This window comes from Theobroma cacao, chromosome 6, assembly GCF_000208745.1.
Source record: "Theobroma cacao cultivar B97-61/B2 chromosome 6, Criollo_cocoa_genome_V2, whole genome shotgun sequence".
Taxonomy (NCBI): Eukaryota; Viridiplantae; Streptophyta; class Magnoliopsida; order Malvales; family Malvaceae; genus Theobroma; species Theobroma cacao.
The window spans coordinates 19374352-19435898 of record NC_030855.1 but is presented as its reverse complement, the minus strand read 5'-3'; the positions used below and the strand labels follow the sequence as shown (position 1 = coordinate 19435898).

At 32.8% G+C, this 61547-nt stretch overlaps 5 protein-coding genes across 7 annotated transcripts; 4 read left to right on the top strand and 1 right to left on the bottom strand.

Moving 5' to 3' along the window:
- LOC18596154 (protein ROOT HAIR DEFECTIVE 3) lies at positions 11879-21461 on the top strand. The gene is made up of 23 exons (XM_007024453.2): positions 11879-12044; positions 12695-12844; positions 13255-13321; positions 13400-13502; positions 14398-14468; positions 14577-14640; positions 14722-14787; positions 14967-15014; positions 15100-15162; positions 15265-15321; positions 15695-15853; positions 15940-16008; positions 16129-16220; positions 16766-16844; positions 16931-17096; positions 17407-17531; positions 18340-18602; positions 18692-18788; positions 18872-19036; positions 19398-19502; positions 19909-20003; positions 20104-20200; positions 20799-21461. Exons 1-23 carry the CDS (start codon positions 12041-12043, stop codon positions 21033-21035), a joined length of 2442 nt encoding a protein of 813 aa, XP_007024515.2. The 5' UTR covers positions 11879-12040; the 3' UTR covers positions 21036-21461.
- On the top strand, positions 27321-32444 carry LOC18596153 (protein HOTHEAD). The gene is made up of 6 exons (XM_007024451.2): positions 27321-27643; positions 28428-28806; positions 30408-30718; positions 30872-31257; positions 31458-32026; positions 32138-32444. The coding sequence occupies exons 1-6, from the start codon at positions 27568-27570 to the stop codon at positions 32190-32192; spliced, it is 1776 nt and encodes a 591-aa protein (XP_007024513.2). The 5' UTR covers positions 27321-27567; the 3' UTR covers positions 32193-32444.
- LOC18596152 (receptor-like serine/threonine-protein kinase ALE2) lies at positions 34813-41908 on the bottom strand. Of its 3 annotated transcripts, none has more exons than XM_018123669.1 (11): positions 41344-41908; positions 39375-39464; positions 38931-39056; positions 38618-38827; positions 38378-38470; positions 38168-38275; positions 37685-38056; positions 37004-37297; positions 36368-36757; positions 35988-36231; positions 34813-35770 (listed from the first exon to the last, which is right to left on the bottom strand). In XM_018123669.1, exons 1-11 carry the CDS (start codon positions 41417-41419, stop codon positions 35080-35082), a joined length of 2694 nt encoding a protein of 897 aa, XP_017979158.1. In that variant the 5' UTR covers positions 41420-41908; the 3' UTR covers positions 34813-35079. The 3 variants fall into 3 exon arrangements, with proteins under 3 accessions (XP_017979158.1, XP_007024511.2, XP_007024510.2); XM_007024449.2 differs by having other exon boundaries at positions 37685-37924; positions 41344-41907; XM_007024448.2 differs by having other exon boundaries at positions 38931-39022; positions 41344-41432.
- On the top strand, positions 49028-50151 carry LOC18596151 (NDR1/HIN1-Like protein 3). Its single transcript, XM_007024446.2, has one exon. It carries the CDS (start codon positions 49109-49111, stop codon positions 49877-49879), a length of 771 nt encoding a protein of 256 aa, XP_007024508.2. The 5' UTR covers positions 49028-49108; the 3' UTR covers positions 49880-50151.
- On the top strand, positions 53021-59095 carry LOC18596150 (chaperonin CPN60-like 2, mitochondrial). The gene is made up of 18 exons (XM_018124016.1): positions 53021-53228; positions 53351-53372; positions 53758-53889; positions 54533-54692; positions 55262-55437; positions 55521-55616; positions 55737-55841; positions 56302-56388; positions 56476-56565; positions 56680-56760; positions 56837-56905; positions 56974-57051; positions 57680-57775; positions 57854-57953; positions 58028-58131; positions 58217-58322; positions 58581-58659; positions 58743-59095. The coding sequence occupies exons 1-18, from the start codon at positions 53191-53193 to the stop codon at positions 58840-58842; spliced, it is 1719 nt and encodes a 572-aa protein (XP_017979505.1). The 5' UTR covers positions 53021-53190; the 3' UTR covers positions 58843-59095.

Sequence of the window (61547 nt, the reverse complement as noted above, 5' to 3'; positions counted from 1 at the left end):
CCCCAAAAACTGAAAAATTGCCCATAGACATATTTTTCATCCCTTATACTCATATCATTCTCCAATTTGTCAAATGTGATCTAAATTCTCTCAAAATCTCAAATTTTGTCCGTGGGTGGAAAAATTACGATTTTGCCCCTACACTCCAAAAATCACCGGAATTAAAATTTTTCACTGTCAAACCCTCAAATTATACTCCAATACTCAAATCATACTCCAATAAGTTAAATGGGGCCAAAAAAAAATCTTTTCTCAAAATTCTCATTTTGTCTCCAAGTGGTAAATGATCATTTTGCCCTTGGATAATGAAAATTTCAGTTTGACTCCAAATTGATCCTCAAACTCCGAATTATCATTTTGAGTCATCCCTGAACTGTGAAACTCTTAATTTCACCTTAAAATTCCTATTTGAACTAGTTCGATGCTTAATCGACTTAATGGTACATTAGGGGCAATATCATCTTTTAACGATTTCTCGAACTTCCTAAACATGCAAACATTCTATTGAGCATGTAAATGACGTCGTAATTATTTTATAGAACAAGGTTTGACAAATATTGAATATCAAGTATTGAATCATTTTTTATAATTATAGTTAATCCAAGAATGGAATCATGAATATATGGTGGAGTGATTTCATGGTTAATAAACTTGAATTATCTTAATAAGATTAAGAGTAATTCTAAGTTTATTAAAGTTTGAAATATCTATGCCCAAATAGATTCCACACTTAGCTTTGCAGAATTCAATTTACTTAAGTTAGAATGCATGTTTTATTTAATTAATTAAATTGGTGTACAAAAATGATAGTTTTTACATGTTTGTCTTAATTTAGACAAGAAAATATATTTGCCTTAATTTAGACAAGAAAACATGTTTTGTTTTAATTTAGACAAAAAACATGTTTTATCTAAATTTAGACAAGATAACATATTTTGTCTTAATTAAAAACAAGAGTTATCTTAAATTAAGATAATATTAAGAGGATTCTTGCAAAATAAATCTAGACATCCATGTTGATAAAAAGAGACTCCATGTTTGACTAGAACTCTTTTATTTATTATTAATTCTTTTTTAATAAAGATGAATAACAATAAAATAAGAGTTATTATTCAATAATGAGTTTTATTTTATCAAGAACTCTAAATGATAATTAAAGAATTAAATGCTTTATTCTTTAATTTTAATTTTGATAATTATGGAGCATGTATGATGTATTCATAACTCTAAATTGATAGTCAAGATTAATTCAAAGGTATTTGGTTTTGATTAAACTTTTGAGGCAAGAGTTTTAATAAAAAAAAAAGAAAGAGATTGGAAAACCATTGAAAGATATCTCTTTTGAGAAATCCTATATCGTCTTTTCTTTCCTCCTACAGTCTTGGCTGCACCTTTCTTCCTCTCTCCTATTCTTGGTCTTTTTTGAGTACTCTCTAAGAAAGAAAAATAACTATTAATCTTTAGGAAGAAAAAGAGAGACAAAATAAGTTGTCATCTTTTAGTCTATCATTCCAACCCTTGTCTACTCAAGGTTTAAGTTGAAAAGCATTTTAAAAGAATAATTGGTAAGTTTGTTTAGTTGTGAAATCAATCGTAGGTGTTGTGATGAATTTACTTCAATTCACTAGGAAAGAAGAATCAATTATATTCCTAGCACGGAGTAGGTAGCATTTCTAACTATTTGATTCTTGATTATTGATGTGATTGTTTTTTATTTGCATATTGTAAGATTGTGAATTCTCAATTGTGTAAACTGGATAAATTGCTTCCATAGCTAGAAAATTTTTTAAATCCATGGGTTCCACAATCATAACCATACACCACGATCCAAACCCAACAACACCTTATAATGAAATAGTTGACTCAATTAATTCATATGCTCTTGATTTGATACCAAGAAACTTAAAAATGTATTATAGCAAAGACTCAATATTCCAAGCAACTGATCAAGTATTAGATCATCAATTATTATACCTAACAGAATGTCTTAGTTGATTGAAATTCACTGGTTTACCGAATTATGCCTTATATTTTTAAAGTCGGTGTTGTTGTCATGTTACTAAGAAATATCAACCAAAATTTTTGTCTATGTAATGGAACAAGGCTCATTGTTACACAATTAGCTCCCAATGTTATTAAAGGAAAAATTATTTCTATGACTGAAACAAACAACAGATATTTTATAACTAGAATACTTTTAATAGCAAAACATCATAGATGGCCATTTGTCTTCACAAAAAAACAATTTTTCATTAGGTTATCTTATGATATGACTATCAACAAAATCCAAGGCCAAACACTCAACAAATTGACATATACCTACCTAAATTTGTTTTCATGCATGGTCAACTATATGTAGCTCTTTTGAGAGTCAAATCTCGAAACGGATTACGTATTTTAACAACAGATGAGAATGGCTCAACTGCGATTAAAACAAAAAAAATTGTCCTTCGAGAAATATTTCATAGCTTGAATTCAGATTTGTCCCAGCACTTATGCAAGAGCAATTACTAACACTTTTTGCCTAGCATCTTTTATAGCAATTTTATCATTAATATTTGTTTTCAACATTACATATTGTTACATGCTTTTTTTTTCTTAAATGCTTATGACATGCTGAATTTCCAAAAAAAGGTACTGCTGCAACTCTTTTAATTCTCATATTAATCATAGCCCATTACTAATAAAATATGAATATAGCTTAACAATGCTAGAACAATTCTTGCGCAATCTACAACCTTTTCAACAGGCTATATCAACTAAGGTTAGGATTGTATGTGTATGGCAACCCATTGACCCTTTTTGACCAAACAAGTTACTGAGCCTTGACTTCTTAGTTATTGACACTCAAGTACAACAAATTGACATCTATTCCCTCAAGATTCTATTAAAAAAACCAATCTATTTTTTCCTTTCCATTGCGTGACTATACCGTTCATTTACCTTTTATTAAAATTAAATTTGTATAACCATTGAATTATATATATATAACGTAACAACCATGATTATTGTTGTTTGTCTTATGGTTTTTAACATTTATTCAGTGGATATTTTCATTTCATCTCTATCGTATTTGATTTTAAGATTCATTTCTGTTATTTTCTCATTGTTTATTTTATTAACAATTATATTATGATTAAGCAGCAAGATGTGATGCATTTTATGATCTGAAGTTCAAATGCACCTCACTTTGAACCTCAGCTAAAACAAAGATGCCTTTATTAAGTCAGGTGATTCTAAATTAATGACAAGAAAACCTCTTCCAATCCCATTCCCTTTAAGATCATGGGCATATTCATCAGAAACACTCTCATCTAACCAATTCAAGAAGGTGTGAATGCATACCCTCCATTTTACTTTACTTTTGCCTTCATTGATCAACTCAATAGCCAAATCTGCAACGATATAGTTCTCACAAGTAACTTGAAGTTTTATACTAATAGCACATGTTTTCATCTTTAATCGTCACTTTGCTGCCGATACTCACTCTTAATCTTGATTTGATGACGTCGATTATTATTCATGTTCTTTTCTTTTGTATGTTTCTGTTCCTCTTAAACTTTATCGGAGCTCTCAAATCCATGACTATCATCAAAAAAGTCTGTTTGCAGAATTGGACAAATGAAGTCACAAATGAGACATTTAGGTGACGTTTGGTATCTTACAATGCAATGTGATTACAAGTAATGTGATTGCAAGTAATGTGATTGTAAAGAGAATAACATTACAGTGTTTGGTATAAAAACAAAATAATGATTAAAATATAAGGAAGATAACATTACAGCGTTTAGTTTACAAGTATTTTGCTGAGAATGTAATGTTAATTTTTAAAATTACCCCTATTTATTAAAATATAATTTTAATATACTTATATTTTTTATTGTTAATTTTTATATAATATCATCTCTTAAAAATATTTTTAATGTCATATATTTTATTTTTATTTTTTATTATAATATTATATTTTTAAATTTTTAAAATAATTTTTTATATTATATATTTTATTTTAATTTCTTTTACCTATATTATATGAATTTTAATTTCTTATATTTTCTTTTATTTTAATTTCTAATTCTTATATTATATATTTTATTTTAATATTTTTTATTTTAATTATAATGTTATAACATATTTTTAATAAAGTAATAAAATTGAAGGGTAAAAATATTTTTAAAAATATTACAAAATGCAATGTAATGTGATTGTATTGGTTTTGGACTGCAATCACATTATATTCCTTGACTGTAATGTGATTGCATTGTAATCTTATATCACAGTGATCTGTTGCAAAACAAACATTACAATATAATTTAATTGGACACATTGCAAGGAATGTGTTCTTACTTCTCTCATACGAAACACTACCTTATATCGAAGACCTTAGATATAATAAAACACAAACATGTTTCTAACCCCTACAATAACTCAACATTATATCATATCTTATCAATAGTTGACCTTATTTGCAGCAGTAACAACTTGAAAGTTGTTCCTTATGGAGATAAAGCCTAAACAATCAATCAAGATGAACTTCTTGATTATTGATCAGTCCAATTATTATCATGGCTACAACGACGGTCAAGAAATACATGGGTAAAAATATTATATACACTATAACTTAATTTATTTCAATCAGATTTTTTAAAAATTATGATTCTTAATGTAGATAACTTTACTTGGCTTCTTGCTCAGCCACCAAAATATATGTTGATCTTGACATACTAGAAACTGTAGTCTATAAACAAATGTAATGTCTATATTCAAAATATTTCATGTTATCTTACAAGTACAGCTAATTCTAACGACACATCAACATGCATGTATGAAAAAGAACCCTTGAATGTTGAGATTATTAACACATGAAACCCCACCAATTAGCAACAAAGGGTAATGATATCAAACAATCAACCATAGCAGATATTAATATTGTTGACCTAACTAAAATACAAGTACAAACATTTTACTTGCAATGTTGAGAGCTTAATTGTATAATGAAAGTATGCTGACAATTTAAACATATTATAGGAAAGTAAATTCAAAATTAAAGCAACAATAATTGATGTTGATTGCTCTAATGAATGGTTCTATAACTCCTGTAATGAATGTGGAGCAACTTACATTTCTGTGTCGGTAAATATTGGTGCACGAAACATGTAGAGAAGATGCCATTGCCGATGTAACCATCTTTCCACTTTACTTCTATTGTCAATTATTGCACTGATAAACTCCATCAATGTTTGCTAAATCTATGTCTTTGATATGAATTTGTTGCTTCATGGTGTGCAAGAAAAGTCTATGTCTTTATAAATTTGAAACTCTCTCTCTCTCTCCCTGTGTTAAGAAACGGATATGCAATTGATCATAGAAGTTTCTTATAGATGTGCTGGTTGTCTTATGCTTGTTTCTTTTTGTTTGGTCATTATCAAACAATTTACTTAACAAGGATGTTTGTTTAATTTTTCAAATTCATGATTTCATGCATATGACAAATTTACTCCCTCATAATCTTTAAAAAAATATATGTTTTTATATATTTAAAACTGTTCTTTGTGGTATGTAATTGTTAACTGACATTTATCATTAAAATTTGGCTTTACAATCCCTAAGTTTCATTCCTTTTGAAGTTATTCCGTGGTTCTATTTTGAATTATGTGTCCATTATTGACTGCTAGCTATGAAGTACTATTATGTTATTTGTCTATAATTTCTATATTAAACTTGCTTATACAAATATTGATTGTATCATACCTATTTTTTGGGTTTAGTCATTATAGCACATCATCTAATTGTTGCCTTCAATTCTATTTTTGTCATTTACCCTTAAGAACTTTCTATTCAGGAAGAATAAGTAAACAGTTTTTTTTATTAATCTTTGGAATTCATGTGTTCATGCTTAGATCAGATTTACTGCATGCACCTTTGCGTGATCTCTGTATTTCATGTGTTTTATAATTGATTATTATCAATTTCATGTACAAATTTTAGGACTCAATTCCCTGCTTAATGGTGTTCATCAGTTTTACTTTCTCTTAGTATTAAATGGCATCTTTTTTCCAGCTTTTAATATCTAACAAAATATAATACATTATGTCCTTTTGATTTAGATTCTGCATACAATTTATTGTGGAAGATCATACTACACAAATGGAGTTGGTGGCCTTTGGTAGGCCAGCGAAAAAATTGGTTGGTGCAACAATTGCCAAGCTTATTGCGCTGCAAACTATCAACCGGATGAAACTACCTAGACCTCTGAAATCATTGATCAAACAAGCAAGGATTTTCACCAAAGGGTTAACAACCAGAACGATAAAAACAAGAATTACCAATTACAAGATGTTTGACTACGATGATCTGCAAAGTTAAGAATGGCACACTATTAGTTCTACTGGTGCCTCAGGATTAACAACTCCTCCACTAATACTAGAGCAACCATAGGAACAACTTCTAGCGTTGCCAATCAACACACAGGTAGCTAAAGAACTTTTCCCAGAACAAACACCGCAGAAACAATCCACCACCATTAGAGGAGAGGAATCACCAACGAAGGAATACAAAACCAGGTAGCCTTTAGAATATTTTAGTAAGTTTCCTTTATTTTGCCTTCTGCTTTCGGTTATTCTGTAAATTATTTTTCCATGGTAGCATAGATGAGAATGTGTTGTTTGTTCTTGTTGGTGGATGAGCAATTTGTATCAATGTTTGATCATGCATGGACAAAGAATTTTGTTGATGCTTTGGTCTACAAGCTGGCTTTGTCTTTTGTTTGACTTTTGGAAATACTAGGGTGATATATTTTGTTGTAAAAGTTGATGTATAGACCATCATTGTAGTGGTTGGGTTATGTTGATTCAATCTGGATGTGAACTCCCTTCAATAATATTACCATCTCAATTTATTAGTAAATGTCTTTCCTTCAGTGATACTTTACTCTACCAATTTTCCAGTAATACTATTATCAATCTTAACTTCATTCCTTTCCTCATGAACTGTTTACGATACCTAACTTTTCATTTAATTTTTTTATACATGCAAAGGATCCTTCAAGCCAACCCACACATCAAAGAATGCCCTTCCTGAAGCATTTTCGGGTACCCGTTGATGCTAAGAAATTTTGAAATTCTACCCACGACGGGAACTCATACTGCCTTATATTTTGTCTCCAAGCAGCTTAACAACTGAACAATCTTATGTTAACTTTTATACATGAACATTGATGGCCCACGTTACTTATGCTTTTTGTCTACAGGCAATTTGACAATTTCAACTATCTAATGTTAACTTTTGTATGCAACAACTGCCTCTACTAACACAAATATCTATAAATGCATAGTAGCAGATAGTAATCTTAATTTTGTTCAAGGACTACAGGGGATTATCAACATGTATGAAATCAGCTTGATGATTTCAACTATTTGATGTTAACTTTTATATAGGACAATTACCTTTACCATCACAGATATATGCAAATGCATATTAACAGATACTAATCTTAATTTTGTTCAAAGACTGTATGAGATTATCAACATGCATGAAATCCTCTTTATTTTAGTACTCAAACCATCCAGGACATTTATTAATATATTTTAGTATACACATTTTACTCAAAATATTTTATTTGGCCTCGAGTGTAATGCACGGGATCAACTCTAATTACTTAATATAATAATCTTAAATTGTATCTTCAGAACGCTTGCAAGCAAAATCCAAACATTAAAACCTTACTTATCCATAAAAGATAATAATAAAAACCTTCGGATGCCAAGTTAAGATCAATCAATATTGTACATAAATTTGAGGACAGTACTGAGAAAGAGCCAGGAGAGTTAGTGAGAGAGAAATATTGAAGTATTTACCAATGTAGTACAATAAATGCTTACAAGGTCTTGAGTATCAATATAAAAATTTTTGTACATAAGAAAAAATACTACTAAGCATAAACGTTTGGTTGATGAATTTTTTTTTTTTTTAATAAATAGATCCAGAACATTTTTAGCTATTTTGGAAAAAAAAAAAAGGAAAAAGGAAGAATAGTATACTTATTAAAAGGGGAAAAACGTCAAAATGAAAATAAGAATTTCTTTAATTATTCTTTTTTATTTTTGTGTATTTCGTTTTCATTTATTCATATTTCCTTCCTTTTAGATAATTTATTTTAAAAAATAATTTAAAAACCTTTTAAAAAAATATCAAAAGAGTAAATTAATGTGATGAACAAACTGGAACCTTTAACTTTCAAAAAAAAAAAAAACAAACTAGTACCTTTTAAAATTAAAAAAATAACATATGTTTTGAGATTTTCATAATTTTTTTAATAAAAAAATAGACCCTTTTCTTTGTTATTTTCCTTTGTTTCGTCCATTTTTTTTTACCATTTTTCTTAAATATTTTCAAACAAATACTTAAAAAATCATGATTTGAAATTATTTTTGAAAACAAATGTTTATAAGCATACAAATTTAATTTAGATGTTTAAATTTTTAATATGACTAGAATATTTTAGATTTTTGGTAAAAGAAACAAAGGGAGAAAAGAAGAAGGAAAAAGAATAAAATAATGAAAAAAGCATGAAACCTTTTTACCATTGTACTTTTTTCTTTTTTCTCTTTTCTCTTTTCTTTTTTATTTATTCTTATTTGTTGCTAAATATTTTCTCAAAAAAATATAAATTTAAAATAATTTATACAAAAATCATGAAATATAAAAAATTCTCAATTCATATTTTTTAAAATAATAAAAATAAACATATGCTACTGCATGAAAAAGATATAAGCGATTAAAAAAATTACAACAATATTATTTAAAATCTATTCAATAAAATTTAATTACTCGATAATGCAAGGTTAATCATCTAGTTCTTTTTAAAGAAGTGTTGATGTGGCTGAAAAAAGTAAGTGTTGATGTTTTGCTTTTAATTTATAGAACAGCTAACAGGTACTGTCATGTGTTAATTTAGTATAGGAATTGATGTGCACGTTATGTCAAGCAATTCAAAGAGTAAGTAGGATGTTTTATTTCCTTCTCCAGAAGATAAGATGTCTTGATATCATAGTTTCTTAATATGGGTATCAAGTTAATTTTTTTTTAAATATTTTCATAATAAATTATATCAAAACAAACTTAATTTAAATTTGATTCACGTTAAATATCTTTAAAGAAGAGACAAGTAATATAGCTATTGACAATAAAAGCGTCACCAAATGAGATGAGAGAAATATCAAATCAAGTTCCTCAATGAAAACAAATGAATGACTTAATCTCATATGGAATAAATACGAGATATTGAAAAATTTATAAACATGATTACTGCACACCTTATCAAATTAAATTTTTGAAGAAAGAATAATTGCTTCTATGATACGCAGACTTAGTTTTATATTTCGAGAAATCAATCAATGTAAAATATTTCCTTTTTTTTTTTCAAGCATTCTTCAATTCAAAATTAAAGATGATCCCCCGCCACCTCACTACCTTGCCCCAACCTGAATAGAGAAATTATTTTTTAATAATTGCATCCAACTCATCCATATCAATATAAAAATGTTTGTTTTAAATAAAACATTTTTAGAGCTCTTTCAACATTTTAAAATAAATCATAAGTTAAATGCATTTCCATAATTTAATGGATCCCTTAGGTCTCATATCTCCTATGTAAATATAAAAGGATAAGTATGATATTTAATGTTTGATCTTTGCTTTTTTTCTTTTTTTTTTTAATTTGGTAATGTTGTTTTTTGGCAAAAAATTATTAAAAGAAACAATTATAAAGTTTAGCTGAAAATGTGAAACTATTCCTTTTTAACCTTTGGTGAAAAATTTAATGTTTTCTAACCTTTGTTTAACTCATAAAAGAGAATGTTTTTCATTAAATTAAATACCGCCATAAATAAATTAATTAATATAAATTTATACCAAACTTATAAAAAAGTTGGGCTTGGGCGCTTAGCTGGCCGCCCCAACCGAACCCAACTATTTTTTTTCAGGTTGATTTGTAAGGGAATGCTGGCTTAAATCCTGGATACGCACGTGTGGGTTCCACACACTAGATCAACAAAGCAGCCATGCGGCCCACGCCACCATCCAGGCTGCGACCAACCGATCACACCGTCCCACTTTTTAGAAAAATGATAGATGGGCGGCCACTGGGCCCCGCTAGAGTCGGTGATCGTGGAGGAAACGGGGCCCCCGTTCCCCTACCCAAAGTTTCAGACAAAGGAAATACCGTTAATCTGAAACTGTACAAACTGCTTTGCCCTTGTCTTGTAACAGTCAATCAGATGCTTCCACGTCTGCAAATTATTTGGGGATGGAAATTGTTAAAACTTTTTTACTAGTGATGATTTGTGATTTTTGTGTTGGATTAGTCTATCATGGAGTTTGAATTTAGTATATTAAACACTTAAATTTGAATGATGTCACTCCAAAATTCCAATCAAGTTTAGTGTAGTATTTGACTACAATATTTAGTATATTATTCATTATTTAATGGTAAATTATATACAATTATATATTGAGATATTATTTAGAGGTGAGTAAATATAAACCGAATTGAATAATAAAATCGAATCAAAATGAGTTCGATTTTTTTAGTTCGGTTAGTTCTGTTTTTTGAATAATTTGATTATGATAGTTCGGTTATTAAAATTAATTTGATTCAGTTTTGATTAAAAAAATTTCTAATCGAACTAACCTAACTTAAATAAGGTTATTATGAAGATTTTGCATGAAAAATAAATTCTAAACCTAATCTCTTCTCCTTTTTAGTTCCTCTTTAATTATATGAGTATCAATTTTATTTATTATCATTTTTATTATCATTTTTAATATTTTTATAGTATTGATTTATTAAGAAAAATACAGCATAAATAAAATATATACAAACAAAAAAATAAAAAATTTATCAAGTTCAATTTTTAAAAATCGAACCGAACTAACCGAATTAATTCGATTTTGGTTAGTTCAGTTTTTTTTTTTAATTGAGAGAATGAGGATTCGAATCCTGCTCTTTAGGCAGGAGGTTCGTGCACCAATCAATGAGCTAAATGTTCGGGTGCAAGTTCGGTTATTTGTATAATTCGATTCGATTTCGGTTATTTTTAAACATGAATTTAATTAGTTCGATTATTATATATAAAAAATCGAACTAATCGAAATAACTATTTGCACACCTTTTTATTCTTATGCTATCTACATGAATAACTTCTTAAGTTATTCATAAAATTGCATTTCAAAAAAAAGTTATTCATAAAATTTGAAGAAAAGAAAAATTAAATTGGTGTGGCTCTGACTCAATCACTCACTTCATATATTAAAAGTATAAGCAATTAAATTCATCTCAATCGAGATATAATTATCCAAATTTAACTCAAATATAAACAATAAAAATTGATAAAAGTTTAATTAAATTCCATTTTAGAAAATAAATGATTGAATAAAGTTAAATGCTTTCTATTTACGATTATATTATAAGACATCAAACCTCACATTAATATTTTAATTAATAAACAAAATTAATTGCAGTTTAAATGTACTCATGCTAATGGTCTTTCACCCACCTAACGAAGTAGCAACCAAACTCCTTTGAGAAAAAGAAAAAAATAGGGCAGTTTTAAATAAAAAAATTGATAATACAAAGTCATGCCATAGAATTACTGCCGAGTTAAAATCGTTTTTATGCGTGGCGAAACATGATTGGCCAGTGTACAAAAACCGGAGGAAAAGTTACCGGGTGAAAAAAGTTCAGAAGTTCAGAACCCCTTCCCAATTCTTAATTATTTCTAAAAAAAAAAAAGGAAATTAGTTTGACGGTATAATTAGCCAAAAAAAAAGGTTAATAGGATTAATATGCTTTGCGCTCTTTCATTACAGGACCAGTCAAGCCCACTTTTAAAGAACAAAAATATAAAAGGGAAAAGGAGCTTCAAAATGCCCCTTTGAGGTCGATCAAATCTCTCTTTCTCTCTCTCTCTCTCTCTCTCTTTTTCTGTCTTTCATTGAAATCGATCTCCTCATATTTTGAGCCATCAATTTCAAAGAAGATTCAATGGGTACACTCTCTCATCTTAATCTCTTCGTTTTTTTTCTTTTATTTTTTGCATTATTATTGTCCCTCTATTTATAGCTCTTTTCATTGATCCGTTTCTTCCTTTTTATTAATTAATTAATTGTGCGGTTTCTTGTTTAATTTTGTAATAGAATGGGAAGGAGAACGTTAAAGCTTGCAACGTCGCCTTAAGGACTTTTTTCTTATTAATAAAATGAGTGATGCGATTTGTTTTATATGAAAATTTGGATTTTAATTTGGTTTTAGGTTTTTAAGTGGCCTGAGCTTTTTTAAGTAGTGTAAATCTGAAAGTTGTTCGTGATGTTTGGATCGGGACCGTTGATGAATTTATGTTTATTGCATGCTTGGTTGCCGAGAAAACAAAGGAAAATGAAAGAAATGGGATATTGAATTATGAGCTCTATAACTATTTAATACGCTAAATTTCTCCATCAAAACCAATAAATATATTTGTTTTATGAGGTATTCTTAAATATCTTTTTCCTTGATCAATTGATATGGGGAATTTAATTTTAAATTAACAGGGAAATTTTTAGTTTGTTTTAAAAAAAAAAAGTAATAGGGCTGTTTAGTATTGTTTATTGTGTAAACTTTGTCTGTTGACTGACACATGGTGGACTTTTTGTTTCTCAGCAAAGAGTGAGGAATGCTGTTCTACTCAACTTATTGATGGAGATGGTATATTCAATGATACTGGAATTGACCAATTTATCAAGGAAGTAAAACTTGGAGAATGCGGGCTATCATATGCCGTGGTTTCTATCATGGGACCACAAAGCAGCGGTATGCTATGATATCTTAGTGACATCTTGCTTTATAATTATGCTTTCCTTGTTCCTGAGGTGTCTATTCATACTAAACTACTTCATTTATATATTGTGCATTTTGTTTAATCATATTGAATTATAAATATGTGGGATACGAGTGAGAGTTGATCAGTTGGAAGTTCATTCACCTCAATTTTGGGCAAAATCATATTTTCATATCTATCTTTGATATGAACTTGTTCATGCGTGATATTGTTGGATTACATCTGTAATTAGTTTTATATCTATCTTTTTTGTATCAATGTTCTGATTCTAATAAAAGCCATGAATGATTTTATTTATTTGGTGTTTTATCATTTTATGGTAGCTATGTGAGTTCTGGTCATTCCATTTGAAGTTTCACTTTGTTTTCCATGATCTTGACAGGTAAAAGCACACTCTTAAATAATTTGTTTGGTACCAATTTCAGGGAAATGGATGCATTTAAAGGAAGGTAAGTTATGTTGCTTTAATAACACATTGCTTTTGTTTCAATTGGCTCAAACAACTGATGGGATGTGCCTCTTGTCAGGTCGCAAACCACTAAAGGTATTTGGCTGGCAAACTGTGCTGGTATAGAGCCTTGCACTCTAGTAATGGATTTGGAGGGTACCGATGGAAGAGAACGTGGGGAGGTGCTGTTGCTAGCTTGCATTCTATCATTAACATATATTGTGCAAACATTGATACTACATGGTTTTATATACCAATAAGTACTTTTGCTTGCTCTTTTATTTGCCTCTCTTTGCCTTTATTACTTAAAAATCTTTTTTGCCTGTTTTGCAAAACATAGGATTCATGATATCCCTCTTCCCCTGCCCCCAATGGAAAAGAAATAAAAAGAAGATTTATGGATACACATTTGGATTAATCAAGTAGGTATTTCCCTAGGACCTTGCTTTGGTGGCAATTTGTCTACTAGGTCCTCTAAATAATTCTTGGATATTCAATGACTTGGTGACCTAATTTGCTATTGGATATATATATTGCTAATGATTTGGTAGCTGTAGTAATGGTTGTAATATTCAATGAATTTTAGCTGAGAGTAAGATTCAAATTAAAGGCCAGTCATTAGGTTTTTTTTTTTTTCTTTTGCTCAAGATTTTAATTCTGAATTACCTTTTTTTTCTGTAATAAAATTCCACCATAGTTGATATTTATATAATAACATGATTTTCAAGGAAATGGATTAGTAGATTGTTCATGAAATTGAAGAAATGAAATTGATCATGTCGAAGAAGAAAATTTGGTATTTTACCTTAGATTTTTAAGTTAAAAGAAGCCTTAGTATATTTTGAATGCCTTAATAGTGGTCTTGCTGCACTAATAATGTGAGAGCTATAGTGATGGATCAAGCTGAATCAAATCAATAGTTGGTTCAGATTATAAAAGTTGAATATGAAGTGTATATCTATGTGTATTTTTGCTTGTTGAGTTCTATTGGATTTTCCTTTGTTTTATGAAAGATGGAGAGGAAGAGAGATTCTTGCTTATTTACATATTATTTATTTATTGTTTGCCTTATTCCAGGATGACACAGCATTTGAAAAACAAAGTGCACTTTTTGCATTGGCGGTTTCAGATATAGTACTCATAAACATGTAAGGTTTGGCACCCAAATGGTGCTTGATATAGTTTTGGACATTCCTTTTAAGTTAAGTGGTATCATTAGTATGTGTAAGTAATATTCTTGAGCAACTTTCAATTAGGTGGTGCCATGATATTGGTCGTGAGCAAGCTGCAAATAAGCCTCTTCTGAAGACTGTGTTCCAGGTATTCATGATCTCCCTGCCCTTCCTAAGCATTGCCTGAATTTCTATTGGTTTTGTTATTAAATTGGTTGTATTATTGCAGGTCATGATGCGATTGTTTAGTCCCCGCAAAACGACTTTGATGTTTGTCATACGTGATAAAACAAGGGTGGGTACCTTTCTTCTATTATGGAACATGTTGTGCTTGGAGAGCTTTTTTTTATTTCACTACATTCCTTAACTTATTATTATTGTTATTGTTGTTGTTGTTGTTATTATTGAGTCTAACTGAAGGATTTTCTAATTTCAATTGAGTTTAAGGTGACTTGAAATATTCCTTGTTTGCAGACACCACTGGAAAATTTAGAGCCTGTTCTAAGAGAAGATATTCAGAAGGTACAGATATGTGGTGCCTATGCTTCTTTACTTTTCCGATTAACTTCAGTAATGTTTCTTCTGACCCATTTTTCTTGAACTGCAGATATGGGACTCAGTACCTAAGCCACAAGCGCATAAGGAAACTCCATTAAGTGAATTTTTCAATGTATGACGTTGGGGTTTTATGCAACATAAGTTTAATGTCTCTCTATACTTTTGCCTTGAGTTTTGCTTTTGAAAATTTAATGCTATTGCTGATAATGGCCAGGTTGAGGTTGTTGCACTTTCTAGTTATGAAGAAAAGGAAGAGCAATTTAAAGAGCAGGTACCCTATCTGTGTTTATGTCATATCATAAGGACATTCAGTATACATAGCATGCAAATGAAAGTTTCACACTATTAGCTCTTTGGAAAATTGTTTACATGATAGGAAGTTGGATAATCTACTTGTAAATTTGTGATGTCCCCATATTGATTGTTTGATGACTTCCTCATTTTTCTCATTCAAGTAGTTGCTTTTCTTTTTTTTTCCAGTTGTCCTGGTTGTGCTGTGTAGTTTACTTTTTCTTGAGATGGCTTTAATAAAGGATCTTTTTCACCGTTTATACTTTTCCTGTATGTTGGATAATGATGTTGAAGTTTTTGACTTAATGACATGTAAATAGGCAGTTTGTCTGATTCTATTATTATTGCTGAAGGTTGCTAATTTGAGACAACGATTCTTCCACTCTATTGCACCGGGTGGGCTTGCTGGAGATCGGAGGGGAGCGGTACCTGCTTCAGGGTTTTCTTTTAGTGCACAACAGATCTGGAAAGTCATTAAGGAGAATAAGGACCTTGACCTTCCAGCCCATAAGGTAACCTTTTGGACATTATTTTGACTTTAACTTGGATGAAATCTGTAAATCTTGTTAAAGTTTCTATTATACATGTTTGCCTGTAGGTCATGGTGGCTACAGTACGCTGTGAAGAAATAGCCAACGAAAAGTATGTTAGTTTCATGGCAAATGAGGTACTTGCACGTGCAAATATGTGTTATTCGTAAACATATTTTCATCCATAGATGCACGTATTTTTTGGGAGCTGGCTATTTTTCTTGAAACTGAAACTAACCTATTATTTCATATGACAGAATTGGTGTCTGTTAGAAGAAGCTGTACAGTCTGGTCCAATTGCTGGCTTTGGGAAGAAGTTGAATTCAATTCTCTACACTTTTCTATCAGAGTAAGACTACTTTACTGAAATTAAGATAATTGTTTCAGATAATCGTTTCAGTGTCTTAAGTTACAAATATGACTTGTTTATGGCTAGTATCTTGTATAAGCAATGACCATTTGAGCATTAAAGAATATGGATTTGATTCATTTTATCAAAGTGACTGGACAGAGATAATTGTTTCAGTGTCAAAATTACAAATATGACTTGTTTATGGCTAGTATCTTATATAAGTAATGACCATTTGAGCATTAAAGAATATAGGTTTGATTCATTTTATCAAAGTGATTGGACACAACTCTGGTACTACAGGATGATTAGGAATCTGGTGACAACTCATTGGTAACCCGATAACTTGTGCGTCATGATGGTGATAATGGTATATTGCTTGATTAAATGGGTGGATGAAAATATATCTTGAGGCATACCTTGGCCAAATAAGAGCCATTCTAAGGATAAACTTTAAAATTGTTGCTTTTTTCTGTACTTATTTTCCATGGTTTATTACCATATCAGTGACATCAAGTTCTTTGTTTCTTTTATTCTGATTTTAGGTATGAGGCAGAAGCCACATATTTTGATGAAGGTGTCAGATCTGCAAAGCGGAAGCAGCTTGAAGAAAAACTGCTCCAAGTATTAGCACTCTACTGTATTCTTGACCAATTTTTGTTGGTTTTGTAGGATTTCTCAACTCATTTGCCTTTGGTCTTCTGATTTAGCTTGTCCAACCAGCATACCAATCCATGCTAGGACATTTGAGGTCTGGAACTCTTGAAAAATTCAAGGAAGCATTTGAGAAGGCTTTGAATGGAGGGGAGGGGTTTTCTATGGCTGCTCGCAACTGCACTGAATCCTATATGGCTTTGTTTGATGAAGGATGTGCAGGTATTGTTGAACTTCATGACTCCTTTTAGCTATAAACTGACAGAGAAACAAAAGCTACAAAACACAAGTTCAAGAGCCATATGGGAAATAGTTCATTAAAAAGGTTTGTTGGGCAATAAATAATTCCTTTAAGAAAAAGTGCTTTGCTAAACCATTACTCAGAATTAGAACTTCAAATGATGAGACTTGGTTATATTGGTTGCATTTAATAGGTTTGGTACCATAGTTGTGAGTCAGTGAGGGTTTTTTTTCTTTTTTTGCTTGATAAGGCAGACTTGAGTACATATAGAGTTTGACATCAATTTTGCAGATGCTGTTGTTGAATTAGCAAACTGGGATTCCTCTAAAGTGAGAGATAAGCTACATCGTGATATTGATGCACATGTTGCTTCTGTCCGAGCTGCCAAGCTTTCAGAGCTTACTTCATCATACGAGGTATGACAACTTGACTCTGTCCTTTGTAACCATTTACTTTATTTGAGTGACTATCCTCATGATTATTGACAATTTTACTATTTCCAAATCACTTGCATTTTAGAAATCCTCACCAATGAAGCAATATTATGACAAGTTGGGGATAGAGTAATCTGACAAAATTTTTAAGTGGGATTTGTGTATCATTTTAAGTTGTGGGTTGCAAGGAGCAAGGTGAACTGAAGTTGATACTATGGTGTTATGATGTTTGTTTTCACTGTCTTGCTAGTTGTTGAAAATTTCAAGTTGTTGCATACAGTGTGCAGTACTTTAAAAGTAATTTTAGCCCAATTAACTAAGATGCCATATTAACAGTTGGTTTGTTAATACTTCACTGTGTTGCTAGTTGTAGAAATTTTGACATTGATACAATGTGCTTTACTTTAGAAATACTTGAAGCCCAATTAAATAAGATGTCACATTAAACAATTGGGTTATTAAACCTTTACTATATGGGCATCCAATCTACTATCTAGGTCTGAATAAGAAAGGCCTGGAATTTTCTAGTTGAATTCTTTTGAGGAGCATGGATTTGAACCCTTAGGTGTTTTTTTTTTTTTTTTCTGAGGATATGCTATGTAGGATAAACAATGAATTACTTCATATCAATGTTGGCATGTGATGTTATTACTGTTATCTTGTGCGTTGGATTTCTGTGTTGTATGTAGTTGAGGACTTCCATAATGTTGACTTATCCACAGCACATGTTTATAACTGGAATTTGAAATCATCATTTGGAATCATACTGTTAATTATGATGCATTTGCAGGCAAAGCTGAATGAGGCATTATCAGGACCCGTTGAAGCACTTTTAGATGGAGCAAGTAATGAGACCTGGCCAGCAATAAGGAAACTTCTCCAGCGTGAAACTGAATCAGCTATCTCTGGACTGTCCGGTGCCCTCTCTGGTTTTGACATGGATGAACAAACCAAGGACAAGATGCTAACAAGTTTAGAAGATTATGCAAGAGGTGTGGTTGAAGCAAAAGCAAGAGAAGAAGCTGGAAGGGTACTGATCCGTATGAAGGACAGGTAATAACACATTTTGACATTTGAGTTAAAAGTTTTTGATTTGCTTGATGTCATACATTATCATAATTGACTGCAAATTTGCATTACAGGTTTTCAACATTGTTTAGTCATGATTCTGATTCAATGCCACGGGTTTGGACGGGGAAGGAAGATATTCGAGCCATCACTAAAACTGCTCGCTCTGCAGTATGTTTATGTATTATCATTTGTTGGATCTTAAGAATTATGCTACGTATTCTCTGCTAAATTTGTTTATTATCCTTTGCCAGTCCTTGAAATTGCTATCTGTTATGGCTGCAATTCGGTTGGATGATAATGCTGATAATATTGAGAATACATTATCTTCTGCGTTGGTGGACACCAAAAATAATGCTGCTGTTACTGATAGGAGCATTACAGCATTTGATCCACTAGCCTCAAGCACTTGGGAGCAGGTGAAGTCTTGTTCTTGCTGAGGATCTTTATGAGATTTAGTTGGTCTATACAAACTGCTTGATTATTGCATACTCTACTTGTATGTTTTATTGACTTGTCTATGCCTCACTTGGATTAAATATGGAAAATCACAATTACCTGGATTTGTCTGACAATAAATGTTGCAAAAATATTCCTGTACAAATTTGTGTGGCATTCGCCAACTACATGTGCAGAAGTGAAGCAACCCTAGGGTCTTGATACATTTTATGACAAATGCCTCTCTCTTTCTCTCTTACATTGTACCTACATTGTTGGACAGTGTCTTTTCCTCAATGGATCATGCATAATTATTTTTATGTCTGATTTTGTTTGGTACAGGTTCCACCTGCCAAGACTTTGATCACACCTGTCCAGTGCAAGTCTTTGTGGCGGCAATTCAGGGCAGAGACAGAGTACAGTGTCACTCAGGCCATTTCTGCTCAGGCATGATTTTAAAAATTCTAATAATCTTGAAGATTTCGTTTTCTTCCCTTCCCTATCCAATATTGATATGAATTCTCATGGCATTATGTTAACTAAAATATAAGAAATCTCATTAAATTCTAATGCTGCATTAATAATAGCCAGAGTGTCTTAAGAAGTGTGAGGAAAATAATTCTATTGCAATTACCTTAGCTGACTTTAGTTGATTGTATTATCTATTGCTCCTTAATTTAAAAGTGGCTCCAGAAACTCCGTTGAGTTACCCTAATTTTGCACATGTATTGCCCTTTGGTAGCAAATACATTATTCCTGTCAAGTATTTTGGTTTAGGTAGACATTTTATTGTCAATGCGTCTCTTTTTTTTCTGAGTTTTCTGGTGCCTGATTAGTTTTCTTCTACTTCCAGGAAGCCAACAAGCGTAACAACAACTGGTTGCCACCTCCATGGGCAATTGTTGCATTGATTGTCTTGGGATTTAATGAATTTATGACTCTTCTAAGGTGCATGTTGCACTTGTAGCTGTGAATTGATTTTGCTCAGTATTCAATGATATTATCCTTGTCTGCCGCTGGTGCTTACTTCTAGATATCTTCATTGCAGAAATCCTTTATATCTGGGTGTCATCTTTGTGGGTTTTCTAATTATGAAGGCCCTATGGGTGCAGCTTGACATTTCGGGTGAATTCCGCAATGGCGCTGTGAGTGTTCAACTAAACTTTTGTCTGTCCCCTGTTTAGTTGTGAGCATGCTTAGAATATTTGATTAGCCAATGGCTCAAGAATTCATGTTTAACTTCTTTATCTCCTTTTTTTTTTCTTCCATGCACTGCTCTGTGGTTGTGTTTTACACTACAATGCATCGAAACAATTTACTTTAACATTTAAACTTTTGGGTGTTGTAAATTGACATCGCAAAATAGATTGCTGGAGAAGATTTGCTTCACTTTAAAATTTAAACATGGTTGTTGGATACTTTTTATTTTACTATTTTTTATGTCATTGATCTCCACTTTGCAGCTCATAAAAATTATAATTGATGTATCCATCATGGGAAATTAATTCTTAGAGTGTGTTCAATTGCTGTCTGGATGGAACTTCAAAATGCAATTTTCAGTATCATGCATGGCATTCCATAGTTTACTGACCAAGCACGATTATTTAGTAAACTTCTTGAACTTAATGACGCCATTGAGAACTATTAAGTACCTTAGCCTTTAATCCTTCAGATTATTTTTATTTTCATTCTGATTAGTCTGTTTCGATTGAAAGACTTATTTATGACTTTTTATGCTTGCAGCTTCCCGGGCTTCTCTCCTTATCTACCAAGTTCCTTCCCACTGTTATGAACCTTCTCAGAAAGTTAGCAGAGGAGGGGCAAATACCTGCAAATAACAATCCTCAGAGAAACCCAGCTGTAGCATCTAAGGGCTTCCAAAACGGAAGCACCAGCAGTGATTTGTCATCGAGTGCTTCATCTGAAGTAACTTCATCAGGGAATGGGACCGAGTACTCCAGCCCCACAAAAGAAGACTGAGGAACTCATTAGAATAGAATACGTTCATTGTGTTTTGGAGATGCCTGTGTTGTGCTCGCTTTCACGATGGGGTGATTTTTATGTTTTATTATGGTCCATGAAAAATATATAACTCTTCCAAGAAAGTGAGAGTTACGTATCTGGAAAAGGCATTTATTTTTGTGCAAGTGCCGCATACAAAGGGGCCACGCTTGCTTGCGATAGAGGCCCATTAAATAGGTTTTTTTCTTTTTGCCCTTTATTCTTCACGCTAGGCTTTAATCTTATATTTATTGTTTGTTGGCTAAGCTGTAAGGCCTTTTTTTTTTATTATTTTAAATTATACTTCGATGGCTTTTGGTTATGCTTGTTTTCACCCAATTTTGTCTTATGAGTATTTGTAATGTCATTTTCGTTTGTATGCAACTGAAAAAATTGTTCACGGCCTCTTTCAGCTGTCGTACATTTATTCCTTACCTTCATTGATGGTTGTGGCCCGTGGGTGGGTAATGAGTTTTCTCACACACTTTCCTCCGCCAAGCAAAGTGCTCTGAGCTTTGAGGAGTAGAGGCAAGGCAATGCCTATTTGCTAAAATCATTAATGATCTTCGACTTTTTCCACCCCTTGTCCCTCAAGAAATCAAAAAAAGATAAAAACACTTGTTTGGTTACTTTCAGCAGCTGACCTGTTTTTTATGGGTTTCCTTCTTTTCTTGTGAATGCCAATGGTACGGACCTTAAAAGCGTTGGCAGAAATCAACATGATGTGTATTTTCGTTGCATCAAAGCTGTCAGTGCGGGGGCCGTTTGAGACCCGAGAATAGAGCGGTTTCATGCTTGAGAGCAATAAATTGATATTAGGCTTTGATTCTATCTATATATTGATCAATTTCTGATCAAAGAGAGTTAGCTGGGTGTTTCATTATCTACACCAATCGCATTAGCTATGGATACCAATAAAGAAGATTAATCTTAATTGCATCTAAACCAATTTGGTCCAGCTTCGACTATTGTATCTCCACTCTTGAAAACTAAATTTGGATGAAACGGTGGCCTTGATCAACAGCTACAAATTAGCCTTTTTGAGGCTGAAGTTGAAGTTCCAAGTAAAGTCGCAATGTCAAGTTAATAAACATTTTTAAAATAATACTAAAAATCATATTTTAATACTTTTAAAACTAATTTATTACTACCACTCTAGCTTTCCCAAGATTTTTTTTACCGAAAATAAAATTTTACAATCTAAGTATTCGAGAGAAACAAATCTTTATCGTATTGTTCAGCATCAAGTCTCAAACTCTTGTCGGTGCATTGTCAAAAATAACAAATCCTTTATCAGTAGAAAAATCGTTGGTAGCTATAAAGTTATTCAACACATTTCCTTTCCTATTATTGTTCATTTATTTGGATAAGCAAAAAATATATATATATAGAAAGATCATTTTTTTTTAACCCTTATAAGGTGTTTTTGAAAATAACTCTCTTTTTAATTTTAACTATTTTTAGCCAAGAAAAAATATGTTTAGATAAAATTGTCTTTAATAAAACCTTTTTATATTTAAGTGCACATGTTGCAAAAATATTGTTACATGTTATGTTAAAAAAAAATTATTGCACACTATATTTAAGATGTTTAACTCTAAGAGCTTATGGTCTAATGAAATACAAAGATAAAAATTAAGTTATTTAAAAAATAATATTGTTACATATCATGTTCAAAAAATGTTGTTACATGCTATATTAAAAAAAAAGAGTTTATATCTTGGTAAATACAAAAATAGAAACCAAGTTACATACCATATTAAAAAAATATTATTACAGGTTATGTTGAAAAAAAAATTATTACAGGTGTTTAACTCTAAGAATTGATGTCATAGTGAAATACAAAGACAAAGACTAACTTACACGCCCTGTTGAAAAAAAAAATTATTACACACTATGTTGAAAAAAAAAGTGATTACATGTATTTACCTTTAAAAATTTATGTCCAAATGAAAAATAAAAATAAAGACCCAGTTATATGCCATATGTTGAAAAAAATTGTTACTCATCATGTTTAAGGTGTTTAAATCTAAAGGTTTATATCCTAGTGAAATACAAATATCGAAATTAACTTACATGCCATGTTTAAACCATGCCATATTCAATAGATTTATTATATGTCAAGTGCATTAGAGTTGTTACATGCAAGTATGGCGTGTAACAAGTGTAACAATTTTGAATAGTGATATAATTTACAAATTTCACTTATATAACTCTAACTTAAGAACTTTGAGGTACTGTGAATGTAAACCAATAAATTGAAAAATATTTATTGATGTCATCTTTGCTTTTCGATCTATAGAAATAGACAAAGAGATGACGATGGTGATAATATTAAAAAGAGCTGGATGGCGAGAGAGAGAAATCAAGAGCAAAGTAAATGGATGCGAGAGAGAAATCGATAAAATTAGAGAGAATTGGATGGCAACGGAGAAATCAAGAATACAACAGATGGATGTCGAAGAGAGAAATTAGGAGGAAAAAATATAATAAATGGTTTAATTAAGAATACAAAGAAATGGTTTAAGAGTATTTTTGTCAAATCATGATAAATATTGAATAAAAATAATTAACTTTATATTAAGAGTTATTTTTGAAATAGCCTTATGACGTTGACTATTTTTCACAATTTTCTTTAAAAAAAGATAATGTTAATTTACTCAACTATTTAATAATACTCTTAGACCTAACATATAATTATTGGATAAACACAATGGCCATGGTCTACAAATTCGTGGGTGAGCCTTCAAATTCATAATTACTCCATCTATTGGAGTTGGACCATTACTTATTGCAACATAGAGTTAATCAAATAATTGAGACAAAATGTGGGGCAAATTACATCATCTAGTAAACTTACATGATTCAATTATCATGCAACTTTTTCCATACTTCATCTATCCGTTAATAACAAAACTTTGCTTTCTTCTCCATTATATTTCAGGAACTATTTCTTTCAAACTTTCGCCCCATAAACTTCCTATTTTCCAATTTTTTTTATCCTACCTTGATAACATTTGATAGTTACCTAAAACTATTAATCAGTTACATCTGCAACTGATTGATTGGATAGCGTCACTCTTTTTTTATTAAAAAAAATTGCATATATTAATATTAGAAGAATGATATATTATTACGGTCCAATTTTTATCAGGTTTGTTGGAAAACATGGAAAACAAGTCAAAAGAATCTCCAGCCAGAACCAGCTCTACTTTTAGGATAGTACTATACATTTTCAGAAACTCCTGAGCTTCCCAGTAGAAGTAAAAAGATTCAGGGGTCTCAGCCTTGAACTTTTTTAAAATCTGTAGAATCCTTACAAGATCTTTCACAGCAAGTTTAGATAGGTATTGCATGTGCATCAACAACTGATTCGGTTTGTTAATTTCTTGCATTTGATGGAGTGGGCGGCAGCGAATGCTGTTGAAGCTGTAAGGCCTAGAAATTAAACTATGACACTACATTATGCGGGGATGTATAATGGAGCTCTCCTGCCGCTTTAGGCTCAGGAGGGGAGATGGGAGATCCATAGCTACTTCAATTTAGGCCCTGATCGTGACATTGTTACGTACGTCAATACATATATTTACTACACTCATCGTACGGCCAGCTTAAATGTTCACAATTTTGTTTGCAGGATTGGGTCCTTCCTACCCCCATAAATGGGTAGCACATAATAAGTGAAAACATTATGGTGTTTGGTACCTGTTCCCAACTGGGGTAGTTGGCGAAAGAGAATGATCTCACCCTTACCATCTCAAAAATTTCGAAATCGGTATATCAAATTCGAAGATGAGAACAATGCTTTTCTTTGTTGTTAGTTGGTTCCTATATATAAAACAATTTATAAATTATCGCTTAGAAAAAAAGAAAAAAAAGACAAAGAAAAAGAAAAGATCAGTTAGGTGATGTTGTGTGATTTATTCTTAAATTACCACACGATATACAGTCCTTTTTACAGCTGGATGAGTAGCTCTATTCATGTGCATTTGCCGTTGATTTGTTTGGGTGTGGAAATGAGACATGTCAGAGTGGCTGAGTGAAAGCTGTCAACAGGCTTCAATGTAAGCCAACGGTAGATTTCGGTTCTAGGCGTGAAATAAATGGTTGCTCGGATAATTGAACTCGCCCTTTCTTGATTGACTTATGATTCAACGAATGTAAGTTGTCTTTTTCTCTTTCCTTCGGTGCATTCAATAGCTTCGGCTTAATTATCTTCATTTTAGAATCAGAAGCAGAAACATGCTAGAAGAAATTGACATATATATATATATATATATTGCACGACCAAAGCAATATGAAAAGAAAATGCAGGGAGGTCCCAAATTTCCGTTACATACAAATGTGCATCCAATTAATAACACATACAACATTCATTCATCATTTCTTTGGTTTAACACTGGGAATCTAAACCTCTCTCAAGATATAAAACCTTTCCCAAAAAGTATTAACTAACCGAATCAATGTTAGGAGGGGGAAAGGAAAGAAATAGTTAGAGTTTTAAACTAAACAGCCTGGCTTGAAATCTGGGTTAAATTGCATCTAAAGCCATCACCAATTTATAATTATTGGACTAAGATTTTTTTATGTTCCTTTATTATAAAGCAAATGATGATATGAGTTGACTATGATCAATAATTCAATTGTTTGTTGGGAATTAAATGTAAGCTCAATGAAGTAAACCTGTACTGGGCACACAAAATATTTTTAGAACGAGCTATACTTTTTTTTTTTTTGAAAGGTAGAACTAGCTATACTAATACCCAAAATTAGTTGCATATAGAATCAATCTTCCTTCATTTTTGTGTTAGAAATTAATAAGCTGGTCAATGCTGTCACCCCCCACATACATATATGTAATCTAGATGAAAATTTAAATAAAAAAAACTTGGTATGTTGATTTAATGATGTGGGTTATATGACCTAGTTGTCAGCATTAATTTTTTTTCCCAGCCAAGAGAAACATATATAAGGACAATGATTCTTTTTCTTTCCTTTTTTTTTTTTTTGTAAAAATCTTAATCCTTATGCACTATTCTTTGGTAACACTAGTAGTAAGCCCTACATATAATCTGTTTAGCTAGAACCATGCATGAAAGAAAGGTAGAAAAGTGGGGCACAATACAAGTAACAATAGTTGTCCCTACAACATTCATTTGTAATAACATTTTGCTTGCTACGATCCTTAATTTTGATGGCAGAGTATTGTATGCTAGTGTGTCACTTCGTGATTGGTCAAATAAATGAAGGGTTCCATTCTTGGATTGCAATCATTCATTTTTTTTTTCTTAGTCATGATCATTCTATTCCCTAAAACAAGAATTGGAGGAGTCATGAATTTTGTGGGTTTCGCTGAGAAAGGGACAAGACTATCGTCGACCACGACTAAATAATTGATAATATAATTTTAAGAAAAAAATACTAGTACCCTACATATTATCTTTAATAAGAATAGACCAACATTGGTTATGTTAAAATCCATGACTTTGATCACACCTTGTACATAAATGTTGTCCCAGCTTGTGTAGCAAAGACAACACTTTCAACGGGATATGGAAATGGCTCGCAGCACTGAACTAACAATCGTTTTCGGCCTTATATTAATTTCTAATTCATGAAATATATGTATGTATATATATATATAGTTTTGAAAGCTAATTAAACAAAAATATTTAGTTAGTACTAGTGAAAGCTCATGACTTTAGAAGATTTTTTAACCCCTAATCAGATCATCTCACCAAATTCCACACCCATCAAACAGTCAACAGATCATAATTAATTATATTAATAACCATTCTAAATTTTTATGATAAAAATTAATTCCACCCACATATACATGGTGATTGATGAATTATCATGTAAACTACAAGTTAATTACAAGAAATTAAGATTTTGATTACAAAATAAATTAACGCAGCAAAAAGAATTAGATCAGTTGCAATCTCATGTCAAAGGAAAAACAAATCTTTGAATGCATTTTACATTGAAAAGATGCGTCTCTTGGTCTTTGAACAGATGTTAGAAAAGGAGCTTTTCAGGAAAAAAAACAGAAGAAAAACCCCAAGCTGGTATTCATGAGCTGGCTACATGCAAACTTTGGATGGATATTATCAAAGCACAGTAGAGTTAATCCAACGGCTACGGTCTCCTACTCCAACCGTGGCATTCATTTCTCCATTAATGACTGACACCAGCCCTCGTTTCAGTGTTCTTATATACTGTTGATAGCTGCATTCCTCGTTAAGTGCAATAGTTTTTATTTTCTTTTTTTTCTTTTATCTCATTATAATCTGCGGTGTTACAGCTTAGCTGCTGTATCTTGGTGTTTTTATATTCATCATTCAGGGTCCTGAAGCTAAGGTGTAGATCAGTTTATATATATATTATATATATAGCGAGTCTTAACACACAAAACAAGGCCAACCAGAGACAGCCACATAGAGGATTTTGTTTATTCGGAAGCAAGACAGTTTAGCAGTTTTGTGAGTTTGTTTTCTGCAGTGGCCTTTCAATGGCTGCTTTTGTTGGGGCAGTGAAGCTCTTTTTGTGTTTGGCTCTTTGGCTTAACACTCTCTCTTCACTTCAAGGTTTTTGCCTTCCTCTTCTTCTCTCTTCTTTCTTTTCCCATCTCTTTGCTAATTTGATGCTTTCTTGTCTTTGATATTATATATGTGTATGTATATCCTCCTCATTTTGTTTTTTTCTGGTAGTTTTTTTCCCTTCTGGGGTCGATAGTATTTCTCTTTTTTTTTCCCAATAGGTGACCAAGGAATCTGAAAATGTTCTTATTTATTTACATCTGTTTCTGTTTGAGAAAACTTGGCTTTGATTGATCTTTGCATCTCATTTTTCTTTACTTTTTTTGTTTATCATATTTTCTTTACTATAGGGGAAGTTGCCATAGACATTGTAAGATGATGACTTGTTCTTTTATCCCGTTTGATCCATTACCTTGCCTTGCACTTGTATATGTGCTGGTAAGTGGATTAAAAAAATGAATCAAAATTTACCATATAAGAGCATCTTCAATATACATATTGGATTTGGAAAATTGGGGAAGAAATTAATGTCAATTATGGTCTACTTAATTCCGTTAATTTTTTCTCTCTATATTTTACTTTCCTTTAGTTGGATGGGATAGGTAGATGTTTTTTCATTTTAAACTTATGTCCCTAAGGTCTGTTTTCTACTTTGAGTTAGGAAATTAATTACCATACATTAGTTTCAATTAACTACTAACAGTTCACCAGTAAAAATGGTAAGTGCACCCGTGTTCAGGAGGAGAATTAACTGCTAAACAAACTTTCCCTTGTAAATTTGATTACTTTGAGCATTCTACTTGACTATAGCAACGGAAATTTGCAAATGCAGGTGCCAAGGATTTCTACGAATTCCGGTACCCTTTCATCAAAAGGGCAAGTTCATTTTCATCATCATCATCGTTCTCATCATCAAACACTGATGAAGTTTCCTATGACTACATAATTGTTGGGGGAGGCACAGCTGGGTGTCCCTTAGCTGCCACACTCTCTCGAAACTTCAGTGTATTACTCTTGGAGAGAGGTGGAGTTCCCTTTTCTAATGCCAATGTCTCGTTCCTCAGCAACTTCCACATTGCCTTGGCAGACACTTCCCCAAGTTCTGCTTCCCAACCTTTCGTTTCCACTGATGGTGTCCTCAATGCTAGGGCTAGGGTTTTGGGTGGTGGCACTTGCATCAATGCTGGCTTTTACACCAGAGCGAACTCTGAGTATGTTAATTTCTACTCTTCATTATCTCTCTTTCTTTCTTCTGTTTTTTAAAAAATAGTACAAATATTTCTCACAAACAACATATTACATAGGCTTGAGAATATATATTAATTGAGGCTAAGAATTTTTTCAGAGTGTCAATTACAAATGGCTCATTGTCCCATCATCCTCATTGTCATTGTTGCTCCTGTTATTGGAATTTTCTGGTTTTTGGAAATAAAGGAACCAAAAATTTCATACTAAAATGGCAATGATAAAACAATTAGGTTGATGGTGACACACAAACTAAAAAACGAACCAATTTCTTGGTTGATTTCCCTCTTGTTTGTTTAGTATCATCATAATATAAATTTGAGCCTAAGTTAATAAAAAAGTCATAAAGCACTGCATTTCAAGGGTTCATTAGTTATCTCATACTCAGAGAGCAGTTAAATTTCCCCATAAAAACTGTACATGTTTAAAAAAATTACTATGAGTGCACGTGAAACCAAAGTCCAACTAGGCCTAGCTAGAAAGAAGTTCAACACAAGAATTAGAAGACAAGAATTAAAGGAAAAAAAAAACCAAATTCCTTTTGAAAGTAACCTGTAAATCATCCAGATGCTGAAGAAAGAAAACTAATTAATTATTAGAGAATTCGGTCGAACAATTATTAAACTTGGCAAATTAGTTCACAGGTTATATATAAAATGGTGGTCATGAATGAAACCAGAAAAGCTAGCTGTCCACAAGCATTTAACTACTAAACTTTGTGGGTGGTGATTCTTTCTTTCTGAAGGCAAAGAGATGATCATGTCCAAACGTACTCAACAAAGAGTCAAGGGCCAAGATGCTTCCGTTATCAAGGACAATTTATTAGGTTTTTCTGAGTCACAAAAGGGCATTGCACTGTATAACAGAAAAAGCATTTATGATTCCCATCGTCCGTTTTAATGAAGTCTTCTTTCCTTCTTAAATATAATTCTTTTCTTTTCTTTTCTTTTTTTTTGTGCTATTAAATGTTTGGATGTGAACTTTAAAGTGGTCCTTTTATTTTGCTTGCATGAGTGTGATTAGGTAGGGACTATTACAGATCCAAAATGAGAATGTTAATGACACTTATTAGGGTCTGAGACTCATTATTTTTTTTGTGCCCTACACATTTGGGCCACCTGAAATTAGGACTTGGGGCACCATTTTTTAAATTTATTTTTTTTCTTTAGTGGTTCTGCATTTTTTTCCTCTAATATATTTTTGATGAATTTTGTGGTTATGCATAGTTACCCATTCTTCTATCCTAACCCAACTGCTTTTCAGCTGCTTCAATTTCCTTTTTTTTTTTCCTTTTAACAATGAAGCATGAAAAAAGTTGATCCATATATTTAACAATAAATGTGACAGGTACCATCAAATTCTTTTTTCTTACAATTTGTTGGAACCATATTCTTATGTTTTTTTTTCTTAGTCCTTCAAACTTTAACTGATATCATTTATTTTTCAACAACAATAATAATAGCTAGGTACCAAAAATATGGTAAATCAAATGTTTGATCACATGAAACAAAAAGGTTGTTGATGAGTAGCTGCAATTTCATTGATATCTAAGCTTGTTGGACTGCAGTTTCATCAGGAGAGTAGGTTGGGATGCAAGGCTAGTGAATGAGTCGTATCCATGGGTAGAGAAGCAAATTGTTCACCAGCCTAAACTAGCAGGATGGCAGGATGCCTTCAAGGACGGTCTTCTAGATGTTGGGGTTGCACCTTATAATGGATTCACCTACGATCATATCTATGGCACTAAAGTTGGAGGTACCATTTTCGACCGGTTTGGGCGTCGTCACACTGCAGCTGAACTACTTGCTACTGCAAATCCCAAAATGCTTACTGTCTTGGTATATGCCACGGTCCAAAAAGTCTTGTTTGATAAAACAGGTATACATGTTAATGGCTTAATTGAACTTGAGTGTAGTTTTCTTTTGTATTAGACATTAAATTGATGAAAATGTAATTCTTGAACCTTCCCTTTATGGGTATGACATATTCAAAGAGCCCAAGTCTTGGACTTACAAATAATGTCTGATACAGGGAAGAGACCGAGAGCAATGGGAGTGATTTTCAAAGATGAAAATGGGAACCAGCATCAGGCATTTCTCACAAACAGCCGAAGGAGTGAAGTAATTTTGTCATGTGGAGCAATTGGAACTCCTCAAATGCTAATGCTCAGTGGAATTGGACCGAAAGCAGAACTCGAGAAGTTGAACATTTCCATGGTTTTGCACAACGAGTTTGTTGGCAAAGGCATGGCCGATAATCCCATGAACTCAGTTTTTGTCCCCACTAATCGACCCGTGGAACAATCCCTTATACAAACTGTAGGCATTACGAAGATGGGAGTGTACATTGAAGCTAGCAGCGGATTTGGACAGTCCCCAGATAGCATTCGCTGCCATCATGGAATATTGTCTGCGGAGGTAAGTGCAACTACTGATTAATTTACTAAGGTGGGAAAGTTAATGCTTGCCCACAATGCTTTTTGCCGGAATTAATTAGGAATTGTTTTCTGTAGGATGGTATATCATTGAATAATTTGATTTAAAAATCTTCTCTTTTTTGAATATAAAGGTAGGAGGTTTTCATTCTGATGATCTCTGCCTCTTGTGATATAAACCAGATTGGGCAGCTGTCTACGATTCCTCCAAAGCAAAGAACACCAGAAGCCATTCAAGCTTTCCTGAAAAGAAAGCGAGACCTACCACATGAGGCATTCAAGGGAGGTTTCATTTTAGAGAAGATTGCCAGTCCCATTTCCACGGGCCATCTCAACCTGGTCAACACCAACATAGATGACAATCCTTCGGTTACCTTCAACTACTTCGGCCACCCACATGATCTGCAGCGCTGTGTTGATGGGATCCGCATGGCTGCGAAGGTTATACAATCAGACCGTTTCACAAACTTCACAAAGTGTGACAAACCAACTGTAGAGAAGCTTCTTAACATGAGTGTGAAGGCAAACATTAACCTTATTCCGAAGCATACTAATGACACTAAGTTCCTACAGCAGTTCTGCAAGGACACTGTGATCACAATTTGGCATTACCATGGAGGGTGCCACGTTGGCAAGGTGGTGAATCCTGACCACAGAGTTCTTGGCACCAACAGACTCCGAATTGTTGATGGCTCCACTTTCAGTGAATCTCCAGGAACTAATCCTCAGGGCACTGTCTTGATGATGGGCAGGTAAGCTTTGAATACACATTTGACTAGCTATACCAGCATTAACTATTTAAAAAAGAGGTGGGGCACAACCATTTTTGGAAGAAACCTGGTTTATTATTTTGATGTGTGCAGGTACATGGGAGTCAAGATTTTGAGAAGAAGACTAGGAAGAGCTGCTGGTGTGTAACGACATGAAGACCAACTGGTAGCATTTGAAAGAGCAACGTTTGTTTGCAGCAGTAGGAACGGAATGTGATTTTGCTTTTCTTAGCAAGCGCGTAAGTATGTAGAAATTAGGCTTGCCTTGGAAATTACCAAATTTCCAATAGATTTGTGCGGTTAATTTATATTTTATGTCATGAACTCGTCTTGACTGTGCTCCTAATGGTTGGTGCCAAGATTGATGAAAACCCAAAAAAAAAAAAATGCGTTTTGGATATCAGGCTTAGTTGTGCATGGGTTTTGATGGTTTTCTTACCATATAATCAAAGATTTAAGGTTCCAAAATCAATTTTTCCTTAATTTTTTAAGCAATCAAATTGAGATAATAATCTAATTAAAATTTACCATAGGGTAAAATATCCTAACATTTGTAAGTTTTAGTCACAATTTTATACAGATCTATTAATTTTTTAAATGTACAATTTATCTTAAAAAGATATTTTTGTTAGACACATAAATTCAATCGTTAGTTAATCGTTAATATTTTTATTAATTTGATGATATGATAATATTTTTAAAATAATTTTACTATTCATTAATTTTAAAAATTACTACTATATAAATTATAATTTTTCATTTTTAAAATTTTTTCTCTTTTATAAAAAAAAAAAATCCCTCAACTTGACCACCTTACAATTGGCGATGCTCTCACCCTGCGACCTACGACACTCTACAAAGGAGCCCGATCTGATGCTCCCTTCCCTTAGGGATTGGAAGCCTTGAAAGGGAGCGTCGAGGCTTCCTAGGGTGCATTAGATCAATGCTTTCTCCTGTGATCTGGCCGAATCTGGTCCTCTCCAGCCAGATTTGATTGCAGAATGGCCAGCCACAAGGTAGTCGACGGGCAAGAGGTAGGGTAAAGGGATTTTTAAAAAAAAAAAAAAAAGTGGAGAAAGAAAAATGGTATTTTAGACATTTTAAATTTGATCATTAACGTCGCGAATTATTCATTTCAAGAACTAATAAATTCGTGTAAAATTATAGTTAATTAAAATTCAAAAATATTAGAGTATTTTATCTTTTAGCATAACTGTATACATTAAAAAAGCATATAATAATTAAAATTAAACTGAAACGTGATTTATTGTCCTCAAAAAAATACTTTCTACCCCTTTAGTTGCTTATATAAAGTACCAACATTTATTACATCCAAGGGCGGCTTAATAAATTTAAAGACTTAAAATGAAATATTCAATGAGATCTTTTTTTATTAAAATTAAAAAAATTATTAAATTTTTATTCTTTTAACTTTTTGAGATGTAAAATTTTTATATTTTTTAAATGGTTAATACAAAATTAACAATCAAAATTTTTAATTTAAATAAATCAACTACCACATAAAATAAAAGTAATATAATAATATAATATAAATTCTAAATTAAAGTAAAAAAGTCTATAAATATTAAAAAAATAATACCTAATTGTTGAATGCTTATTACAAACCGCAAATAAAGCTCACGGCTTTATGAAGATAATAACATAACAGACTTCTTGTGTATTATTTGGAGGAAAATTAAAATTAAAGGAAAAATGAAGAAAAAGCAAATGAGAAAAGAAGAATTCAAAAGTAAATATTATACATTAAAAAAGAAATAATTAGTTTTGTATATAGGAAACAAAATAGTTGTTAGAAATAATTAAATTTGTTGATTGGAAATAGGAGAAATAAATGAGAAAAAGATTTGTTGGAGATGATTAAATGCATATAACCGTTAATTGATTGAAAATAATATAACATTTTAAAAATTAAAAAGTGATAAAAAAATTAAAATTTATTAGATACATAATTAAAAAAATAAAAAATAATAATTTTATTAATTATTTTTATTTTTATATATTTTTAATATAACAAATTATATTATAAAATTATAAAACCTCCTCAAATTAGAGGCCTAAAGTCCTTCCTTGAATGGCTTTACCCAATAGCCGTCCCTGATTATATCCTTGCCTAAACCAAGGAAACGGTTCACAGAGGTAAGTATAGGTGGCATAACAAGATAAGTAAGCTCACGCGGCATTTTAATGCAGGTTCTGTGTCAGCTGAAAAGCACGTAGTCGTAATTTCCTATGGGCTATGGCGGTGAATTTGTGTTTTAGAAATGCAGTTGGGTTGTGCAAATTAACATGGGAAAGGTGAATGGCGCAAGCTGATACATATGGTTTCAGCATCAGATTCCAAGACACTTGATCATAGCGTGAATGAAAATCCTCAATGGCCTTCCCCCCTACGCAAAGATTGAGATGTTGAGGGCTGCAAAATTCTCCAACTCTCTGTCTATTCTGCAACAATCATGGAGGGATAATGGATCCCCTATTTTCTCTTGCTCTTTCTCAAAAGAGGTCTTTGGAAAATTACTTAAAGAGAGTAGTTGGTGGAGATAGACAGGAAGAATCTGGATGGGATAAACTGAGCTTATAAGGAAAGTCCCTTGCTCCACTAATTCTTAGATTAACTTGTCTGCATTTACATATACAATATATAACAGTTAGTTGATTCTAAAGCCAAGATAAAATGCTAATGAATCAAAAGGAGTAAGCTGAGCCTTGCTCCTTTCAATCCAAAATGCCTCAAAATATCCAAGGCATTCAACAAAGTCACGCCTTAAGCCTCTGAATTGATGTCATATTTGGTTCATCGTATGCCAATATCATTGGTATTCCTAGCATTGATAAAAAACATAATTGACATATTTCATAGCAAGAAAATTTTTTTGAACTTTCCATGTGGTGCATGTGATAGCATTAAGCATCAGTCCACATTCAGTAAATTTCCCAGTTCTTGTTTTAGAAAACCAACTCCAATTTCTGATCGAAGGTACTAGAACTTTAATGACAAGGGTTTTAGCAAAATTTTAACGAGACCCTGGCCAAAATTTGACAGAAAATCCGTGCTCACTTCGGCTGCCTCTTGATAAACTTCTTATTCTCTGCCAGAAATGGCTTCTCCTTCCTGTTCCTACAGGGCCAGAACATGAGTGCCTCCTAAAGGACCCGGGTTCCTGCTCCTCAAGTCCCATTGGGATACTTAAAAAATCTGATGCTGACAGCGCTATGTTGCTCCCACGACTAAAATCACAGCCAGGTACTTGGTGATAGGTGTCTGAAGCTTCCACAAGCTCACTCGAAAGTCTACTAACCAAACTATCTACAGTGGTAGGAAAGTCCTCCTGAACGCAAACTTTCGATTCTACCTCCTTTTTCTCATCAAATTCATTACACACAAGTTTTAATGCTTGGACAACTTCACCCATAAAAGGACGATGAGATACTTCAGGTTGCACGCACATTGATGCAATTGCTGCTACCTTGGCAATGCTATCAAATGAGACATCAGATTTTATGGCTGGATCAATGACCGTTTCTAAACCTTCCGTGGCTGTGAGGAGTGGACGAGCCCATGCAACAAGATTCTCTTGACCTGGAGGCTGCGACAAGTCCACAGGCTTCCTCCCTGTTAAGAGCTCAAGTAGGACCACACCATAGCTATAGACATCACTTTTGACAAGAAGGTGACCAGTCATTGCGTACTCTGGAGCCAAGTAACTGGAAAATGAGAAGTTTATCAGTAATAAGTTTACTGGATGTTAAAAAAAAAAAAAACAAACAAAGAACAATACAGCACTAAACCACATTTTAAGCAAACCAGACAGCTGACTCTCAGTAGAGAATGGAAATATCATATTAGCTTTGTTGAAAAATGATAACTGGTCATGAAAATTGAAAAGGATTGTTTCAGGAATGATGATACAGAAGTTCATACCCAAATGTTCCCATTACATGTGTTGAGATGTATTTGTTCCCTTCATCCAATGCTGTTCTCGCCAATCCAAAATCTGAAACCTTAGGTGTAAAATCATGTTCTAGCAAGATGTTGCTGGACTTGAAGTCCCGATGTATAACCCGGGGGCTGGAGTCTTCATGTAAATAAGCTAAGCCTCGAGCTGCACCAAGAGCAATCTTCATTCGAGCACCCCAGTCAAGTGGACCAGTTTCCTTGTCAACTCCTGAGAGCATATGGATACTACTTACTCAAAAGCATTTCTCAAAGAATTAAACAATCTCTAAGGTGTAATATATAGCAGTCCAATCATACACAATGCAAATTATGAAAACAGATTTACTTATTTTGAAGATATTCACCATGTAAATGGGATTCAAGACTTCCATTTGGAACAAGTTCATACACAAGACAGCGTATATTGTCCTCCGTGCAAATACCAATCAGTTTAACAAGATTTCTGTGGTGCAGGCGGCTAAGCATCTCCACTTCTGCCAAGAATTCTTGTCCTCCACGTTTATCCTCCCTCTTCAGAGCTTTCACAGCCACTGGAGCTCCATCATCTAATATACCTCTGTAGACAACGCCAAAACCTCCTTCCCCAATCACCCGTGAAGCATCAAAGCTATTGGTAGCTCTTTCTATATCATTTAAAGTGAAGTTCTTTGCCAATCCTGTATATGTCAACCCTTTAGAACCAATGGACATTGATGCAGCACTGGACGTGCTTCCTTGCATCATAGCCCCAGCCCCTGTTGAATTCAAATGTCATGATTTGCCACAAAATGAGGTCTGACTAAGGCCAAACAGCACCTTTGACTAATTATGACTGATTAACAAAAGAACGGAAAACAGATATTTTGAAGCTGAATAAGTAAGAAAAAAAAGCCTGATTTCATACCAAAAGAGAAAAAAAAGCCTGATTTCATACCAAAAGTTGAGTAAGTACTGCATCAATTTTGAACTGCCCTCTGAGAATTTAGTCATAATGGTAGTACCTGATGGTTTTTCTGGAGATGAGTTTATAGCTTGAGGTAAATGTTCTCGTTCTTTAACACAAGCTCCATATTTCAAGAGAATCAGCCAAATGATCCCCAGGCATACAACAAAGGCTGAAAAACATGACAAAATAATCACAGCTATCAGGCTTTGTCTTATGCCATCTGTCTTCTTCCTAGGCACATCAACTCCTAAAGGTTTTATTGCTTCTCCATGATTGTCATGGCCAGAGTATGGCCCATCATCTATAGCAGAAGCACTGGAACTTGCTGCAGGTGGGGAGGCTGGAAGACCTGTACAGTTGAAAGACAGAAGTGACGCAAGATATTAGTCTCCAAAAGTCTTTAAAAATCAGAGAAATTATTCTCTCAAGGAGCCAAAAGACAACTTCAAAACGCCAACAAAGTAGCTGCATTGCCGGTTTAGTATTCTATACATTGTAAAACAACAAAAAGACGAAAGATTTAAGGAAAGTGTTAAAACATCTTTAGGCAAGTAAATTGGAAAATACTCCTTTCTTCTAAATTCAGAATTATCCTATTAACTAGCCTAAAAACCAGGCAGCTTATGCATCTTCTAGCAGGTGCTTCAGTTATACAATTATCAGCTTGAACATCAAGCTGTCCAACAATTGAAATTATCCAGAAAAGATCCCAAAAGAATGGACAATTGATATGTACCTGGATAGTGAACATATACCACTTCATAGGAACCAAAAAGGGAAGGCTTTATGAAGACATGTCTGTTCCAAAATTTCTTATAGACTAATAATGAAGTTGAAGAGTCAAATTTTACTTCCCATGGTACCAGGTTAATGAGGACGGTACTTTTCTCTAGCTCCTGACTAGCTGCATTTGCTCCCATAATCCGAACTTGGCTGTGGTTTAGTCTTACACTAGCAGCAATCTCCTGAGCCAGTTCTGAAACCAAAGGAAAAAATGTGTATATGGCAACACCAAGGCGGAGCTTAACTTGAATTGGCCAGACACAACCACAAGGGGACCCAGAAGGTGTATATGTTAGGGGCTCGGTGCATGCCATTGATGTACAATCTACAAACGGTATCAAATGTAAATTTTATTTTTTCATGATGGGAGCATCATCGATCTTCAAATTCAAATCTAACAGAAACTCAGGTTAAAGAACTGAAAGTGTACAGGCACCTTTATTAGGAGGTGGAGGTGGTAGTGCCATAACCACCGGTGCTGGTGAACCCTTTGTGTTCTCCAGGGAAGAACCAACAGGAGAAATTGCAGGTTGAAGAGTGGGCACTTATACAAACATTATCAGATTAAGATGCTAATTAATAACCCTTGTAAAGTTCAAAAAGAAATGCAATTTTAAGCAAATGAAATAAGTAAGCTGTCCCTTACTATTAAAGTGCCTTGATGGATCAGTAGGTGATAGAGCAGGTGCAGGTGAAACCCAGCTGGGAATGGAATATTGAGAAGGGGAGACTGCGGGAACTGTACATATAGAAGTGTTTTAAGAGTAAGTAAATATATATTCATTAGTTTTAATCTTCAATAATAAACCAGTTCAAAACAAACAAACATTCAAGAGTAGGGCTATGTAAAGAACTGATAGGGGATATTCAAGGAAGAGAACTAAACCTTGTTGGCTGTCAGCAGGTTGATGAATCAAATAAGAGGGTTCAGGAGCAGAGTCGCCGAATCCATTCATTGCATAATCATGCTTATAAAACGAGAGTGAAGGGGAGGATGCAGGACCGTGCATCCAATCCCTTGCAGGGGATCCAAAAGATGATGCAGAAGGTGCAACTGCAATACTTGGAGGCTTCAAGACAGGTTGTGGATGGAGGGCTACAAAAGAGAAGAACCTTCATTGATAGTTTCAAGTAGAGAAGTCAATACTATGCCAGTTTCTTTTTGGAAAGACTAGAGCCATTCTAGATTATCCACTTACCTTTAGTTGGAGAGTGATTGATGGAAGATGAATGATGGGATACTTTGCTAGAAGGGGCAGCAGCCAGCTCTCCATTTCTTGTCCTGCCAGAGCTGGGAGGAGTTCGTGTCAGAGAGGGGGCTGGGTCTGTAGCATCATTTTGAAATAGATCCAACCAACAATTAATAATGAACATCAAATTATTAGACTTGCTCAGCAACAACTGTGACGGTAAGGAAAAACAATTAACTGGAAAGTTTTACTCTCTATTTTGCAAAACTTTTTATAAGAAGATCATACATAGCACCACGGTTTGGGGCAGTAGGTGTCAGCTCATATAAAATAGGAATTGCTGGATTACAGGTCTATGAAAGAAAAGTTAATATTGAACTTACGATTCAAGAAGAAATCAAACACTTGGATATATGCATTCTTAGTCAAGAAAAATCTCATTGCGAGGTTCACCTGGTTGTATCAATGGTGGTTGACCTGGCCCTATAGGATGAACAGTTGGTGTTTCTGTTGGCAGTCCTCTTGGTGGCCATGAAACTCTTACTGCATCAAAAAAGCAATGGACCACAGAAAGGGACAAATTAAGCAGCAATGTCCATTAGCAAATGCTTGAAGTTAGTAACATCAATGTGAATCTCATGATGAATATAGAGGCAACACTTGCATGATTTTCCTTTTAGGCCAATATTTTTTGGGGCAATTTTCTTTGCAGGGTTATAACAAACACTTTGTCTTGAAGGGATGCATTACAACTTCAACGCTTTGCACTGTAATTCAATTTTGTCTCCATCTATTACATCATCAATAACTTATGTAGTTCATTGCTTCATCATTTGAGTTCAAGAATCATACTCAAATGTAAATTTAAATGGTTATAGTACAAAACTCCATAATAACTCCAGTCCTAACTAGTAATTCCACGAGATACAAATAGCTCAGTAGGGCAGCAGTCAGCACAATTTACCATTTGGAATTGTGTTTAGGAATTCGTTCAATATGTGACAAGCTTACACAAGGTTCCTCTGTTAAGATTGCAGAAGCAGAGAAGTTACAGCAGTTATCTGGCCACATTACGGGGTGAGAGAGAACAAGTCGAATGCATGACAGACCACAATTTAATTGAAAATGTTCATTGATTTCACATGATCCTTAATAGAAAAGGAAGGAAGCTTTATGGTTGAAATTTGAATTACAATTCACAAGCCAAAAGTCAAAAAGTTAATACTCAAACATCACTCTGAAGCTTATAAAAGTTTTATGGCTTTTATCAGATAGCTCGTTGATGACACTATTACTCATTTTACAGATAATTAGCTGAATGGATCTCAGAAAATAAGCTTATCAAATTAAAAGAACTAGCAAGCTAGAGGATTTCCATAAATAGGACATAACAGTGTTGATGAATATGCCAGGGCTTCCTTTAGTTATAAAATCTATAGTGTTCAGATCAGGCTCAGGCAACCATAAAAAATTATTTTAATTGAAAAAGAAGCCTGGAGATCAAACATGCTCAATAAGGAAAGAGGAAAGGAGGAAATAAAGAAGGTTGTCAGCAAGGCAGAGCACATAACAGGCTCCTAATAGAATAACTGCAAAAACCAAGATGCACACTACTTGTCGAAGCAATTTATGGCGGTACATTAAAGATTATGCAGTACACTCAAAAAGTTGTTGAATGTTAGTGAAAAACGAAAGAGCACCACAGACAAGTCTACAACTAAGTGCTTGTGTATCGGATGCTTTGATGTATCTGTTGATCAAAACAAACTCAATTTCACAAACTGGGTCTCTTTACAAAAAGTTCCAACTTGTATCATAATTGCTGTCAAGTCTTTAAATGATAAATTGTTGGGTTTTCAACATTTTCTTGAAAGAAAAAGATGGGGTTAAATGTAACACAACCATGTAACATGACCAAGACCATGGAACATTCGAACAAATGATCAGTTGATAAAACCATTCGCGTATGACTTTGATACAAGACCAAGAAATTCTCCCTTGGAAAAGTACATCACCAGGAAATCAGCTTCTGAAGAACTATCTACGGATCTGAAATCATCACACAACTGACTAACTCTTGCCTGGAATGTTAAAACACCAACTTCTACTTACTCACATAGGCATTCTAGGTAATCATGAAATGCAGATTCTCACAGATACTTAATTTTAAATTCTCTACTGTGCCAATTTCTGAACAAGCTCAAAGAATATCATACTCATGTAAAAATTTTTAAAATTATTTTCATATAACGCTATCCTACTTATTGATCAGAGAAACTAGTTTAAACAGCCCAGATCTTCAGGATTCGTTTTCAGTTCAAATTCATGAAAATCTAAATTAAGATAGTCAAACAAATGCATGGATAAAAAATAATTGACTGTAGAAACCAGCTTAGCAGAACACAGATATAAGCAACATTACCTGATGATCCATCAACTGACATAGCGCTGAGAGTTATACATACTTTCATCACCAGGACAGTCAATTGCAACCCCATTTTTACTTCCAAAGAAACTGGAATTCAATCTCCAAAATATTCCATCTCTCTCAGCCAACCATCAAAGCAAGAAAAAGACAACAGAAACAAAGCAGTGAAAACTGAAACAACACCCTGAAGCAAAACATGGATATAACTTAAAGGAACAAACTGTACTAATTTTTTAGAGAACAAAAGGAGACCCACAAATGGTACCACCAAAGTAAGGTGTCTGGGTTAGGTAGGCAAAAATCCAGGTGATCTTTTATTGAGACTAATAAACATTGAGATATGAAGAAGTTTGATTATTCTAATAGAATAGCAGCTTTTAGTCATTAGTGACAAAAGATAACTAATTATCCAAAACAGAAAAAGGAAAAAGATCAAAGTTTTACTGGAGCTCATCAAAGCAAAAGAAAAAAAGCAGAACAGTGAACTTAAAGGAGCTTGGGGTAAGACACTTTTGAGTGAGAGGGTTGGTGGGGTTGAGAGAGAGAGAATTGTCCTAAAAGAATTGTTGTTGGGGTATATTGCTTGAATTCTTCTGATAATACTTTAAATTGTTTAACATGCATTGCTTGACTTCTTTTCAGCTTATATTAGAAAGTTGGAAATTAATAATTCATCCCAAGTATCATGATTGTTATGTCTTATTTTGAAACTTCCAGAAATTATTATTTCTTTGTTTATATTGACACAAGTCCACTATAGCATTATGACTTTTGTGATTAGAGGTTGGACTAACTTCCAATGATTTAACCATTTAATGTTTAATTAAAACTGATATATAATATCACTCCCTACAAGGCTACATCAACTTGCTTTTCTGTTTTCACACATCTGCTTTAAGATATAAATTTGGTGTGACCTTAGTTGAAACTGTCATTTCTCCTTTCATCGACTACATCAGCATTTTTATTCTGACTTAAAAGTTTCCTATTTACTTATATCTTTTGAGAAATGAAACTGCATCCTTCGGATTTACATGCATTAGAACACAAATCCCACAAGCTGACTTGAAAACAAAACTACCCATTAACTTGGATGAATCTTATGTAGCTAATAACTTTTTCATACACTGCCTCTCTCTTGATTCTCTAGGTAAAAATGTGGAAAAGTCATAAAATGAAGGCTAGGCTGAATTCATGCTGAGTGTGAAAATAAAATAGCTAAGTAGTGATAATGACAAGTATTTCGATAGATTCAGAGCAAATCAAATTTAGAGATATTTGTCCCCACAAGGGACAATCTAGGCAGAGTTAGGTAGTTATTTTGGAAGGCAATGTTGGACACCACCACCACCACCACTACCACTGTTTTTCATTTTCTTTTTTTCTTGTATACCTCAGACAATAATGGAACACCCAAATCCGAAACTGAGAGCATAAATGTGTCGGTGAATTGGTTAGTTTAGCAGTACTCTCACTATTTATAAGCCAGCTCAATCGTTTTGCTCCCTTTGCCCATCTTTATGATTAAATCTACTCTTTGATGGAGTCATGGTACACTATTGAAGGCTTGATTTAAGAATGTAGGTGCAGTAGTAAAGTTACCAACTCCTTTTAAATTGTCCTAACTATGTTTTTTGGGTCATTTATGTGTTGATCTACTCTTATTAAGTCTTTGTTTAGGTACATTGCTCTTTGATTAGTCTTTGATTAGATATAACTAAAAACAAACAACCCAAATATAAGGCATCAAACGTCAACAAAATATTTCACAACCATCAAAAATCTCTAAGACCAAAACTCTCTCTAATCACCATGCTTCCTCCTCGTTATCTTTGCTAATATAAAGCATCTACACTCTCCTCTCTTATTAGCCAATCTCTTCTAGGATTTGCTGAGATGTCAACATTACCTTTAGTCTTTAATTAGGCAACAAGCAAATGCCATGAGCTAATTTCTGTCCATTCTTTTCTAGGTACTAACTATTTACCCTTTCTTAACTATAAACTCTAGTTCTTAATAGAGGTCTAGATTAATTACTTCAAAAGATGATTAAAGCCTATGAGAAATGAGGTAGACAAGTAGGGAAATAAGAAAGCAAGAAAAAATACATTCATAAAAAAATTAAAAAAAACTATTGAATTAAGACACGAGTTTAATCACATGACTTCATACATGCACTCAATATTTGATTCAATGATTAATGTATATATTTACCTTTAAAGAATTGTGGTGGATTCCAGCTTTCTTTGAAATGGAAACTAGTAATAATAATAATAATAACTTCACAGATTTCTCATTGTACTAACAATCCAGGCTTATCCATCTCCACCATGTTTCGTTGCAGACACCAAGACCTTGTTTCCACACCCCAGTCCCTCTTTTTTCTCAAAGTTTGCTTCAGAAAGAAGGTTTTAAATGACCTTTATTTGGGACTTACATAACTCAGATACTCGACTTTTTATGGCGTCTTGAACAATGATCTTTATACAGTGTTCACTGTGTTGTGTTGTTAACCAGTGATGGTAATGGTCAATTTCAACTGACTTTAGAAGATGATCCTTATCAAATTTTTCATACTAATTTTAGCCAGTAACTATCCATAGCGTGCATGATCTCTTTTTCCAACAAAAAAATAATACTATACTAAACAAGATTTGCACAATCTTGATCTCCAAGCAACAAATTGTCTTCTAAGATTTCTCTTATCCTGATAAAATATGGTTATCCCCAAAAAAAATGAATAAAGATTATTTTATGGCAAAAAATAGCCAAAATGGAAGATCTGAATCTATGGTCATTGCATGGGCAATATATGGAGTAGGCCCGGCCTAGTAAGCAATGTTAGGGCCTCTGGCAATGAAATCTGAGAAAGGGCCCATTCATCTTCCTGAATGGGTGGGCCCTTTTACCCCTCATCATGGTCAGATTGTTCAGACCAAAATTTTAAAAAGGGCCAAAGAAAATGTATGGTCCGGAACATAATAGTACATGGTCAAAATATTTAATATTTTCAGCAGTTTTTTTTTATTAAATTTCTCATCCAATACATGAGTGGCTTTAGATTTTCCGAAATATTGGAGTGATTTCAAAGAAGCATTGAATAAGTTCAAATAGTTAGGAGTTGACTTCTAAATTAATTACAACACTTCAATTGAGTCCCACAAAATATATATTAGTACTTCATTTGAGGATAATAAACATTAGATTAAGTTTGAAATGCTAACAGGAGCATTTTGGGTATAGAGTTTATAAGTGTTACAATTATAATTGTCATGAAAATTTTGCCTCAATAATTATAATGTTTCTACAAAACGAAACACCATATTGAAATAAGAAAAAAAAAGAGAAAAAATTAAGCTGATATTAAAAAGATTAGAAAGCAATAGAAGGAAATTACAGAAAAACCTTGAAGAATAAACAAACAATATATATAAATTAAGCAAGCCGAACCCACCATCCATGCATGCGTTTTGATCCAATGTTTTAGTATTAATTCCAATTTGATATTGGTCAAAATACCTTGCAATTTCTGTACCCATGTATTTTTTTTTTAATTTAGTCTTTTTATTTAAAATTGTAACAATTTAATTCCTCAATTTGAAAATTGTTTTAATTTAATCCTTCCTCCTAACGGCATCCAATTTGACTATTAAAGGTCATAACATCAACACTGACATGTCAGAGATATTAAATTAAAGAAAAAAAATGGTACAAAGACAAAATTGAATGAATATGTAATATACAAGGATTAAATTGAACTCAAAAATATAATTTTCTTAAAATATAAGAAATATATATATTTAGCTCACTTTTCAAATTATTAAGTATCTTTTCTTGTTACTATCATTTCAATAATACATATATTAAACTAATATAAAAGAAAAGTACAAATAAGCCATATATTAACTTTATTCTAATTGCTTTCAAAGGTACTTTGATAGTTATAATATATACTTGATTAAATAATACATTTGAAATGGAGCCATATAGCTATCAAAGTATACATATAATATATACTTTTATATTATAAATAATACATTTAAAATGAAGCCATACATTAGCTTTATGCTAATTGCTTTCAAAGGTACTTTGATAGTTTTATGGCTCCATTTCAAGTGTATTGTTTAATCAAGTATATATTATAACTATCAAAGTACCTTTGAAAGCAATTAGCATAAAGTTAATATATGGCTTTATTTGTATTTTTCTTTTATATTAGTTCAATATATGTATTATTGAAATGATACTAATAAGAAAAGATACTTAATAATCTGAAAAGTAAGCTAAATATAAAAAATTTATATTTTTTTGTTCAATTTAGTTCTCGTACACTAAATATTTATTTAATTTAATCTTTGTATCATATATTTTTTTTAATTTAATCTCTTTGACACTAAGCATGTTAATGCCATATGGCACTAACATTTTCAGACTATTTGGGTGACATGGCAGTGCCGCGTTAGCATGTCAACCACACATATGTTGCAACATCATTTAAATTTACCATGTCAGCGCCATATCAATGCTGATGTCATCATTTTTAATGGTTAAATTAGATACCGTTAGGAGATAACCTAATTTGAAGTAATTTTTAAAATTTAAAGATTAACTTGATACAATTTTGAATAGAATGACTAAATTGAAGAAAATGCATAGGTATAGAAATTGTTGGGGTATTTTGACCATTTGATTTTTAAAGAAAAAAAGACATAATGTTCGAAAAAAATCTTTGAACTAGTCAAGTAAATTCAAACAAGTCTTTATTCTTTTATTATATTCAATCAAGGTCCTATATTTTTATTTTGAATTAAATAAAATTTTATAATTAATGATTGACTAATTTTCATTAGTCAAAATATAACTTATCATTTTATGTCCATATGACACTAACATAACATTGATATGAATGATGAAAAATACCATATGATTATATCATCATATTACATTCATATGTTACGTCATCATATGTCATATTACATTTTAGCATGTCATGTAGTATAAAATGATAAATGATATTTTGACTGAGTTAAATATTAATTATAAGAGTTAATTTGATTTAAAATAAAAATATAAAAACTTATTTGATTAAAAAAATATAAAAAATTTATTGAATACAATAAAAAATAAAAATATATTTAAAAAATTTAAATTATTTAAAATATTATGTCAGGCAAAAAAGAATTCTTTTCAATTCTTACCTTACGTATTCATATCTACATTTAGAATCATAACTGAGTCTTTGCTAAGTGCTAAATGCCTCAGGCACTGATAAAGTACTTGTATATTAATAATACTGTCTTACTACCATAATGTTTTCTTTCTAGGTAAAAGGTTTTTTATACTGTCATCATTTTGTTTGATAGTACATCCTGACAAAAAGAAAACTCTATAAAGAAGTTGAAAGTTTGTATAGCTATGATATCATGGCATTATTTCAAAGTACAGGCACAGGGAATCAGTGAACTTCTATAGGAATTAAAGTACACCTTACCACATCGCATGAAACATGCAATTTCTATAGCAATTATATAATAAATTACTATAAACATATATAAAAAAAAGAAATTTCGAATTCTGCTTTTTGACTAAAGAGTTCGTCGCATGCAATTGCAATTGTACTTTAGTTCTTGTAAACTTGCAAGAGAATTACATAGAAAATGCAGTGTTATCATAACAATCTAACAAAGAATATTCCCAAAAAAAGTATGATATATACCAGACATATTCAGACAAACCCAATAATCATTCTTCTTTTCTATGATAAAAGGATCCTTTCTATTTCAATAATATCACTCTTCTTTCTTATGATAAAAGTAATCTCTATTATAGAATGAGACCCTATAATATAGAACTTTACACTTTGCTTCGTATTAATTCTTTCATTAACTAAAACTATGCATGCTGACCTGATTGAGATTATATTTTGACAACTTTGTGGTGCTTATACTAATAAAAAATTCCTCAAAAAAAAAAAACTTTTCATGGATTTGTTGGACATTTTCCTTAATATCACTATAATTATAGGAGAAAAATATAAGGAAGAGTGAAAAATTTGTTGGAGATATGTTTTGGTGGGGAGGGGTTTGAAGAAAAACATTGATGGCAATTAGGAAGTCCTTATCAAATTTACCATATATATATATATAAATATGCTCAAACATTCAAGAATGATCGACTCATATTATTTTTGTACAAATTTAAAAAATCACAATCACATGGCTGTGTTAACAATAATCAAACCAAAGGCAAGGGCAATTATTGTAATTTTATTTTTGGTCATCTCTCATTAGGTGAGGAAGAGGAATCAATTTGCTGTCAATGATTGAGAAAATGGAAAGCCAATGAAAGAGACAAGCTTCAAATTGGGTAGGGAGGTTTGGCATCTGATTATATATATATATATATATAGACTATGATAATTAATTTGCAACCATTCTTAAGCCTTTGATTATCAACTAATATCCTCCCTTGAGAGAGAGAAGTCTGAAATTTGAGATTAGGTAACATGGAAACATCTATATGTTTGTTGAGAAATGATATGGCTAGCTAGCTATAAGTTTAATTAAAGTCCATTGATTCTCATTAATTAGACGCGTTTAATTCACTTCCTCAAATGTGTGTTGATTTCCTTCTCAAAACAAAGACTTTGATTAATTTATTTCGTAATTTTAGGTGTCATCTTTGGTACTTTGTCAAACTCAATTGCTGCAATCACACTCTCCCACCTTAGGATTCTAACTTCATTTAGTGCGAAAACGTCTGATTTGCTGCTATCATGCATGTCACACGTTACTTTTATGGATTCAGGATTTTTCTCATTGTATAAAAAAAGAAAACAAAAGAAAAGAAAAGAAATGATGCACCCCAATCCTCAACAAAAATGAATGACATTTCTGTTAAGGGATGACCTTTTTCATTGGATGGTTACCCTAAATCAAGAGGAATATTTACAAAAATTAAAAAAACACATTTTTATTATTGAGTTAAATATTCAAATATTATAAATGTATTATTATGTTCAAATTAATTAATTGCAACACATATTTCACATATAATAGCTACATGGAATTCACATGTTGAGATATGAGGGTTATACTCAATGCATGACAAAGCAGCTTTTGAAGAGGAAAAAAAACCAGAAATAATTGCTTAAAAGCAATTTATTATGTTTAAGTCATAGAAAAAGCATGATGTGAGCATACGCAATTAAATAGGAAGAAAAATTAGATTGATGGGGAAATGATGCAAGCGCAAGCTTTCTCGAATATGCGTATTAATGTACCTAAGCTATTAATTATTGGAATCTCTAATTCAACTCAGGTTGAAAGGTTAAACAAAATTAAACCACTACTAGTACGTGTGACACACGCTCCGTAAACAAGCGCGTAGCCTTTTGCTTTGGTTTTTGGTTGCAGCATTGCTGTCTCTCTCTTCGCCATTCCACCTTCCTTCCCTTTCCCTTCAAATCCCACCTTTTCTCCCCTCACTCGCCTTGTACGTGGTCAATTAACCTTATCAAGTGTCACCTCTCAAAGACACCCGAACAAACAATTTACCCTTTGTTTGCTTCAGTTCAAAACAAGCCCAATCTCTCCCCCTTTCTCACTCTCCCTCGAACACGCGCACCCATTTACATAAATGAAAAAAGTTTTAGTATAAAGAACGGACAGACAACTATTTTCTCTTTGAACACCAAAAACAAGCCCTTTTTCTTTTTCCGTCTCTCATTTCTCATTTCTTTTCTCTTTTTCTCCCCACCATGACAGACAGGGTTTACCCATCATCCAAACCAGCGGCAAATGGCGGCGCAGCCCCAGCCACCACCGCTAACCCTTCCTTTCCAGCCACTAAAGCCCAACTCTACGGAGCCTCCCGCCCTCTCTACCGCCCACAAGCCAACCGCCATCGCTACCGCCGCTCCTGCTGCTGCTCTTGTTGCCTTTGGACCAGCGTAGCCATCCTCCTACTTATCCTCCTAGCCGCCATAGCCGGTGCTATTCTGTACGTTCTTTACCGCCCTCACCGCCCGACTTTCACAGTCTCCTCTCTCAAAATCTCAACTCTTAACATAACTTCCGGTTCCAAGCTCATCACCAACATCAACCTCAACGTCACAGCCAAAAACCCTAACAAAAAACTCGTCTACACCTACGACCCCATCACCATATCTCTTATTACAAACGACGATATCGATATTGGGGATGGTTCGTTCGGTTCCTTCGTGCATGGCACCAAGAACACGACGCTTTTGAAAGCTGCCATAACTAGCAACCAAGAACTCGATGACACGTCAGCGGGCAAGTTAAAGACTGCTTTGAATAGCAAGAACGGGCTGCCATTAAAGATAAAGCTGGTCACTAAAGTGAAAGCGAAGATGGGAGCATTGAAGACACCGAAGCTTGGTATTAGGGTTATTTGTGAAGGGATTAAAGCTACTGCTCCGAAGGGGAAATCAGCAACCACAGCTTCCACTTCTGATGCAAAGTGTAAGGTTGATTTGAGGATTAAGATCTGGAAATGGACTTTCTGATGAGAGGAGAGAAGGAATGAAGAAGAAAAAGGTTTGATGTTTATTTTATTTTTTGTCTTCGTATTTTTTTTCTTAAATTTTGCGTTATTCTATTTTTTTTCTTGAGTGATGATATGTTTTGTAAATTTGGTGATTCACTGTAATAATAGGATATACTAGAAATTTGTAATGTATACTTTTGATTTTTGTTTTTTTTTCCATTTTTTTTTGTTTTTGTTTTTGTTGTTAGTCCTTTGTTCATTAGTGTACAATTTCTCTTTTCCATTGGGCAAATTTACAGTAAAAAAAGTATTTTCTTTAAATAAAATTATTTTTTTGACTTATGACGTATCTATAATAGAGATTGTTTGGCACTTTTTGATTGGGACTAGCTTACATTAACCTACAATATTTTGCATTAAATCCTGTACATTTAATTTCCCGATAGTTATTTTTCGAAAGGAGATTTAAATCTAATCTTATTTTAAAGTGAAAAGTGGAGGTCCCAAATTTTGTAAACTTCACTTCAACAAAAGTCATCTAAAATTATTGAGTTGTTGTGCCCCCTTTGCTTTGCCATGGCCATTGGCTGTAAAGGTCACCCCATGGATTGGCATTGCCATTGGCCAATAATTTTTGACTGAAAGCCATTGATTTATCACTTCAATTTAACTAAAGAGTCATCGTTTGACTTACTTGTGTTGACCACAAAGAGATAATATCCGAAGTTTGGTTTTGGGCGTTCAACTTGACTAGGCTAAACGTTAGTTTCTTTTTCTTCGTGAGGCTGCGTTTTACCTTGTGCTTGCCGGTAGATTAAGATACATTGAAACTTAGGCTGCCAAATTCCAAAACTCCACCGACAGTGTATTACCACCTAAATTCCGAGACAAATCCCACTACATATTGTTCAGTGTATATATTACTTTCTAAAATCACATTTTATTCCACTTAAAGATTAATCAAACTTTTTCATATTATTATTATTATTATTATTATTATTATTATTGTTTAGACGAACTTCCCCTTTTTCTACTTTTTCAAATGCAAAAAGTCGAAGGAAAGAAATTAATTAGATGGACAGACATTGTCCTCTTTTGCCTTAGACGTGCAGGGTTTTCAAGAGATTGTTTTGCAGGATTTTCAAGAGATTGTTTTGTAAGGAAAGTCTGCTGTATTTTTGTCTCGAACAGGATCTTTTGTTAAGAAAAGGAAAAGAAGAACATGGAAAAATGCTTGATGAAGAAAAATTACCAAAACATTTATCTATAATCTTTGAAAATTCCTTTCTGATGACTAAAAAAAAGGTTTAAGCAATTCGCTGGCTTTGCTTAAATTGCAAGCGCTGGTGGCCCCCCGATGGCAATTTTTGTTTGAATTGTATGACTCAGAATAAACACGTATATATTTTATCCCAAAATATTAGTAGGTATTTTTAGTGGTTGTCACGTCAATCCCGAGTATGGAAAAGTCTTACCTCTCCATCCTAATTAATCAATTGGAAGACTTAAAAAATAAAAATAAAAAATAAATAAAATTCGTGCATAACATAAAATATTTGTGTCGGTGGGAGACTCTGAACGTGAAGGGAGGCAGTACAATTATAGTTGTGCGTGTTATTAAAGTAGGGCCGCAGGCTGGGTGGTTTCTAGCTGTTGGGAGGCTTCTCAATTCTCAAAGCTAGCTAGCACTTCTTGGAAAACACTGGAAAGCCTTCTTTTCATTTTTCTTTTCGAAAGAAAAAAGATACACTAGCATGTGGATGGCATGCGAATTATGCTATATTTAATTTAGCAGTGATTGGATCAAATAAATATATGCAGTAAATTAATGATTTTTCTCGAAAACATATATTTGAAAAAAAAACAAAAAGAATCACTCTTCTTTCTTTAAAAAAATTCTCTCCCTTAATCCTTAATAATAATAATAACAATAATAACCTGTGAGTTGCATTGTCAATGTGTTGTACACTAAAGACCTGCATGATCAGTATCTTCGTTGGAATTAACACACAACATATTGCTTTTCACAAAAAAGAAAAATCTAACTTTAAAGCATAAAAGGGTATAAAGCCCTTTGGAGAATCAAGAAGATTAATAACTAATTTTGGGGTTTTAACACGTTAACTAAGATTGCTAATCATAGATAATACTAATTAATTTTTATACATATATAATCAATAATTACGTTCTAAGAATAGTTGTAATTAATTGATGTTGATATGTTGTTTAAAACGTTTAAATCAATGAAGTGTTGTACTATTTATTAGGAGAAGTAGTGGTGAATATTGCTGGAAACAAAAAAACAATGGGAGAGTTAGTGGGCCTGACAATGATACGAAACCAATTGTATGTCATATGTCAAAGACTGGTTGGTCTTCAGACGCCGGCTTATTGCGGTAATATGTAGCATCCAGATTCTATGCCAGATGAGATGGCAAGCAGCAGGCCAGTGGAATGTATAACCAATAATCACGGGACAAATATAATACATGAATAAAAATAAAGCAAAATATTTTTATTTTTATCAAAATTACATCAAAGTATATAAGATTTTGAAATAAACACTTCGTTTTAAAAAAATATTTTTTATTAATAAATTGTTAGTGTTTTTTATTAATTTAATACGTTATAAAAATAAAAAAATAATTTTATTTTTAATTAATTTTTAAAATTATTATTATATAATTTTATTAATTTTTTATTAATTAAGAAAACCTCTCCAAAGGAGCATAGAGGCTCCTCTCTTTCGATTGGTGCTCTCCTTTCTTGGGGAGTTGGAGAGTATCCATCGATGTATTTTTTTAAATTTTTTATAAAAAATATAATAATGATTTTAAAAATTAATAAAAAAAATTTAATTTTTAATATTTCTTAATAGTGTTTATATTTTGATACAGAAATATTTTATTTGGAAATTAATTTATTTAAAATTTAAAAGATAGAAGTGCTTTACCCGAAAAGGGGCTCGTGAAAGAGACTGTCTTGTAATTTTCAATGTCATTTCATGACATGACAAGTATGAGAATATCTGCACTCTTAAACAAACAATAGGCCCAGAGCCAAACAAACCCATTTTTGCAAGAAAAAAAAGAGAGAGAAAAGCGGCCCATTGTTTTTGGGTAGAAAGATGCCCATTTATATAGTTCATTTTGCAGTGAATCGGAATCAAATTTGGATACAGTAAACGGTCCATGTTTGAGAAATCCCAACCGTTAAACCCCAGGCTAAAACCCTACTCTTTAACTCCATCGGAAGCTGCCTTTCAAGTATTTGAATTGGTTATTCATTCAATTTCTTTTTGCTATATAAAATAAAAATTCCGTCTCAGTCATGCATCGAAGAGCTTCAAAATTAGCTTCATTTATCTGGTAATGCTTCTTTAAGATCACATATGATTCATGTTCATTTGCGTTTCGTATTTTTTTTGGGTTGCTTTATATCTGAGAACTCATTTCTTTTTTCTTTCTTCTTCTTCTTCGTTTTTTTGCAGTTCTTCGACTTCAAAAAAACTGGTAAGAAATTCTGACACATTATGTTGATTTGTCTTCGATTTTCATTTTTGTTTTCTTTTTCTTGTCGAATTTAAAAGTTTTCTCGTTTTACCTTCTGTTTGTATGATTGAGGAAATGTGGGAAATAGAAGAAATGAAATGTAAAGTCCAAAAATTTCTACGACCCGAAAGCTGCATTAGGTTCAATTATATATATATATATATGCTTTTTTAGATACTTTTGCAATAATGAACATTTAGAGATGGTTTACGAAATAGTTGAACAAAGTTTTCTGTGTTCCTTTTTAAAGTAAAAAATATATATTTTATTGGGGAATGGTTTTGATGGATATCAGTGAAACTAAACATTTCTTTGCTTTGGTTGCTTGATGATTTGAATTGGACAGGTCTATAGTAGGGTAATTTGCAATAGGAATTATGTGGCTAAGGTTATCAATTTTGGGGTTGGGGCACGTGCAGCTATGCTGCAGGGTGTTTCCGAGGTTGCAGAAGCTGTAAAAGTCACGATGGGACCAAAGGTAATGGACACTAACATTGACTTCTTTTATCATTCTTTTCCGTACTAGTGGAATAATTAAAAATATTAGATATTATAATGGGAATTGTTATTAACAAAAACTTCTAACCATGGGACTTTGTGAATGATGAATTTCTTACGGCAGCTAGTAATTTGTACCGTGTGATCAGAAAAAAAAAAAAAATTGGTTGATTTGTATTTGGTAGGTGTAATGCTTATGTAAAATTTGTACTTTATTAGCATATTCACTACCCAACATATTCCTATGGTGCTTAACAGTAGATCATATGCACGTTACCTGTTTAGATCAAATTGTCCATGATGGTAAATGAATTGTATGTTAATATTTCAAGTATTCATCTAATTGGTAAGCGAAATTAGAACATAGTCTTGTAGTATCTTGTAGTTGGCTTGGCTGTTGTAAGAGGCATATCTGTTCTCTATTTTCCTAGTTATATAAAACATTTGAAGGATGAAGGTATACTTGAGAATCTATCATTAATGATTAGCTGTCCATTTTATATGTTAAAACCAAAAAATATTATGATATTGTTATATGCATGAATTTTCTTACAATATAAAGTTAGAAGCTCAAAATTTATGCATGCTCTTGTCATAGATTTCATTCTGATTTATTGATACAGGGTCGCAATGTAATTATTGAGAAACGTCCAGGCTATCCTAAAGTCACAAAGGATGGTGTTACTGTTGCCAAAAGCATCAAATTCAAGAATAAGGCTAAAAATGTTGGTGCAGATCTTGTAAAGCAGGTTGCAAATGCCACAAATAAAGTTGCTGGAGATGGTAATTTTTATTATTTTTCAACCTTATGCGATAAAGATGCTATAATTGAACATGGATTTATTGATGTACCAATGTTTAAGATCAAGGATTTCTTGTTAGAAAGTTGTTTATTTGGACTTGTACCCCAAAAGTAACTCTCTTGTCAGCAAAACAGTGGATGTTCTTAGTGCTTAAGACAACTCAACCAAGCCCTCATTCCAAGCTAATCTGGATTGGACAGTCTGGTATAACATCTTGCTGTTAGAAAATCCTCCTGGAAATCATGGCATAATTGGACTTTCAAAAAAAAGAAATCATGGCATTATTGACTTGGAAATATGTTACTTTTTATCTTGAAATCATTATAGAATCCTAGGTATGCAGGGCATCTTGGATAGAATAAAAAGGAGCATTTTGCAAATCTCTGTCATGTTCATGTTCAAAGCATGGATTCAGTTGTATTTGTTATATTCTACATGAAGAAACTTTTAGTTTCTGATTACGGAAACACCATTTCTTTGATTTTTCTCCCATCCTGTTAGACATTCTTAATGCCGGAGATCCATTGACTATTATGTCTCTGTTCACAGGTACAACTTGTGCAACTGTCCTGACTCAGGCAATTCTTTTGGAAGGCTGCAAGTCAGTGGCTGCTGGTGTAAATGTGATGGACTTGAGAAGCGGAATTAATATGGCAGTTGATGCTGTCATATCTGACTTGAAAAGCAGGGCAATAATGATAAGCACACCAGAAGAAATTACACAGGTTTGTTGATATGGGCTTTGCTATTCTATGCCTACCATACTCCTTGATTTATTCTGTGTTTTTTTTTTGTATGTTTTAAATAGGTTGCTACTATTTCTGCAAATGGTGAACGTGAAATTGGAGAATTGATAGCAAGAGCAATGGAGAAGGTTGGAAAGGAAGGGGTCATTACTGTCACGGTAAGCCCATTTTTTTTTATTTTTATACATAATTTTATGATTATAAAATTTCACTAATAATGATCATTACCTAAACCACATTTAAACAGAGGTGTCTTGTGTTTTGCTCAAATTTTTTAGGAAGGGAATACTTTAGACAATGAGTTAGAAGTGGTGGAAGGAATGAAGCTATCCAGAGGTTATATCTCTTCTTATTTTATTACTGATCAGAAGACCCAAAAATGTGTAAGTTCAGATCTGTATCCCTTTCCCAGTAATTTTTACTTTAAATAGTGGAGTACTCACTCATTGAACCAAAATGAGGTTTCCGATGTAAACCCCATGATCAAAATTCTTTCAGAACTTATCTTTTTCTTCTCTGGTTTAAATGTTATCAGTTTGGAGAAGGGGCTGTGCTGTAAATAATAAGTCATTTCCCTTATTTTGCTTAATTTGATTTGAAGATCATATTATTGCCATCTCAGAAGTTTAGCTTTTCAGTTGATGGTTTCATATACCACAGTTTAGAGGCCAGTCACTTATGGAAACTTAGAAATTTTACCAGCCTCGTGTCCTTAATTTTTCACTCTTCTTGCGCTGTTAGACACAGGATAGACATGGAATTCTCTGTTGAATGCAATTATTTCATAAGTATAAGAAAAAGAAAAACTTTTGATGTAAAGAGGCTTCATTTTAATTTTGGCAGGAACTTGAGAATCCCCTGATTATCATTCATGACAAGAAAATATCAGATATGAACTCTCTTGTGAGAATATTGGAGCTGGCTATAAATGTAATTCTTCTGACTACCCTTTTACATGTATGATTGTAAGTGAGGCATCCAGTGAACTTGCTCATTCTTATTCTTCAATTTGAACAGAAAAACAGACCACTTCTTGTTGTGGCTGAGGATGTGGAGAGTGATGCACTTGCTTTACTTATTCTCAACAAGCATCATGCTGGTTTGAAGGTAATTGTCTGGCTTTGCTTTGACACTTTTCCATGCATCAAATACTACAAGATGTTTTAGTGTAAATGACAGCTCTAGCAGCACCTTGTTAATGGCGGAATCTTGTGTCTTTAGGTGTGTGCCATCAAAGCTCCTGGTTTTGGGGATAACCGACGAGCAAATTTAGATGAACTTGCCATTCTTACTGGTGGAGAGGTAATAACAATCTCATTGCTTAGATTTTATGTCCGTTATATGCTTATGAAGTCATTATTAACTATCCAGAGTACAGGTTATTAGTGACGAACGTGGCTTAACTCTTGACAAAATCAAAGTTGAAATGCTTGGTACTGCAAAAAGGGTATGCATGTATCTCTGCAACATGCTTGATTTTCTTCTTTCCAATGCAATTGATCTAATTTTTGACAGGTCACTGTGTCACTTGATGACACAATCATTCTACATGGGGGAGGGGATAAGAAGCTTATTGAAGAAAGATGTGAGCAGGTGTTCTGATGCCTATCTGGTTGTGTCTTCTGATTTATTTTTCTGTATTTTCAACTCATTTTATCATTGTTTACCATTCTATTTATAAATTGTTATACATGTGGTAGTTGTCCTTTATAAATCCTTGGGATCAGTATATTAGACTGGGGGTGGGGGGTGATACGAATGCATGGAATTTTTTTACATGTTTATTGCTCTTGTGAACTACTTGCAATGTTGTTAATTTTATACAGAAGGTTGTGCCGCTTTTCTTTTTCCTGGAGGAAGTTGCAGTTTGAACTGGTAGTATGAGAGCTTATTTGTCTCTAGACAGGGCTTCTGTTGTATCAATTTAGATTAAGGAAAAATTTTTTTTTCCTAGAATATCTACTTAATTATGTTCTGTGAAGACTGAAGGAATAGCATGTTACTAATCCTGAAATGGCAAAGCCATTTTGAACTGGGAGCACTTATTGGTATTTATGGTTTAACAGCTGTTAGTTTATGTTCTGAGGGTGAAAGGATTTCCAATGTATTAAAATTCAAGGAGAGACCACGTTATCTAGTCGGCAGTCTAAAGCAAATTCTTTGGAAAAATTAAAAAGAGAATTTCTTTTTTAAGTCTACTGATTCTTGAAAACTTTTACAGCTGCGGACGGCCATGGAGAAGAGCACTGCCATGTTTGACAGGGAGAAAGCACAGGAACGATTATCAAAACTGTCTGGGGGTGTAGCTGTATTCAAGGTATGATATTAATCTTTCTGAGTTCCTAATGGCATATGCATATTATGCCCTCATAGGCAAGTACTTATTTTCTCTCAGGTTGGTGGAGCTAGCGAGGCAGAAGTTGGAGAAAGGAAAGATAGGGTCACAGATGCTTTGAACGCCACCAGAGCAGCCGTGGAAGAGGGTATTGTGCCAGGTAAAAGATTTCTCCTTTGTTCTTTTAAAATGTTTATATTTCTTTAGGTCATAACATAATGGATTTTATTTCAGGTGGTGGTGTTGCTCTTTTGTGTGGTATAAAGGTTTTGCAGAACCTTCAAACTCAAAATGAAGATCAGAAAAGAGGCATTCAGATAATTCAAGATGCTCTTAAGGTTTTGTTTATGGAACCTCTCGGCATACCTCCCTTGATCTGATTATAATCTATAGTACCTGACAGTATACATTACTTTGTTTTAGGCACCTACATTAACTATAACTTCAAATGCTGGTTATGATGGCTCTCTGGTTCTTGGAAGATTACTGGAACAAGATGACGATAATTTGGGTTTTGATGCTTCAAAAGGTTTGTTCCTTTAGATCTTATGAAATGATCATCTCAAGCCGGCTATATATCTCTCCTTTCAAAATGATCTCATTCTTAAATAAAGCAAGTTATGTTGCAAGTCCCCTCTCTCTCTCTCTCTTTCTGTGTCACAGACATACACTAATGTCATGCCATCATTATTTTTATCAAAATGTCCTGCTGATGTTCTTTGCTATTTCAATGGGAATTCACATCTCCTCTGTCCTGACCACTAGCATGTTTGATCTGTTGAAATAGGTACATATGTTGACATGGTGAAGGCTGGAATCATAGACCCTCTTAAAGTTGTTAGAACAGCCTTAGTTGATGCTGCCAGGTGAAGAGCCTGTTAGTGATAACCTTGTGCTTATATGCAATACTTCTATATGTTAAAATGAACCATATACTTTTTGATTGCAGCATCTCATTGCTATTGACAACAACTGAGGCATCCGTCTTGGAAAATCCAGATGAGAAAAAACCACCAAGCCGCATGCCAGATATAGATAATGACTACTAGTTAAAGTGGCTCTGGAAGCACACTAAACCCCTGTATGATTACTCAACAATTTGTCATTGTATTTAAAATACCACAGAACTTAACTTGGGAGCCATGGTTGAAATTTGATGAATTCTTAAGAAAAATACATGATGATGGCAACCAGTTATAAACAAAAGATAATGGGATCAAGCTTTTCGAAGTCATTGTAAAACCAGTGATCTGGGATTTTGTGGTGCAAAGAAAATTAGTTGAGGACTCTCTTTTACTGCAACTCTTATTCTTTCTCTGTTTTTGCTTTTTTCCCTTTGGATCGATAGTTTATATAATTTCATTCAATGATCCACGTAAGGTTCCTGGCCATCTGTAAATTATGATATCCAAAATGGTGGAATGTTTAGGTCAATTCTTTTCAAAAGCAAATTATAGGGTCAAAAAGAAAAAAAATGAAGAAAAACATGATCCATCAATTGGTGCCTTTGCGTCCAACGGCAGCGAGTCGGTCTTCTTTTGGATCTTTCCAGGAAAATGCAGCTTGCCCGAATAACGGCTATTGCCAACACAATTTCTAGTGTTCTGTCAGCTTGTGCGAGTTAGTGGCATCAAAGCTGGGGAGGTAAATCATCTAATTGATTCGACCCTTGATGGATGGTAACATTTGGATGGATGATCACAGCACCGGTTATGGGATCTGAGAATACTGATGGTAAAGCTGGATTCCAGCCTGATACTACCTTCATTGCTTTTCTTTTCTGCTTTTATCCATGCAACTGCTTGTTTCTATGGTCGAATTTAGGGTTGAATCAGGGATTCAACATTATGCTTGTATCACAAGTCAGTGCAGCACACCCTTAAACACGGTCCATGAATTGAGTTGATGAGCCAACAAAACTTTCCAAAATCATCTGGACAGTTTACTAACAGACCAGTCAGTAGAAGGCTTTAGGTGTAGACATTGTAGCAGCACTGTTCGAGAAGGTAAATAAAAAGATTTAGAAGAGCTACTTTGACTGTACACACTGTTCTAGACTCTCTAGAGGGACTCTGAGGACTCCAGAAGGCTCTAGGGAGTCCTTAGGAAGGACTTAGTGTTGAAATATTTTAAAACCTTTGTAATAGGAAACCACTTGGGTAGCCATGACCACACGTTGTAAGTAACTTCTTCCTATATAAATGAGTCACTCTCCTCTGTACAACATAAAGTTTACAAGCAATACATGATACAAACATTTTCGCCAAGTTCTTTTGTGTTAAATATACTCCTGCACGCTTGATGGTTCACTCCATTGAGGTGAATAAAGAGAGACTTAAGCACAATTGAATAAAATAGTGTAAGGCCACATGGTTTAGCTCAAACTTAAACTCGCAACACACTTGCATGATGATTTTTGGCAATATCTTCTTGATTTTATTTAATTGTGAAAAAAATATGATAATTTTTTAAAGAATTTGTTTAGTGAGTTTAGGAATTAATAGAAAATTTTTTTTTGCAGGTTAAGATTAAAACTTTTCTTGTATTTAAATAAAAAATAGAAACATAGTAAATAGAATAAGAAGCAGCAATCCTCTATTAAAAAACCAATCAATCTTAAAAAGGTTGGCATGACCCGGTTAATTACAATGAAGTATTAATAAGTAATGAATAAATCGGACAAGTGCTTCATCAATTCTCAATTTTCTTTCAACCTTAACAAACAGTTGGAAAAGAAAATGAGGTGGAATGTTGTCATATAAATTTATTGGTCTCCGACGGAGTCCGTTCGTGATTAATCAAATGTTCACATTTGATTATTATTAGTAGTTTACTTATAACAAAGTTTTAAAGAAAGGACTTATTTAAAACATGTTATTCATGTGGTGTGAACTAGATTAAACTACAAATTTCCTTTAATTTGTTTTTGTTGTTTTTGTATAAAAGTAACATACTGTATTTTTTTTCTTTAGATTTAAGATCTTTGTTCCAACTTATATTATTTGTCCTTATATTTTTGACAAATCACTAAAAAAAATTGACTGTTTCTGATAGAAAACTTTTCGTTGAAAAATTCTGATGAAATTTCGATGGAAATTTATTTTACTTGTACTGACGGATTTCTGATAGAATTTTCCAAGGGAATAATTTTTGTTGGAAATCTGTCAAAAATAGTTTTGGTGCAAAAAAAAATTAATCCTGCCAAATTTTCCAATGAAATTTCCGATGAAAATCTGTCGAAAAGTTTTGAGAGCCGAGCTTTCCAATGAAATAACTATTTTTTTAATTGTTAATTCTAAATATATTAATAATTATTTTAAAATTTATTAATCCTTTACATTAAGAAAATTAAATATATATATATAGTGAGTTTGGTGGCTTTAAATATTTTAATATGTTTTCCTTTGGTTATTATTTTTTTTTATATTTTGAAAACTTATAATAGAATCATAAATATAATATAACAGTTCCAAATTCAGTAAAGTTATTTATAAAATGTTAACATAATAAACATTTTAATTTTATAAAAAGTGATTATAAAATCTGATATATAATTAAACAGAAACTAATAATACTTAATGGTCTAACACTAGAGTTAATATAAATTAAGAAGATTATTATATATAGTAAACTTATTAATATATAATATATTTAAAATATATTAGTTTATTATATGTATATAAATTAGAATCATAGTAATATAATATATTAACATTTTATATATATACATATTAATATGTTATAATTATTAGAC

Excerpts from the sequence above, each read along its gene's own strand:
- LOC18596151 (XM_007024446.2), top strand. The coding sequence starts at position 49,109 with ATGACAGACAGGGTTTACCCATCATCCAAACCAGCGGCAAATGGCGGC.
- LOC18596154 (XM_007024453.2), top strand. Across the intron at positions 17,532-18,339 it reads AGCTTACTTCATCATACGAG|GCAAAGCTGAATGAGGCATT; the intron begins GTATGACAACTT and ends ATGCATTTGCAG. Across the intron at positions 19,037-19,397 it reads CCTCAAGCACTTGGGAGCAG|GTTCCACCTGCCAAGACTTT; the intron begins GTGAAGTCTTGT and ends TGTTTGGTACAG.
- LOC18596150 (XM_018124016.1), top strand. The coding sequence starts at position 53,191 with ATGCATCGAAGAGCTTCAAAATTAGCTTCATTTATCTG. Across the intron at positions 53,890-54,532 it reads AAGTCACGATGGGACCAAAG|GGTCGCAATGTAATTATTGA; the intron begins GTAATGGACACT and ends TTATTGATACAG. Across the intron at positions 57,954-58,027 it reads GGAAGAGGGTATTGTGCCAG|GTGGTGGTGTTGCTCTTTTG; the intron begins GTAAAAGATTTC and ends ATTTTATTTCAG.
- LOC18596153 (XM_007024451.2), top strand. The coding sequence starts at position 27,568 with ATGGCTGCTTTTGTTGGGGCAGTGAAGCTCTTTTTGTGTTTGGCTCTT. Across the intron at positions 27,644-28,427 it reads CACTCTCTCTTCACTTCAAG|GTGCCAAGGATTTCTACGAA; the intron begins GTTTTTGCCTTC and ends TTGCAAATGCAG. Across the intron at positions 28,807-30,407 it reads TACACCAGAGCGAACTCTGA|TTTCATCAGGAGAGTAGGTT; the intron begins GTATGTTAATTT and ends GTTGGACTGCAG.
- LOC18596152 (XM_018123669.1), bottom strand. The coding sequence starts at position 41,419 with ATGGGGTTGCAATTGACTGTCCTGGTGATGAAAGTATGTATAACTCTC. Across the intron at positions 38,828-38,930 it reads CAATCACTCTCCAACTAAAG|CCCTCCATCCACAACCTGTC; the intron begins GTAAGTGGATAA and ends TCTCTTTTGTAG. Across the intron at positions 37,298-37,684 it reads GGTATATGTTCACTATCCAG|GTCTTCCAGCCTCCCCACCT; the intron begins GTACATATCAAT and ends TCAACTGTACAG.